Raw genomic sequence first — 72,089 nt, 5'->3', positions numbered from 1 at the left:
AAAAACTCAAAAACTGCCTCGAACGGGTCCCGTCGGGTCCGAAAAAGTGAAATTTGAGCAGACGCGCTCAAACGGAAAAACTCTGTGAACAAAAAAGATTCCAAATAAGAAATATGAACAACAGAAGAAACAGCATCAAAAATTGAGTCCCGAGCAGAGAGTTATGCCCAAAACAAGTTTGGCACAAACCGATGCCAAAAACCCTGAAATTGGAAAACATCAACCAGAAGGAAATTCTAAGAGTCCACGACTCGACGAAATATGAAAATGAATTCCATACGAGGATCCAGGCTCAAAACAAGGCATTGAGCAATAACTTTCATTAATTGCATAATGGCCCCTCCAAAAAGTGAAAACTGCGAAATTGCCCCAGATTGAAAATTATCTTCCAAAAGATATTTTCTTAGATACCCCTAAAATAAAATATCTTCAAAAGATATTTACGAAAAGCACCCCAAGAAAAGGAAATGTTTCCAAAGAACTTTGCATTCATGCCCTTATGGGCACCGGAAGTAACCAGAGTACTTTCTCACGAAAGTGAAGAGACGTATCTCATGGAAACCACTGAGAATGAAGATACGTGAAGTCAAAACCCAACTCCGAACACAAGAAGTGTGGTTACGCAAACAGAGTGACAAACGAGGAAAAGATGAAATAGGAAAAAGACAAAATAGGGAAAAGACAAAAAGTGAATAGTGTTGAAAAACGAAAAAAGTGGAAATGACTCGGTCCTCAAAGGAAGTTGTCAATCCAAAGAAAAGAGTCTCGGAAATCACTCCAGAGCACTCAAGGCAACACTAATCGACAAGAAACCAAACTCAGAAGGGAAAAGACAACGGAAAAAAATTATCCGAAAAAAATCCGGGTCATTACAGAGGGGGTACTGGAAGGCATAGCATCTCTCAAAATGTGGTTTAAATGATTTTTCATTTATCATCAAAGATCAGACCCCATTCTTGGTGTGCCTTAATTGTTGTTTTGTGTCTTGCACACATAGGTCACCTTTTGGGGTAAGCAAAATTTGTCCCGTAGACAAATCATTGTCTCTCTTAATTTTGTCCAACAGTATCACGATTTCTGTTCAGCAGAATATATAAAAGGAAAGCTTTTATTCTCTTAGGCTCTGTTTGGTTCTGGAGTTGAGTGATTTTGTTGCTGGAGGGTTGGAGCTTTAAAATCGTCATAGATTTCCTTTTCATTTCCTCTTGTATGTGTTTACTCACAAGCCGAATAGCTCATTTGTAATTACGGACATTCAAATGCACGATAACTATTTGGTCCAAGTTAATTTAGATTGCCTCAAAATGACACAAACTAGTGAAACCTTTAAGTATCTTAGTTTCTCGACGTTCTGTTTAAAAAATCTGCATATATAAATGATTAGGTATTTTGTGATATTTTCTGAGCTTTAGTCAACAAATTTTTAGGTGATTCGGCATTGGGCCATCTTTTACCATTACTTGTGTATTTGAACTGCCCAATGCACAAGCTAGAGAAAAGTGCCAATACAGTCCTTAACCTCTGAAGCAAAGAAGCATGCCCAAAAAAGGTGATCAGTTCAATCAAATAGGAACAGCACATATGAAGGAGCATAAACCATATTTCCAATGAATTGAGTCTTCTCCATGATGGATAAGAGTAGAGCTTAGAGAATTCTAAAGGTGCTCAGACACAACATCAGAAGGTTTAAACCCAAACAATCAGTAACCCTATGCCCAAAGGAACTGATAATAAATCATTTTTGAACCAAGGATCATCGAAGAGAGTGAACGCATTCCCATTTCCCACTCTGAATTCCAAATGTGGCAGGACCTGAGTCCTTACATTAAGGAATTGAATCCATAGAAAGAATGAGAAAATTTCTAAAATGAATTCCACAAAGAGCATTTTGTAGCATATTTTGTTTTGCACCAACCAATCCATATTCTGTCTTTACCTTGCAAATAATCCCATAGAAGAAGGAACTTAGTAGTGTTGTTAATCGTTTTAACCTTGCTAAGACAGTGATACCCCTCGATTCTAGAGCCACGGGTGATCAAGTCCGGGCATAGATCCAAGGGTTACCAAACAATTAATATGTAAACAAGCAAGAATAAAAACTGAATTAAGAATAAAATAATAATGCGCTGAAAGAAAACTAAAATGAAAATCCTCGAACCTTAAATAATAAATTAATATAATTTAAATCCGTACAACTCGGGAATCCACCTAGTGGACCCCTAATTCCAAAACTTTAAATAAATTTACAGAATTAAAATCCAAAACCAAAATAGAAAGGAAATCCTATGTAACCGGAAGAGTGAGTGTCTGTATCTGCATCAACACGATCAAACTCTAAGCCTGGTACTGACGAATACCTGACAAATAGAAGTGGGTTAGGCCCACATGCAAGTTCTAATCTACTACAATCCGTACATAAACCCGATACGCAGATACATCCTTGATAGCTCGGTAATATCTACAATAGTCCATATATATATATACACACTATAGGATACTCACTAGCCTATAACATAGTTCAGCCTGGGTAGAAGGTGACATATAAAACACGTTTTTCAGCAGCCAAGTACCTAGACCTACCAGGGAACATTAGCTATATTTAGCTACTCAACCTTTGCAATATATGCACCCTAACCGTGATCAGGAGACTCAAGCTCGTATCACAGTACCATAAATATATATATAAATTCCTTCCTAGTGCTGAAAAATAAAACAAACATCCGTTATGTCGTTCAACTATTTTAGTTGACAGGATATGTATCCATGTAGGAGTTAACTATTTTAGTTAATCCATTCCGTATGTATGAAGGGGAAGGACTTAGCTTTTTGATCTAATCCATCCCTGATATGTCACCGTCCCATACCGCTACATATAATGCAAATGATCCACAAATAATGCACATTCATTAGAACATCAAACATATCCAGAAACCAGCATAATAGAAATCAGATATTATTAAGATCCTATCATGCGTCCAGTATATGATTATAACCATAAATCCTTCCTTTAAATTGTTAAAGTAATTATAAACAATTTAAATTATCCAATTCCACACAATTGATCGAACATAAATTTTAACAGTTCATCAATTAACATCCATAGCACAATATAATGGAAAATAGAGTTATAACTGTGCACATTATACTAGACTGCCAAAAATACCTCCATACTAGTCCAGTTCGTTTGCTAAAACAAAACTAGTAATCACAACCTACATCATCCTTGACATCATGCCAAGAAATGCTTAATTTACATGATGTCCCTTTAATCCTCACTATAGATCATGTGTCTGATATAACGACACTCAGAAATCTACCCGGAGTACATCTTATGAAACCCCAAAAGTATTCCCATACAAGTCCATTTAGTTCGCTAAAACAAAGCTAGCAACTAAAACTCCTACAACTCCTGTCGGCATGTAACCTATTAGTTAGAATTACATAACAACCCTAACCATAGCATAAACAACCTTCTTGGAACTGAAACATGTCATTTATATCATTGGTATAAAATCCTAACACTTACCTTTATAGCCGTTCATTTAATTTGCTAGCCAACCAACGATTCCAGTTCTCCTTCCTTCTTGACAGTATTGAACATTCATATTTTAAAATTTATGTTGTCCATTCCCATGCCCTGAAATAATACATCCTAGGTCTTAAACATGCTCTGTACGCCATTTAAGAACCCCCATGAACTCCAGAATTACCCTTTCTGCCCCTGAAGTATTGAAAATTACCAGAAATACCCTCGGAGGGGATCTGTTCGAAGGAGCCGGCTCCCCCCCATGGGAGCCGGCTCTTCATCTTCCAGAGCCGGCTCTCCCTCATGGAGAGCCGGCTCTACCTTCTTGGGAGCCGGCTCCCTCCCTTAGGGAGCCGGCTCTCTTCCCCTAAGAGCCGTCTCTGCTCCATTGCTTCGTCTTTACTTCGTCCGGTTGCCGTCTGTGCTTCCGGCGAAGTCCAGTGTTCTATTCCAGACCTTTTAAAGATTATTAAGGTTCCATTAATGCTCTTAAACCCCTAGAGACTCCTCCTATCCCAATGTGAACCAATTGACAAACAAAACTTAAACTACACACACAGTTTATGCAAGAATAAGTTTAAACTTTAAAACGCAGAACATATTTCAGAAAACATCAAGCATGAATGAAGTCTATTTTTAAAAGTTTAATTAAGTTCCTGGAGTCTATATAAGATGCACAGAACATAAGTTTATAGGAGAGGAATAGACTGAAACTTGCCTTAAGATTTCGGTTTGAAACCTTCACCGCCGTCTCTAAGTTTCAGAATTTCCAAGACTGTATTCCACCTCTGACCACCATTCTAGTCCTCTGTTGTTTCTTAATTCCATCCAAAAACAACCCCTCTGTTCTTCCCCTATTCTTCCTCCTTTAGCCTCACAGCTTCTCACTCAAGTCTCTCTCTGTTCCTCTCTTCTCTAGTTACGGGAAAAGGGTTTTTAAAACCCTTGCAGACATACAACATATATATATATATATATATATATATATATATATATATATATTTGCCCTATCAACCCTAATCCTAATCCCAGCCTACGACATGCTTATTTATGCCCTATATTGTCTTCTTTTGGTTACAAAAAGAGGTATACATGTTACTGAATAGGAGGCACTTAAATTTGTCTTATGATGTGCAATATAATGCAACATATCTTACAATAATCTTGATATCATTTTCACAACACAAGATAAGCAGGACAATAAAAACTACAAAGATGCAAAAATGCTCAAAAAGCTAAAGATCCGATATCAAACAGTTGTCCTATTGTAATCATGTCAAATGGATTTGGCAGAGTTGGCCTTTGATTTGATAGCTCTGTGGAGACTTTTCCCATTGTTGGCCGAGATTGCGGACAGACATGCAAGCATGCAAAAGCTAGCTTGGTGATAAAGACTAATTCCTCAGCCACTTGTTCTATTGGAGGTGAAAGACGTTGATCCAACACATCTTTTAATAGTATATCTCGGACAAGCAATATTGGTGGTGGAGGAGGAATAGGAGGAGGTGGTGGTGGTGATGATGATGATGTTGTTTCTGATGAAAATGATAGGGAGGAGATGAACTCGCCAGGATGCTTTCCCATGATCACTTCCAGCATTAGCACTCCAAAGCTATAAACATCGCATTTTTCATTTACTTCCATTGTGTAAGCAAGCTCTGCAAAGCAATAAAAAAGTGGAAAAGAGAAGTAAAGAGAAATCTGACAATATTATTATTATTTTTTTTCTTCTAATAATCATTGTTTAAACTGCATAACTATAGAACATAAAAAAGTGAGGAACAAGTTCAGATTGAGGATCAAGAGGCACAAAAAACATCTATATTATTTAGGCTCAATTATCTATTATGAAGGAGAAATTGAAGATGATATTAATATACATCAAGGCAGGAAGGGTTAAATGGAGGAGTGCATCTAGTATATTGTGTGATAAGGAAGGTTCTATAGAACCACTATTAGAACAGTCGTTCTTTATGGAACAAAATATTAAGCAATAAGGAAACAACAGATGCATAAAGTGAGTGTGGCAAAAATGTTAAGATGGATGTGCATTAAGACAAGAAAGTAGCACCAACTAGAGATAAAATCAGTAATTGATGGTCTGGACACAAAAGAACTTTTAAGTGCGTCAGTTAAGAAGAGTGCATGACATAGTCAATATTGAGGGTAATGCTAGCAAAATGGGAAGACAAAAGTTAACATGGGTAGAGTTAGGCAAGAAAGAGATGATAACATGTGGTTTGGTTGAAACATAGAGTGGAAAGAAAATTTTTTATTCCTGTAGTTGAACCCAAGTAGTTGGCACAAAGGCTATGTTTGTTGTTGTCGTTGTTATTGTTTGACTTTAGAACTCAATTATTCATTACTGTACAACCAACAAGTGATAAGAGTATATAGAAATAGCACATCAAGAAACTATATAGTAAATGTTTAAGCCAAAACAAAATTTTAAGTTTACAAACATGAAGATTATAAACATCTAATATATAACCTTAGTTCATTCAATCAGCTATTTAAAATGAATAGTTTTAACAGAAGATCAAACAATAAAAAATACCTGGAGCAGCGTACCCAAAGGTCCCTGCAAATGAAGTCCAATTCAAAGAGTTAGGACTTAGAAACCTAGCAGTGCCAAAGTCAGAGATGTGAGCCACATATTCAGAATCTAATAAAACATTCTTGCTTAATATGTCCCTATGAACTATAGAAGGTGAACAATCATGATGCATATAACACAAAGCATTTGCCACATCTTTAACCACATTCACTCTCTTAATCCAACCATCCTCCAAGGCTTATTCTTCTCTACTCAAAATGTTTTGCAAACTCCCCCTTCAAAGAACTCGTAAACCAAAAACGAGTGGTATGGGTGCGAACAAAAACCATAAAGCCTCACAATATTCCGATGACGTATTTCTGTTAATGTTCGGATTTCACTTGCAAAACCGTTTTGATCAATAGCCAATCCACCATTATATTCCGGGGCATGAAGTTTCTTCATAGCAACAACTTGTCCACTCGGCAACTAAGCTTTATAAACACTTGCTGAACCTCCTACCCCAATGCAATGATCAGAGCTGAAGTCCTCTGTTGCTTCAATGATGTTTTCATACACCAGTTTTCCATCATAGCTCCATATTGCAAATAAATTCCCATTGTTTTCTCTTCTTGGCTTATTTTTTACACTGCCCACTTTAGGGTAAAGAAGATAAAAAATCCCAACAACCATAAATGAAATAAGTAAAATGCCTAAAAGAGGGACTATAATCAAAATCACAAGTTTGTTGCTCTTCTCCTCCTTATTAGCATCATTGTTCGTTGTGGGGACGCAAGCCTTCAAACCAGTGGCATTTCCGCACAAACCTATATTATTTGTGAATGCACTAAACGGAGCCTCTTGAAAGGCTTTATTTTTTGGAACAGGACCCTGCAACTGATTGTATGATACATCAACAGAAGTCAAACTTAACGTACCTTCAAAAGTTGATGGAATAGATCCAGAAAGCTTATTGTGGGAGAGATTCAATGCTTCTAACTTATCCAGTTGTCCAAGTTGGGCTGGTATATTCCATTTTAGTAAATTGTGGCTGACATCAAGATTTTCAAGAGAGTGTAAATTGCCTATGCCAAAAGGAATACCTTTAGCAATAATATTTCTGCTCAAATTCAAATACAATAGTTTCACACACTCTCCTAATTGTTCCGGAATTGAGCCCTTTAGATTATTTGCTGCCAAATTAAGACGTTGCAAGTCTGATAGCCCACCAATTTCCAAAGGAATGTTGCCTGAAAGTCTGTTGTTGCTTAAATCAAGGTCTATTAATGAGGTTAACTTTCCTAAACTCCTTGGAATTTTTTCGTCGACACGATTTGAATAGATGTGAAGTATACGAAGCTGAGTCGCATTTCCCAATTCAGGTGGTATCTGACCAGAAATATTGTTGTTAGACACTTTTAGGCTTGTTAGATTGTGGCACTGACCCCATTTATGAGAAAGCTCGCCGTACATTTTATTATCACTCAAATCGATATAATCCAATTTTGGATATATGCCGAAATCTTTTGACATATTTCCAGAAAGTTGGTTTCTTTCAAGCCTAACTCTATATAAACTAGTGCAGTTTTTCAAGCTCTTAGGGATTGGACCTGTGAGATTGTTGCTATTTGCACTGAAATTTTGAAGTGATCCACTAATGCATATGTTATGTGGTAAATGACCAGTAAGCTTGTTCTCAGATAATTCCAACTCTTTCAAATGGGTAAGATTATTGAACTCTCTAGGTATAGAGCCATTGAATCTATTTGCATACAAGTATAGATACTCGAGGAATTTCATCCTTCCTATTTCTCGTGGGATAGAGCCAGATAACTGATTTTTGTACAAACTCAAGTCAAAGAGCTTGGTCAAGTTCCCAATAGTGGATGGAATGGATCCAGAGAGTTTATTTTCGTGAAGGTATAGCACGGTTAAGTTGCATAAATTCCCTATCGAAACAGGTATTGGACCTGAGAAGTAGTTCTCAGACAAATCAAGATCGACAAGAGATCTCAACATTCCAATTTCTTGAGGGATGGGTCCTGAAAGTTTGTTGTTTTCAAGATACAGAGTGGTTAAGTTGACAAAGTTCTTTATGAAAGTAGGTATTGAACCTGAGAAGTTGTTCTCGGACAACTCGAGATCAACAAGAGACCTCAACATTCTAGTTTCTTGAGGGATGGGTCCTGAAAGTTTGTTGGTATAAAGATACAGATTGGTTAAGTTGACCAAGTTCTTTATCGAAGCAGGTATTAGACCTGAGAAGTTGTTCTCGGACAACGCAAGATTGACAAGAGACCTCAACATTCCAATTTCTTGAGGGATGGGTCCTGAAAGTTTGTTGTTATTAAGATACAGAGTAGTTAAGTTGACCAAGTTCTTTATCGAAATAGGTATTGAACCTGAGAAGTTGTTGCCAGACAAATCGAGACCGACAAGAGACCTCAACATTCCAATTTCTTGAGGGATGGGTCCTGAAAATTTGTTGTTTTCAAGATACAAAGTGGTTAAGTTGACCAAGTTCTTTATCAAAGTAGGTATTGAACCTGAGAAGTTGTTCTCGGACAACTCGAGATCGATAAGAGACCTCAACATTCCAATTTCTTGAGGGATGGGTCCTGAAAGTTTGTTGTCATAAAGGTATAGAAGGGTCAAGTTGGTCAAGTTCCACATTGTAGCAGGGATTGGACCTATGAGATTGTTGGTCTCGAGTGACATTACACTGAGCAACATCAGTTTCCCTATCTCAGATGGAATTGCTCCAGAGAGAGAATTAAAAGATAAGTCAAGATAGGTGAGCTTGGAAAGGCTAGTGATGTGGTTGGGGATTGTCCCATAGAGTGAATTGTTATAAAGATCGATGCTACGGAGATGAGGGAAGCATGAGAAGTTGAGATAGTTAAGTGTACCTCTTAAACCAACACTTTGAAGGCGTATGTGGGTGACACTTCCATTACCCTTTTTGCAATGAATCCCAACCCAATTGCAAGGGCTGCTGCTGGTGTTTGGAGCCTAAGAGGAGAGAATTAGAGATTGGGTTTGATTGTGAAGACTGGCTTTCCACTTTAAAAGAGCCTCTATTTCCTTTTCTCTAATTAGAGCTGCAGAATAAGAAGAAGAAGAATCACAAGCAGTGAAATCGGAAAAAGAAAGCAACACTGCAAGGATGTTGATGGAAATGAACAAAATTTGGAGACTAGAAAGAAATTGATGGTGGAATTGCGGATTTGTTACTAGAAATTTCATTGCTGATTTGTTACTATGAGTTTGAGCTACAAGAGGGAAATGGTTGGGTGGAGCTTGGAGAGGTAATCAATTTATAGATTGATTGGGCTGACCCACTGTCTGGGAAATATCTTTGCTTAGATGGGTTTGAAAAGTCTCAATTTTGGATCTTTGTTTGTGAAACCTGAGTTCAGTCACTGATCAACTAAGTTCAGTCACTGATCAATCAAAGGGAAATATCTTTGACACCCACTTGGGCATATATATTTTTCTAATAAATAAGCATTTTTTTATTTGAATTTTTCTAATAAAATTAAATTTCACGCAACGAAAGAGTTCCTTGCAGGTTGAGACATGCATGTTTTTACTGTATTTTCACTAACAGGAGGAAACATAGAGTTGGAAATATTTTAAATAACAAGTAACAAAACCACAATGGATAAAGAAATGTTAAAAGGGGTTTCTGTTGTTCTTTTTACTTGCATAATAAAACATTTAAGACGCCAAACAATCTTAGACGATAGGTCTTCGAATATGGATCATCTCCTTCGTCACCAAAGATGTTAACATAACATGACACAAGTATAACACCATGTCTTTGTCCAAACTCATCTCAGGAACAAAATTTAGTCTTACTTGGTTTGTCACTCAATTACTGTTGTCAATAACTTAGAAAGCATAAATTATTATAGAACTAGAGAAGACTATCGAAGAGAACTTTTTTTTTTTTTTTTTTTAATTGAGTTTTTGAAAAAAAGTTTTAAAAAATGGTTAACTAAATAAATTTTTGTACAACTTTCTAATTTTGTGTTATAAGAAAATAAAATTGTGTAAGAAAAAAAACTGAACCAAACAAGTCCTTTTTTTCTAAAATCTCTCTCATGTCAAGCCTAGTCACAAAATCGGATGGATGTATAATATATTTAATCAACTAAATACAATCTTAGACTAACTCCTGGTAGATTTTATTTTAAATAAATTTTTACATATTGAAATATTTAATATGACAAATAATAAATATTTCTATTAATTTTAGGGGTAAAGTACACTGACACCCCCTGAGGTTTGGGATAAGGACAGCCAGATGAAACTTAGCCTATTTTGGGACAAAGACACCCCCTCAAGTTTGATACAATAACCAAAGACACCCCAATGGTAATGAGTTGACATTTTTGCCCTTTGACTTTTATATTGACCATGAAATGACATTTCTGTCCTCAGATACCCGTTCCAATTTCTTTCTCTCTCCTCTGTTCTCTCTTCCGCCGCCCCAACACCAACGCACACACATACATATATACACAGACACATACATATATATATATGTATATACAAATACATATATATATATACACACACATATATGTATGTATATACAGGTGGCGATGGTGAATGGATGCGGGCCTTCATCCTTCGATTCCATCGGTGAGCTTACCCAAAGCCGGAGTACGCAAGTCATGAGTTGGCCTTAATGGCGGCGGTGGCAATAGTTGTTCGACAAGGGCGACGGTGAGTGCTCTTGCTTGGTTGATTCTCTCTGTCAGGTCTTGATATATCCCACGGCAGTGCACAAAATTGGAGCCATCAGTCTGACGAAGCTTCAAACTACAAGACCCGATTCTGTCCAGCGAGCCCCAAATCCGGTGAAGCCCAGTTCAGATCGACGGACCCCAGCACGAACAGTTCCCGTGACCCAGAAGAAGAGAATGAGGTTTCAACAGATTGAGAGGGATCGCAGAGAACTGGGTGGTTGCGCCGCCTTGCGTAATCGGAGGGTATGCTGAGAAGGGTACGCAGATCTGACTCTGCTTTCTGGATGATTGAGAGGAACTCTTTCCCTCTGTGGCTCATTTCCATCACGCTCATTCTGGTTCCACGCTAATTTTAGAGCTCGGATTTGGCCATCTTGGGCACGTTTTCAGGTAGAGTGGCCGAACTGGCGGTGAAATTGAAGACCTGATCTTGGGATTGGGAGGTGGAGGTTGGGCGATCTTGGATTTGGGTTGTTGAATATGTGATCGATATGGGTTTGTTGAGGCACGAAGATAGGTTGAGGGGGAAGCCATTGAAGTGGGTGGTGGTGATTGTGTTGGGGCTTTTGAGAAGGTGAAGGTTAGGGTTTTTTAGGAGGAGAGGATGAGGTGAAGTTGTTGACGTTGCCATGGTGTTTTTGAAGTTGTTGACATTGCCATGGTGATAGACCAAAAGCTTGATCCTTCCCTTCCATTGGAGAGCTTGAAGGCACGGTGGTTTGGGGGTGGGTGTTGGTGGTTGTGGAGTTTTGGTGTGGTTGCTGCAGAATCCGGTTGTAGGATTGATGGGGTGTTGAGGGTAATTTGGTCATTTAATTATTTTAATATTTTATAATTAAAACTAATAAAATAATGAAGGGTAATGTTGACTTTTCATATGTTTAAGGCTCTGTTTGGCTTGTAAATATTATGAGGGGGTGTCATTGTCCCAAAATAAAGCAAGTTTCATCTGGCTGTCCTTTTGACAAACCTCAGGGGGTTTTAGTATACTTTACCCTAATTTTAGAGTTACAAATCCTCAAATAAAATAAAATATCCATTTGACGGGTCAAAATGGAAGGCAAAAATCACTCATTTTCAAATTAATCTCTAATAAGATTAGAATATATTCAAATCCATCCACGGAGCAGAATGTAACCATGTTAGGATGTGTCATATTAACATGCATGCGTTAAGAAAGATTTGATAAATTGAAAAATCAATTTCATGAAATCATGTTTAGTGATCAAGATGAAAATAATTGCGTCCATCTTGACAATGAAGGTCAACTGATTGGACCTTTCTTTAATTGGACCTTTCTTTAATTTTCTGAGAACGGATTTTTTTTTTTTTTTTTTTTTTACTTTCTGGGTACTTTGAAAATTGTACAAAATTATGCTCATTTTTTTTTCAGAAATTTTAATTAAGGCTTCATATCCTAATTGAACACATTTAAAGCCTCTACTTCTAATAATCTCCAATCGCTCTCATCCCCATATTAATTAAAAAACACTCAAAGATCTTATTGATAAAATCAAATCTTTAATCATGTTCTTGACTGGAGTCTTTGATCCTTGGGCTTGAGCATAGGTTTTCTCATGATGATAATGACAATGGCCATAGAATCTTTTTTAGTGGCCAGTGCAACAGATTGACCAAGCATGGCGTGCAAGGAACGCACAAAGAGAGCATAATGATTACCTAATATATAGAGTACGTAATTAGAAAATGACATGCACTCCGACAATGGGATTATTTATTACGAGTAATATTTTATTAATTATCTCATAAAGTCATAAATATAGAGAATTCCAATCTGTACGGATTGGGTCGGATTGCTACACTCACGGATTGGTAGCGAATCTAAAAAAATCGAATCCGTAACTCACGAATTGGATTACGGATTAAGCTGTTAAAAATCCAACCAAATTTGTGAAATATATATATATATATATATTTGAAAGAGTATGTTAGTTAATTTAATTAGTTAATGATAATTTAATAGACTTTAAAGATGTATTAGTTAATAATTATTTAAATATAGAAATTAATATTAATAAATTAAAATTTTATCTATTAAGTTATGGTTAAAATATAAAAAAATAATAAATAATATTAATTATAAAAATAATAATAGATAATTTAAATAAAATCCAATCAGCGGATTCAATTTGATCCGATCTGTTATTTCACGGATCCAATCCGTGGGATGACGGATCGGTAGTGAATTAAGATTTGTCTAATCCGTTAGGAGCGGATCGGATCGGATTAGGATTGATACCTAATTCGATCCGTGGCCAGATTGATAAAATCAATTCTTCAATGATGTTCTTTAATCATATTTTTATAAATTTGGATTCTCGATCACCCATAAACTACTTGTTCAAGCCTCATCTTTGGTGAATCTCGAATCGAAGACCTAAATGGAGTATTCGAAAAGGTCTTACCAATTGAGTTAGCTCGTGCAAGCATTGTCATTGAGACCAATACACACGTAAAATAACAACTTCCTTATAGTCATGCTATGAACATTGTCTAGGCTATATGTTTTCATAATGCAGTTTTTGGAAGAAAAGAAAAAGTGATTGAGAAGGTGGATGGATTGAACCTTCAAGGATAGAGTGAGTGGGTGGACCGAAGACTGACTACCACAAGTGGACAGCACCATTTCTAAACCTTCCATTACTTCAGGTCTCCGGATATGGATCATCACGAGTGATGTTGAGAGGACAAAGTATAACACCAAATTTCTCAATCCAAACCTAACAAACTCGCGATATATTTTATTTTAAATATATTTTAGTATGAAATATTATAAATCATAAAATAGTCACAAAAGTAATAAAAAAGAAAAGAAAGAAAAACAATGAAAAAACTATTTTTGAATTATATGAATAAATTAAATCGGCAAAACTCAAAAGTCAAAAAACTATAAGAATATAACAAATTCAAACTGTCATAATTTTCAATCAACAAATAGTTAGTGAGCTCATTACATATGCACGAAAAGGCTGCAATGGTTGGATGGATGATGAAGGGCTCTATTATATATGGAGAGGTATTTATAGAATACATATATTCTTGATATAAAAAATATTTATATGGAATAAACACACACAATCCACCTTTGGGAATTCAACTTGTTGAGAATGAAACCGTACGTCACTTTTGCTTAGTCGGGTCCTTGAAAGATTTTCTGACATTCACTTGCGATTTTTTCTAGTGGAGAATAAATTATCATAGAGGCACTCTCACTTGCGAGAAAAATGTTTTAATTGTAGTTGCACTAGTGGGAGGAAATGGAAAGAACTATTATACGAATTTGTCCTCGTATTCTATATATATATTGTCACGGGCCTACAGATTTGGCGCAGCGGCGCGGCCCGTGCGGTACCAAGGCGTTGCTTCAGCTCGCGCAAGCGCCCTGATCAGCCATCATAACCTGCCTTTCCAAGGGTACATGTTGACTGATTTCGACCTGCCTTGATCTTATCAGGGGAACGGCTCCAGCTCTCGACCAGTTTGTGCAGGGATGGCCAACTCCCTTCTTCATAGTCAAGTCCATGACTAGCGACAAGCACCTCGAACTAAACCGAGTGACCTGCCTGAACTCTGAAGAGGTACCATCTTGAGGTCCTACATGCCCCTTCCCTGGAACCATTCCCAGTCAATGAATGTTCTTAGCCAACCAGCATGCGTGTCTTCTATGTTCATGGCGTCGTTAAGAATCGGAACGTGACATTCTCCCCTACCCAAATATTACGATGCCCTCATCGCAATGCGGCGCTGACTTCGTTGCGTCCAACATTCCAAAGTCTCTCTCCTCCAAGTGGTATGCTCACCTGCCCACCATCGCTTCCTTGTACAACCCCTAGCTGCACTCGCCCAATGATAGGGTTTCGGGCTAAAGGGACGCCCACTTCTTCGGGACGCAACCCCACGTTATGCCGCCTCGGCGACACCCCGAACAAACAAAGGCCCTCCGGCTGACTTGATACCCGCCCTTCACAACGGTTTGCATGCCTCTTGAACTTGCAAGAACTTTGGTGCGCCATCCGATGCGCGCGGCCCTCCGGCTTCAAAGGACGCGTCTTCATGGGGAGATGGAGACTCTCCTCAAACAGCATTGATTGCCACCGACGCTTTAGTGCACCCACTTCATTCTCAAGACCCCGGATCGACAAGGGAGCACACCCTTGCGCATTGCCCCAAGTCCTGCTCTGATACCATTTGTCATGAAAAAAAGGGATCGAATAGGAGTTTTGAGAACAAAAGAGAAAATTAATGACATGAAATTAAAATGGCACACACACAAACGAGACAAGGATTTACGTGGTTCGGTTATGCCTACATCCACGGGGAGAAGATAGAACAATATTTCTCTATGGAAATAAAATAGATACAAGGCAAAGTGGCTCACACCCAAAACCCAATTACACCCAAAATCTCTCACTTTATAACTGATATTTACAAACTCACAATTGATGATTTGGATACCAAAACCATGAGAAGGCCATGCTATTTATAGCCAAAAGTTCACACTGTTTCTTGAACTTTCTCTTTGCTATTCCCATTCTTTGCCTTTAGTTTGGGATAATGCTTAATGATATGCCCTAACTCGTGACAGTAGTAACATTTCACATTTTTATGAGATCTAGATTTGCCCTTACCACCAAAGCCCTTTGTCTCACCTTTGCCTCTTACAAATAGACCATCAGCTTGTTCATCTCCAATATTCCCCGACACCTTTTTCCTCAACTCCTGAGAATTCAATGAGGATTTAACATCCTCCATACTAATAGTGTATTTTCCATAGAGCAATGTGATAACAAAATGCTCATAGGAAGGAGGCAAAGAACACAACAAAGTAAGGGCTTGATCCTCGTCATCAAATTTAATATCAGTAATTTTCAAATCCATAATAATAGAATTGAAATTATCAATATGCTCCTTAAGAGGCATACCTTCTTTCATACAAAGGGTGTAGAGTCTCTGTTTCAGGTAAAGTCTGTTGGTGAGAGATTTCGTCATATACAGACTCTCCAATTTCAGCCACAACTTTGCCGCTGTGTTTTCATCAATAACTTCACGCAGCACCTCATCAACTAGATTCAAAATAATTACACTACGCGCCTTTTCATCGACCTCATCCTTGTCTTCATTGGACATAATTTCTGGCAACTTGTCCTTCCCGAACAGCACCTTCTTTAGACTTGTTAAGTCAGCAGGGCCTGCATCTTAATGCGTCAAAGACTGAAACTAATCTTGCCATCAAATTTCTCAATTTCATATCTGGTGAACATCTAAAAAAACTCCCCCAAAAATATTTCTCGGTGAATAGTACCGTATTTGTGAACAGTACCCGAAAAGTATATGTGAACAGTACCGTGCGTGAGAACAGTATTTGTACACAATATACACGAACCCGAGCTTTGATACCAGTTTGTCATGGGCATAGAGATTTGGCGCAGTGGCACGGCCCGTGCGGCACCAAGGCGTTGCTTCAGCTCGCGCAAGGGCCCTGGGCAGCCACCACGACCTGCCTTCCAAAGGATACATGCTAACTGGTTTCGACCTGCCTTGGTCTCATCAGGGGAACGGCTCCAACTCCCGACCAGTTTGTGCAGGGATGGCCAACTCCCTTCTTCATAGTCAAGTCCACGACTAGCGACAAGCACCTCGAACTGAACCGAGTCGACCTGCCTGAACTCTGAAGAGGTACCATCTTGAGGTCCTGCACGCCCCTTCCCTGGAACCATTCCCAGTCAATGAATGTTCTTAGTCAACCAGCATGCGTGTCTTCTATGCTCATGGCGTCGTTAGGAATCAGAACGTGACATTTTCCCCCACCCAAATATTGCGACGCCCTCGTCGCAGTGCGGCACTGACTCCGCTGCATCCAACATTCCAAAGTCTCTTTCCTCCAAGTGGTATGCTCGCCTGCCCACCATCGCTTCCTTGTACAACCCCTAGCTGCACTCGCCCAATGATAGGGTTTCGGGCTAAAGGGACGCCCACTTCTTCGGGACACAACCCTACGTTATGCCGCCTCCGCGACACCCCGACCAAACAAGGGCCCTCCGACTGACTTGAATTTGTAAGAACTTTGGTGCGCGCGGCCCTCCGGCTTCAAAGGACGCGTCTTCATGGGGAGATGGAGGCTCTCCTCAAACAGCATTATTGCCACCGACTCTTTAGTGCACCCACTTCATTCTCAAGACCCCCGGATCGACAAGGGGGCACACCCTTGTGCTTTGCCCCAAGTCCTACTCTGATACCATTTGTCACGGGCCTAAAGATTTGGTGCAGCGGCACGGCCCGTGCGGCACCAGGGCGCTTTTGCGAGTTGAAGCAACGCCTTGGTGTCGCACGGGCTGTGCCACTGCGCCAAATCTCTAGGCCCGTGACATGTATTTATAGAATACATATGTTCTTGATATATACAATATTTATATGGAATAAACACACACAATCCACCTTGGAAATGGGAGGCCAAATAAAGCTTTTATACCCGAGGGACAATTTTTTTTTTAAAGATGAAGGGAGTATCTTTTAATGTTTATAGTTACAAAAGTAATAAATAATAAATAATAAATAAAAAACAATGAAAAGAACCAACACTCAAGTAAATAATTACTTATGAATTATCTGGATCAATTGGACCGTTCGAAAACTATACGAATATAACAAATTTTAAACGGTCATAATTTTCTATCAACAAGTAGTTACTGAGCTCGATACGTATGCACAAAAAGAATGCAATGAGTATGCACTAATGTTCAATTTGATTATCAGATTTGAGTTCGTTAATTAAAATATGAAACTGGGTTATTTCGTTGAGTTTTAGTGAATCTTAGTGGTGTTTTGCTATTAGTTATTTTATTTTACTTTATTTAAGTTAGATGCAACAATAAAATAGTTATAATGCTCAGAATTTGCTTGATCACTCTCATCCCATGTTCAGAGAAACACTCAAAATCTAATTGATAAAATCAATTCTTCAATCATGTTCTTTAATAATGTGTTTTAAAATTTGAATTCTCAATCGCCCATTAACTATTTGTTCAAGTCTCACCTTTGATGAATCTCAAATCGAAGACCTAAACGGAGTATTCCGAAAGGTCTTACCAATTGAGTTAGCTCGTGTAAGCATTGTCATTGAGATCAATAGACACGTAAAATAACAACGGCCTTATAGTCATGATATGAACATTGTCTTAGGCTATATGTTTTCATTAAAGCAGTTTTTGAAAAAAAAAAAAAAAAATGTGACTGAGAAGGTGGATGGATTGAACCTTCATGGATAGAGTGAGTGGGTGGACCGAAGAATGACTACCACAAGTGGACAGCACCATTACATCATATTTTCTCAATCCAAACCTAACAAACTCATGATAGATTTTATTTTAAATATATTTTAGTACGAAATATTATAAATTATAAAATAGTTACAAAAGTAATAAAAAAAATGGAAAACAATGAAAAAACCAAAACTCGACTAACGAAATAACTATTTATGAATTATATGAATAAATTAAATCGTCAAAAGTCAAAAACTATAAGAATATAACAAATTCAAATTGTCATAATTTTCAGTCAACAAATAGTTAGTGAGCTCATTACATATCATTTTTCACCTACATTATCTTCAACTAGGTAATAACTCCGTCCGGGGGAAGTTTCCAGTCAATCTGACTCAAATTTTCAATTCATTGATATAAACAGAAACATTCTTATAGAAAACATTGTTGAGAGTAGCTCTTTATGTAACGTATAAATCATTTTTTCTGTAAACACTAAACATACAGGACGGCAGATTTAAATTTTTTTTTAATCATGCTTGGACATTTGAAATGAGAAGTGAAAGCATAAATAATGACTGTTATTTAATAGGCCAAAAGATCAAAGTACCACCATCATGAGAACACAAACTCTTGGATAGAGCTCAGAGCCAACTCTTAACTGTATGTTAAGAACTTTGAAGGTGCCCCATACCACTAAGCATTTTCATTATTGCTCTGGTTAAGGAGCATCTTAAGCAATATTAACTTTGAAAATGTTCTTGGTGAAAAAAAAAAAAAACCCGATAATTTTCCATTAATAGTTTAATAGAAGCCATAATTTTATTATTATTATTATTATTTTTCCTGTTTTCTTCAAATCAAGCATTAATATAAAATGTCACATTTTAAAACATCCAATGGCCATACAAACTTTGGCATTTAATTAATATAAGAAAAAGATGTGACCAAAATAGTCCCAGAAAACATTTCTATGAATTAAAATCCTTGCCTTATATGAAAGTTTACTGTTTTCATAGAGCTGGAGGCTAAATTCACAATTGTTATGTATCAAAGAATGAAAGGTTACTCTATTTCTTTTACTAAGAAAAAAAATAAAAATAAAAATGGAAAACGAAGTTTTGAGGAAGTGCAAAGAAAAGTAGATTCTAAGCTAACTCTGATTCACCCTTCGATTACAGGGTTTGCCATTTTCTAGGACTTCATTGCTCCCAAGTATTTTATTATAGAATAATGATTTGGATAATGGATTATGTCAGTCTTTCCTCATATAAAATTATTTCGATTTGTCCGTCGGACTCCATAACTAATAAAAAACGATGTCTTCCATATCCATTAGAGGATGCAATCTCTATATTAAACTTCAATTTATTTTAAACGTCAAATGGTAGAGATACATCAAGGGGAGAGAGAGAAAAAAAAAAAAAAAAAAAAAAAAAAAAAAAAAAAAAAAGAAAAGAAGAAGAAGATTAACACTACTATGAGGTTGATATTGATCTCATGACAGCTGTTATGATCTCTCCTTTAAAAAATAATGCACACATCATCATGTAGACAATATTAAAGTCATCACACTGTAAAAAAAAAAAAAAAAAAAAAAAGAAAGTAACTCAAAATACGATAAAAAAAAAATTACATATATGATAAAATAATGGATTAAGTGCACTTAACATCCCCTAGTATCGATATAGTACATTTACCCCCTGATGTTAAGGTAAGGCCAATATGCTGGGGTGATATGATCGTGAAATTTCAACATCTAAGGTAAGTTCTTTATGAAATTCAAGATTGTCCTGGAGTTGTTCAATGGCTACAAAGGAAGAGCTAAGTAAGGCGTGACAAAGTCGGTGATTGTTTTCAGTGATCTTTTGGGGTTGAGGCAAAGCATCTGCAGAGTTGAAACCAGCTTTTGCGACCGGCACAGATTTAGGAGTGAAATCTTGGCTTGGTGTGGGTAATAGATGAGTAGTCAGCATGTTTTGTTGGGCTTTCAAGTATTGGCTTCAATATCTATTAGAAATTAAACTTTATTTTATTTTAAAATGTCTTTGAAGGTCATGCGTGTTTTTTTTAATTTGGTGTTTTATATTTATGTTAGTTTTTTTATTGGAATTAGTGGGGGGCATGAGAGTTACAACTAGTAATGGTCATGTTAGTGGGTTAGTGGGAGTTTTGCCTACTAAATGGTCATATTAGTGGGTAAGTGGGAGTTTTGCCTACTAAATGATATGTTAGTGGCGTGTTAATTTTCATTTACATTTATGTTTTGAAGCCTATATAAGCCCATGCATTGTACTCATTTTCAATCAAGTGAAATAAAAGTGTTTTCCTCCATTTTTATTCTCTTCCAAATAGTATAGTGTTGTGTGTGTAACTAAACCACTATTTCCAATAAAGTGGTATCAGAGCTAGTTTGTGAGAGAGAGAAGAAATGACAAACAATTCGGTTCCATTTCAAATGCCTCGATTCACCAAAGATAACTATAAAAATTGGTGTATCCGTATGAAGGCAAATTAAGAGCACAAGATGTGTGGGAAGTTGTTTCCAAAGGTTATGATGAGCCAGAAGATGAGACAACTTTGTCTCAAGCAGAAAAAGATGTTTTACAAGCCATGAGAAAGAAGGACCAAAAGGCGGTGATGACCATCCATCAATGTTTGGATGATGGAATGCTACAAAGAGTTGCTAGTGCAGAAAATGCAAAGCAACTATAGGAGATTCTTCAAAATTCCTTCCAAGGAGTTAATAAAGTGAAGAAGGTTCGCCTCTAAATGTTACGGGGTGAATTTGAAGCATTGCATATGAAGGAATCTGAATCAATTTCAGATTATTATCCTTCGGTCGTTGGATTCCAAATTCAACTATATTGTTGTAGCCATTGAAAAGTCAAAGGATTTGGATTCCATGACTGTTGATCAACTCATGGGTTCGTTGTAACCTCATGAAGAAAAGGTGGTGAAGAAACAAGAAGCTTTGAAGCAAGTGCTACAAACAAAGTTTTCATTGAATGAAAGAGATGAAAAACATGGAGGAAATCAAAGGGGCCAAGGACATGGAAATGCACGTGGCCGAGGAAGAGGAAGAGGCCGTGGAAGAGGAGAAAGAAGCGGTCAACACACAACCAACAATGAAGAAAAAATCCATGATTCACAACAAATAAGAGGTCGTGGTAGAGGAAATTACTCAATGTCGTATGGAAGGAGGTATGATAAGTCTCAAATTCAATGTTATAATTGTCAAAAGTATGGTCATTATACTTCAGAATGTAGAAATGTTGCTAACGATGTTGAAGAAAAGGCTAATTATGTTGATGAAGAGGTGGAGCCTACTTTGTTGTTGGCATACAAAGGTGAAAGGAGTGAAGAAGATATGTGGTATCTTGACACTGGTGCTAGCAACCATATGTGTGGTAGTAAAGAAAAGTTCGTTGATATTGATGAATCAAGAAATGGTAAGGTGACATTTGGAGACTTATCACAAATTTCGGTAAGAGGGAAAGGTAAAATATTGATTCGTTTGAGGAATGGGCATCAACAATTTATCTCTAATGTATATTATGTGCCTAATATGAAGAACAATATTTTGAGTTTAGGACAACTCTTAGAAAAATGCTACAATATTTCCATAAAGGATTGTAGTCTTTCGATGAGAGACACATTAGGTAATTTGATTGCCAAGGTTCCAATGACAAAGAACCGGATGTTTTTGCTAAATATTCAAGCCAACGAGGCTAAATGTTTGAAGGCTTGTTTTAATGATTTAACTTGGCTTTGGCACTTGAGATTTGGGCACTTGAATTTTGGAGGATTAGAGTTATTGGCCAAAAAGAAGATGGTGAAGGGATTGTCTTTCATTAGTAATCCAAATCAATTATGTGAAGGATGTCTCCTTGGAAAGCAATCAAGGAAAAGTTTTCCAAAAGAAGCTACCACAAGAGCTACGGCGCCACTATAACTTATCCATTCGGATGTTTGTGGTCCAATTTCTCCATCATCATTTGGTAAGAATAATTATTTGTTATTATTCATTGATGATTTTAGCAGAAAAACATGGGTGTATTTTCTTAAACAAAAATCGGTGGTGTATGGAATTTTTAAAAAATTTAAAGTCTTGTTGGAAAACAAAGTGGCTATGATGTAAAGGCTCTTCAATCCAACAGAGGTGGTGAATTCACATCAAATAATTTCAAAAATTTTTGTGAAGAAATGGAATTCACCATCCTTTAACGGTTCCGAGATCGCCCCAACAAAATGGAGTTGCAGAAAGGAAGAACTGAACCATTCTTAATATGGCTCAAAGCATGTTGAAAAGCAATGAAATGCCTAAAGAATTTTGGGCTGAAGCGGTTGATTGTGTGGTGTACTTGTCTAACCGGTGTCCTACTAGAAGTGTGCAAAAAAAAAAACACCACAAGAAATATAGAGCGGAAGAAAGCCAAATATCCCTCATTTGCGGGTTTTTAGGAGCATTGCCCATGTGCACGTGCCGGATGAAAGAAGGACCAAGTTAGACAACAAAAGTGAAAAAATGGTGTTCATTGGCTATGATGCAAGTTCCAAAGGCTACAAGTTGTACAATCCAAGCAATGGGAAGATTGTCATCAGTAGAGATGTTGATTTCGAAGAGGGAGCCACATGCGATTGGAACACTCCAAATGAAGATTATAATATTTTTCCAATTTCTGATGAGGAGCAAGGAAATGAAGGCATGGAGCAGCCTATTTCTCCACCAACATCACCTCCACCACCATCAATTCAAGATCAATCAACTCCATCATCATCAAGTTCAAGTGACACGCCACCACTTCGCATGAGGAGTCTTCGTGACATATATGACGAAACAAATGAGGTAACGGAAAGGTTAGGTGATCTAACACTTTTTTGTCTCTTTGTGGATTGTGAACCCGTAGGATTTGAAGAGGCGGCACAAGACAAAAAATAGAGAAATGCTATGGATGAAGAAATTAAATCCATAAAAAAAAAATGACACATGGGAGCTTGCTACACTTCCAAAAGAGCAAAAGGCAATTGGTGTCAAATGGGTGTATAAAGCAAAGAAGAATGCAAATGGTGAAGTTGAAAAATATAAAGCAAGATAGGTCGCCAGGGGTACAACCAAAAGCCCGAGATTGACTATGAGGAGGTATTTGCACTCGTAGCTCGTTTGAAAACAATTAGATTGTTAATTTCTTTGGCAGCCCAGAACAATTGGAGAATCCACCAAATGGATTCTCAACAATTGGGTTGTATGTTCAACAACCCATGGGCTATGTTGTAAAGGGGCAAGAAAACAGAGTCTTAAAATTGAAGAAGGCTTTATATGGCTTGAAACAAGCACCAAGGGCGTGGAATAAACGAATTGACAAATATTTTCAAGACAATAATTTTTCAAAATGCCCATATGAACATGCTCTTTACTCCAAAGTAAGTGAGAATGGAGATGTATTTTTTGTTTGCTTGTATGTGGATGATTTAATCTTCGCAGGTAGCAATCCAAAAATGCTTGAAGATTTCAAGAAGGTTATGGCGATGACAGATATTAGCATCATGGCTTATTATCTTGGCATTGAGGTCAAACAAATGAAGGATGGAATTTTCATTCACCAAGAAGGCTATGCTAAGGAAATTCTCAAGAAATTCAAGATGGAAGATTGTAAATTGGTGAACACGCCTATGGAAGTTGGAATTAAATTGTCAAGAGATGAAGATGGAGAGACGGTGGATCCAACAATTTTCAAAAGTCTTGTTGGAAGCTTGAGATACTTAACATGCATAAGGCCAGACATATTATTTGCGGTTGGGCTTGTTAGTAGGTTTATGGAAAGACCCACCATAACTCATTTCAAGGTGACTAAAAGGATTCTTCGTTATATCAAAGGTACCCTTAATTTTGGGTTATTCTATTCATTTTCTAATGATTTCAAACTTGTGGGTTATTGTGATAGCGATTGGGCCTGAGATTTGGATGATAGAAAAGTACTTCGAGCTATTGTTTTTTCATGGGAAATGTTGTTTTTACATGGTGTTCAAAGAAACAACCCATTGTCACCCTCTCAACTTATGAAGCAGAATATGTTGCAGCCACTTTATGTGTTTGTCAAGTAATTTAGTTGAGGAATTTGTTGAAGGAATTACAAATGCTACAAGAAGAGTCGACGGAGATTTTTGTAAACAACAAATCAGTAATTGCTTTGGCCAAGAATCCGGTGTTTCATGAGCGGAGCAAGCATATTGATACAAGATTTCATTTTATTAGAGAATGCAGAACCAAGAAGGAGATGGAGCTCAAGTTCATCAAGTCACAAGATCAAGATGCAGATATTTTCACCAAGCCCCTCAAGTTTGCAGATTTTCACAAGTTAAGGAGTTTGCTTGGAGTTGAAAAAAAAATCAAGTTTAAGGGGGGGGGGGGGGTGTTAGAAATTAAACTTTATTTTATTTTAAAATGTCTTTGAAGGTAATGGGCTGGGTGTTTTTTTTTATTTGGTGTTTTATATTTATGTAAGTTTTTTTTTATTGGAGTTAGTATGGGGGCATGAGAGTTACAACTAGTAATGGTCATGTTAGTGGGTTAGTGGGAGTTTTGCCTATTAAATGGTCATGTTAGTGGGTTAGTAGGAGTTTTGCTTACTAAATGATATGTTAGGGATGTTAATTTTCATTTGCATTTATGTTTTGAAGCCTATATAAACCCATGCATTGTACTCATTTTCAATCAAGTGAAATAAAAGTGTTTTCCTCCATTTTTATTCTCTTTCAAATAGTATAATATTGTGTGTGTAATTAGCCCACTATTTCCAACAGTATCTGCTTATGTGATTCTCAAATACTCAAGAGGGCTTACAAGAGAACAATATCTTCATTATTTATTTTTTGAATTTAGACTTATCAATTTTTATAATTTTAGACGGTATTTGTTATTTGTTGTTTTATTTTATTTTACTTAAGCTAGATGCAGCAATAAATAGTTATAATGCTCAGACTTTTGCACAATCGCGCTGTCATCCCATTTCAATTGCACTAAAATCTTATTGATAAAATCAATTCTTTAATCATGTTATTGACTCATGCGTCTTTCATCCACGGCATCTTTTTAATGGCGGGGCTAGTGCTACGATGACCAAGGAAAGCAAAATGAAGACCAAGCCAAGTACAGATAGTGGTTACTGGAAGAGTAAGGTACAAAATTGGAGAGTCATACACATTTAATTAAATTTTTATAAATAATAATTGATGTAATTTTCATTCACTTGAAATAGTCAAATACATTCTACTTTCCCACTACATCAATTTAAATTTATTATTATTTTTTTTCCAGAGGAAACTAGGATAAAAAAACAAATTTCAACTTCACAAATGATAGCCACACATACTTATAGCCCAAAGCCCAAGAAATGTCAATTGATTTTAAAGACAACAAGCTTTTGCTATACAGTAAAGAAGATATAGAGTTGCAAGAAATATCAATTGATTTTTGGGGCAGGGCTAAAGCCCAAGCTACAAAAACCAAACAGAGGGAAAAGCCCAAAATCTATGGGCCCACGGCCCAAGAACGCTACAATGAAAAAGTCGTTACTCAAGATTCGGAAAACCAGTGAAACTCTACATTTGAAAATTAGAGATTTCCAAATACAGTCGAGGGAAGTTCCAATCTGCAGCAATCCAGTGAGCTCTTCTGCAGATCGATATCTCACCATGTTGAAGATGGAATCAAACACCATTGAAGGAGGGGATCTACTACAAATTCTGTTTTGATAAAAACTTAGAAGATGCAAAAATGCTCAGGAAGCTAAACATCCAATGTCAAGCAGTTGTCCTATTGCAATCACGGGGAATGGATTTTGCAGAGTTGGCCTTCGTTTCGATAGCTCTGTGGAGATTTTTCCCATTGTTGGCCGAGATTGGGGACAGACATGCAAGCATGTAAAAGCGAGCTTGGTAATAAAAACTATTTCCTCTGCTACCTCCTCCGTTGGAGGTGAAAGAACGTTGATCCAACACATCCTGCAAGAATATATGTGGAACAAGCAATGTCGGTGGCGATGATGATGATAATGATAGAGCGGAGATGAGCTCGCCTGGATGCTTTCCCATAATCATTTCCAGTGTCAGCACTCCAAAGCTATAAACATCACATTTCTCATTCACTTCCATTGTATAAGCAACCTCTGCAAAGCAATGAATAAATGACAAGAAAAGTAAAGAGAAATCTGACAATATAATATTTTTTTCTAACAATCATTGTTCAACATAACTGTAGAACACAAAAACGTGCGGATCAAGACATACAAAAAATTGGACATTTTCGCTACTTGGGCTAAATTATCTTTTATGAACGAGAAATTGGAGATATGCTAATCATATATCAAGGTAGGATGGGTTAAATGAAGAAGTGCATCTAGTATATTGTGTAATTAGTGTATTCCATTAAGATTGAAAGAGGGGTTTTATAGAACAACAATTGGACCAAAATCATTTAAAATAATGTAATAAGCAAAATTACCCGGAGCAGCATACCCAAAGGTACCCGCGAATGAAGTCCAAAGCTATAAACGTCACATTTCTCATTTAATTCAGTAAGTGTTTCATACATGTTATTATTTTTGTTGAATTGTTTTGTTAATTTGTTGCGATTATGTTCCAGTCACATGAACATTTTATGGTTAGAATTTTGAAATGGAATGATGTTTCAAACTTTCAATGGACCAAAAAAAAATCTGATTCTTCGTTTAAAAATTAAAATGTTTCAATGACATTTTTTCTTCAGTAGTGACTATTGAGTGGATGTTAATTAAGATTGAAAAATTGAGAATTAAATTAATATTTGATATTATTTAGTAAGCACATACTAGAGAAACAGATCTTGCAGAGTAAGTAGCATAACGGGAGAAGACTACTTTATGCAAATTTAGAATAAAAATCACCATCACAAACAATCATAGATAAGTGGGAAAGTATAAATTTAAACTAAAGAACTGTTTCGGAAATTAATTTTTAGTTTCTTTACCACCCACACACTGAAAGAGTTCCTTGGAGGCTGAGAAATGCATGTTTTAACTGTATTTTCACTACTCATCAACATTAATTTTCCCTCCACAGTCCTCCATAAAATCTTAGACTTAGGTTTTTTTGTATACCAATCATCTCCTTTATAGAACACCGTCACTCGGATGTTGACAACACAAGTATAACACCAAATGTTCCTATTCAAGAATCAAGATTACCTCCTGGGTGATCCTGTACCATTACGTAACATAATACATCGATTGCACAATCTCTATGAGTCCGGCCAAATGGAGTTTATGAAATTCTTGATTCTAAATTCAAGTTCAACCCAATCTCCAACTAAATGAGTCCAATTTTACTCTCACACAACCCAAATTAATATAGAATTTGAATGTATATATATATATATGGGTCGCGTGCAAAAAACACCCCTCAAATATGCTCACAGTGCATATCACACCCCCCGCGTGCAAAAAACTCCCCTCAAGTTTTAATTTAGTGCAATTAAGTCCCTCTGTCATTTTTGTAAAAAGAACAAAAAGGACAATCAACAATTACGTTGTTGTCGTTTTGGACACCCATTTACAATACGCCACATTCCAACATTTCACAAACCCTAGCCCATCGTCCATCATCTGTCTCCATCATCTGCCTCGCATTCTTGAAAGAAAGAGACCACAAACCCTAAAGAGGGGGCCTTCCCCGTGAATTCATCGGCGACTGCAATTCGAGTTCAGTAGGTCCAAAAAGAGAGGCGCCTCACGTTCTCAAGACTGTGATTCCAGACTTCCAACGGCAATCCAACTTCTCTCTGGTGTGTTCTCTCTCCTCTTCTTCTCCGGCGATTTAGGGCTATTTTTTTTTTTTTTCCTCTCCTCTTCTTCTTCATAGCTTCTTTAGAGCACTGATTATTAGGCCATAGGTGAATTATCTTCGTCGTTATACTCATATTTACTTTTAAATTATTATTAGGGCTCTCTTTCTCTGGTATGCGACTACGATTCCAGACTTCCAATTGCAATCCAACTGGTAGATTTTTTTTTCAGTGATTATTATTATTATTATTATTATTATGGATCATGTGATGTGATTTTTTTTCGTAAATGTTGTTTTTATTTGAATTTAAAAATTAAAAAAAAAAAAACATATAGAAATTTGGAAGTGTGGATGCGAAATTTATATCTATAGTTTATGTGATGAAAGTTATGTCTCTGCTATGTAGTGCGTTTCCACAGTTTCTCTTGTATTTCTTCCTCCTCCTTTTTTTTTTTTATCAATATACATATATTTATTCCTTGCCAAATAATTAAAAATAAAATAATGTCAAAAGTAAAATCTGTTTATTTTTTCTATTCTTTCCAATACTCCACCTAAACAAAACTAATATGGATAGTGGCTTCTCTTTAGTAATTGACATACATCATTATAATCTCTCAAAAAAAAAAAAATTTATGGGCTTGTCTGGTTCGGTTTTTTAAGTCTTAGTTTTCAAGAAATTGAAAATCAGAAAACATTACAAAAAATTGTTTCACAGACAATTTTCTAAGAACAATTTGTTAAAACCCAATGAAAAAAAAAAAAAAAAACACACGCAATTGGACCAAACATACCCCTAATTTCTTTATTGTTGTACTTGACCAACAACTAGCAAAAGCATGACCCTCGTGAAAGCTATGATATACTGTAGTATATGATAGTACAAATGATACAACAACCAGTATATATTGCAATGGCATCAGCACACTTCTCTTCTCTTGAGGTAAAAAAAATGGACAAATCATAGACAACCCATTACTTCTTCACTGCACCTACACATGGAAAAGACTTTTTTTAAGTGGCCATGAATTAATAACCAAACATCACATATGATGACACTTGCTTCCCTATCTTTGCTTTCTTAATTAATATACTAATTAGTCACATCACTTAATTATCTACAATATCTACACACACACTAATCAGTCATATCACTTGATTTTTTTTTTTTTCCCCAGTGCATCATGTGATATTTTTTTTCTCTGCATCATGTGATTTTTTTTTTTGTCTGGATCATTTGAAATATATATATTTTTTTACTTTGTGACAAATGGTTGATTTTATTCTTTATTGTACATGTATGCTGACCATATTTTTTAGTGTCCATGCCATGCATATTTTTTAGTGTCCTTGAACTTCTTACTCATTGTTGAGGGTGAAATTCACGCGGTCCGATACGACACCGTTTTTCTGTAAGGAAGAGATGAGAAGATCGATGAACCTTAACAGCACCGGTGTGGTGCCTGCCAAGAGCTCTCCGACGATCAGGTTAGTCACCGGAGGTCTAAAAAGAAGGCAGGGATTTAATACTAGTTTTTTCGTCGTACCTTATTCCCAAGTCGTCTTCCTATTTATCGTCATTTCCCTTATTCTTGATAAGGGAATATCATTATCCTTATCCCATGGAACTTATCTCACGAAAATCTTATCCTTGATAAGATTTGTCATTATCCCATGAAATTTATCCAATGGAAATCGTTATCCTTGATAACAAAATATTATCAGTAGAAGAGATTTGGCATCTGGTCAACACTTAGTTGCCTCATTCGTTAGGTCAAGATAGGTTAGGTTTATTTTTCCCTATCAGTTGCCCCCATTCCCAAGCTTGCTCGTCTAGTATGTACTTTTTTTTTTTTTTGGGCCCCGACACTGTCCGCTGGTACTATTCATTGAACAGTAACTACTATTTTTTTTTCCTTGCCCTGGGAACAGTACCCGCGATCCTGTCACATGAACAGTAACTCTTTTTTTTTTTTGCCCTCGGCACTATTCCCGTGGGTACTATTCATTGAACAGTAACTACTATTTTTTTAATATCATTGGGTACTATTTCGGCGGTACAATTCACATGAACATTAACATTTTTTTTTTTTCCCCTACCCTTGGGTACTCTGTCATCGGGTAATGTTCTCTTGGGTAATGTTCCCCTGGATACTCTTCCCTTAAGTAATCTTCCCTTGGGTACTATTTTTAGTATCATTGGGTGACCTTCCCTTGGATACTATTTTTGGTACCCTTGGGTAATCTTCCATTGGGTACTATTTTTAATATCATTGGGTACTTTTCCTATGATACCCCTCGATTCTAAAGCCACGGGTGATCGAGTTCGAGCACAGACCCGAGGGATACCAAACAATTAATATATAAATAAGCACAAAATACAAAATGAATTAAGAAATAAATAATTAAAGGCCGAAAGAAATCTAAATTAAAAATCCTTAACATTTAAATACTTAAAAATCAATAATCCAAAACCTCCATTAATTTAACAACTCGGGAATCCATCTAGTGAACCCCCATCAAATGTATCAAACTGAAAAAGAAATAACTAATATAAAATCCAAATCCAAACATGGAAAGTAATCCTACATAGTCGAAGGAAGAAGTGTCTGTATCTGCTCTACATGACCAAGCTCTAACCCTGGAACTGACGAGCACCTAAAAAATAAGAGAGTGGGTCAGGCCCACATGCAAGTCCTATTCTACTACGATTCATACAGAAACCCGATACACAGATACATCTTAGATAGCTCAACAATATCTAGAGTTGTCCATATATGTATAAGTACACACTATAGGACGTTCGCTAGTCCAATAGGTTTGTCTCAGCCTGAGTAGAGATACCATGCAAATCGCACATAATGTGGTCATATGTACCTAGACCTACCAGGGAACAACACCTATGTTCAGCAATCCATCCTAGGCGATATACACACCCTAACCATGGTCTTGAGACTCAAGCTCATACCATGGCACCATAGCATAAATATATAAAGTCCGTATACTCCTAATACAAAATATCATCCATCTGATATATTGGTTTGATATATGTATAACAATCCATCCAGTAGGTCATACAATTATTTTATTGACATGACACAAGTATGAGTTGGACTTAACCTTTATGGTTAATCCATACCTCAATCCAAAATAGGTAGGACTTAGTATTTGAACTAATTCACCCCTAGTATGCCACCATCCCATACCGGTGCATACAATCCTCCAAATAGCATAGTTAATAACACAACACTATATATTCAACAACCATTCTCCAAAATATGCATCAACAAAAATTAATACATATATATCAATATTAGGCAGTCATTATAGAGCCTAAAAATCATATTCCAATAATGTAAACTGCTAAAATAAATATAAGCATTTACATTCTCTAAATCATCCATAAACTGACACAGTTAAAGGCAAGGTAAATATAATTTTGTTCCAACATAAGCATGGTTAATTTCAAGTAATACATGATACTTATAACCCTGTTTAAATATGATTAATCAATATTGAATCACATATAAAGAATTCTCCAAGTTTTAATGTGTAAGCTGATTAACAATCAAAGTGCAACATGTAAGATTTTTCCCCAATTTTACACTGTCCAATCCCTAATCCATTTATGAATTATTGTTCCACTATATTTTTACAAGTCTATAACAATCATAAACATCATTTAACATAGCTTAAATGAAGTAAAAATACCCTACACAGTCCAAACAGTGCCCTAAAACATCAAATACGGAGTTCCTAGACGAGAGCAAGCTCTCTCAAATTGAGAGCCTGCTCCATTGGCATGGGAGCCAGCTCCCTAACTTAGGGAGTAGGCTCTAAGCAGCTAGGAGCCAGCTCCATGCCCTTTGGAGCCGGCTCCATTGATGAGGGAGCTGGCTCCCTCCTTTTGAGAGCCCTCTCTCTCACTCCTTAAAGCCGTTCGGTGATTTCTGTTTCGTCTTCCTTACCTCCGGTGATACCCAGGCCCTCTGTAATTCTTTTAATCATTGTTCAAGTGTTCAATTAATGTTCTAGATTACTTATTATACTTTAACAACACCAATTACACAAGGCTTAAAAGATAAACAGAAGGATACAATTAAACACTTTAAAACTTTCATAACAGTTTAATTCAACGAAGCAAATTTCAATTTAAACATGCATCACAGATATGTTTTAGCTATGTTTTAACATTGATGATTACCCCTAGGTGTGCACAAAATAATGCACAACACTTTGAGTTTGGAAATTAGTGTCAAGTGGGCATCATACTTAAATTTATAAACCGTTTAACACCTATACTATGTAGTATGAGTGAGAAGGGGTCGTCCCAAGAGATTATGAGAATTGAGCAATGTCGTGGAATCACAATTAGGGCTAGTAGGTCGAGTGATCAAACAATTGGTTGGTTGGTTGATTAAAGAGCAACTAAATTAAACTAAGTGATAGCAAAAGAATGTAATTAAGAGTAAGTAAGAGAGAGAGAAAGATCTTGGGGTTTAGAAATCACCACCAAGCAATGCATTTCTATATCATTGACAAGTGATTAATGAAGGCAAATGATGTGTGTTGCAATATTGGTGTGTGTGTGTTTGGTTGATTCAACAAGCAAGGATGACTAGTTAAGCATGTATTGTCTAAACATCATGTGAAAGGCACAATATATCTAAGCAATGAAGCATATATTGTCTAAACAACATGTGAAAGGCACAATAAATCAAAACAAGTCATTAATCCTTTCATTAAGCTCACAATCCAAATACAACACAAGGTTAGAAACATATGCTACTTGTATTCAAAAGCTTAGATCATCAAACAACAAGCATAGATTGTCCTCCCATTTAACACTACACTACATCTACACTACTAGCATGAAAATAAACTAAGGGAGAGGCACAATCCATCAAGAGATAAGCATGAACCATCAAGAGAATCACAAAAGCACTCCTTTAAGCATTATGTTTTGACAATCTCCAAATCTATAGCATCAATACACATAGACATGCATCAATAACACAAAATCTAAAGACAAGCACATGAACATCTATTCTAGCATACATAGACATATGGATAGAATAAAATGACCAATTGGAAGCATTAAACCATATAAATCATTGAATAAACAAGATCTATATATATCAAAGTATCAAAACATCAATTACAAAACTAATCCCTCAATAATACATAAGATTAAGATATAGAAAGCATGCTTGGGGCTAACTCTAGCCCCAAGAGAATGTCTAGCCACTCATGGTAATGATGCTCCAACCCTCAAGGGCTAATTCCATTGTTGAAATCTGCTCCTTATTGATGAAGAACTCCAATGGTGTCTCTAGCCTCCTCTTCCTCTAAACTTCCTCAAGAGATAATATGAAAATAATGTTGGCTCCCCTTTGTAAAAACAATCCTTATCCTTATATAGGTAGGTCAAAAATAACACCCAAAATGAGCTGGGGTCGTGCACACAATATTCCCTAATGATTGGATAAAGGACAACTTTCAATGAGATGGAATTTTAACTTTTTCGCACTTGAGAAAGTTCGATCAATTGAACTTTGAACTTGGATCGATCGAAAGTAAGTGAGATTGATCGAACTTAGGCTGGATCGATCCAACTGGCTAAGCTTTTTGGAAAAAGACAAATCCGAGATATTTATGGGAGATATTTATGGGAATAGGACAAAAGTGGTTAGTGGGTGGTACAGTTATGGATAGGATCATTCATTTGAATAAGGACAAAAGTATTCGATCAATCGAATGATGGTATTGGATCGATCGAACTTTTAGAACTTTATGCTTTTGGGTCAAGGCTTGGATTTATCTTAAAGTGCTGAGATCAATCATTGTTCGATCGATCGAACCTTGAACTTGGATCGATCGAACTTTGCTGCTTGTTACCTTTGGCTTCATTTGCTTCCCTCTTTCTCCACTTTGCTCATTTCTTTGTTTAATCCCAGAATTGCTTCAATTAAGCTCTTATTTGGCTGAGTTAGCTTATTTTTGGGATAAGTGCCTGAAAATGGAAATAATACGAAATCAATCTAAAATGGTAAAGTAAGATAGATAAAGGTACTAGAATGCCTAAGCTTATGGGTTTAAATACACACTTTTCAATGCTCATTACACTCCCAAACTTAAATATTGCTAGTCCCTAGCAATGAACTAGAAAGTAAAGGAATGAAATAAACAACTATACAAGTATGAACTAGAAAATAATAAATGGATAACACCACTTTCGTAGGGAACACGATTGCACTTAGCACATGCAACAAGTCTTTTAAACCCCTAGGTTACCCCTAGTGGACGAGTGAAGTCTCGTGAGAATTTCCAGAAATGGTACCCACAAACATTAAGCTCATTCTTTCAAAAGAGGTACCAATATTGCAAACAAGTATTGGGAGAAAACTACCTCAAGTATGCAATTTTTCAAACATTTCCAAGCAATCTCTCAAAATTTCAACATTAAGTAAACAAGTGTGGTCCTCCACACATCAAGAAAATGATCATGCAAATCAAAACAACTCTAAAATCCTTTTGAGTGGACCGGCATCAAATGTGTTGCTATCTAAGCCAACTAAAGAATTAATCACATCCTTACCCTCAAACTAGCACACAAATCTAGTACCGATCATCAAGACAAAAAGTGGACCTTTTATTAAAGCTTTATTCATCTAGGTGCGTTTATTATTTTCACTCGATTTTTTTTTTTTTTTTTTTTTTTCTAGGATCAAAGATGGAAGTATGGTGCAATGTGTTGATCTCTTAAGCTTTCTAGCAATTCATGAGGTCGAGCGTTAGGTCAATGACTCCCAAACCAGACGGCTTTAGGGCATTAGGCATTCAAATACCCCTACGGACTTACAAGCTCAAATCAACTAGGCTACAAATCAAGACAACAACCATCTAATCATTTCCCACTTCTCACCTTTTGGGAGAAGTCCTCACTTTTTATTGCTTTTTTTTTTTTTTTTTTTTAATAAACAATTATTAGCCTAGAGTTTGGGCCCTCCACCTTTCGGCACGAGAAGTTCAGTGCTTGATGAGGTTAGAATCCCGGCTACTTAGTGAAAAGGGGTTGTTATCCACTTTTATCAAGAATGAAAGCTTTCAATGCACTACTAGCTCAATTGGGATATAACCAATTCAATAATCAATAAAGCATGTACCCCACAAATGAATGCTAGTGTGCGCCGGTGCTAGTGTAGAAGACTAGAGTGAATCTCAAAACAATCACAAAATCAAGATGATGTGGACCACAAGTGCAAGCATGATATCAATTTTTCGAAAAATTTACTCCTAAATGGCATTCATAAGGCATACAAAGAGTATTGGACTCTCAAGTCAAGCAATTTTTAAATTTTAAGCAATATAATCCTCAAAAGATCAAAATCATAGCTAGATATGGACCAATCATAGAAATATCCCTCAAATACGCAAGTCATGCTCAAAATTTGAATTTAAAACTAACACTGTAAAGCACCATTCCCCCCAAACTTAAATTGCACAATGTCCTCAATGTGCAAAGAGAACAAAGGAAAGAGTATACCAGTGCAACTAAGTAAGAATGATCGGGACTGAAGTATCCGAAGTGGGTGGCATTGCCCCCCCAAACTTGGGATGAACTGTGGTCTTGAAAATTGGCACTTAGATAAACTTATCAGATAACAAAATGGGATAATCAGTGCACAGTGGACATGCAAGTGTAAATGGAATAGACAGATAAAGAAATGAGAGAGGTATAAGGGTGGTCCTGGAAATTGGGTAGCACTCTCTTACTGAAGTCACTGTGATGCACCTGATGGAGTCAAACATACAGATATGATAATACAATCATATAACATCCATAGCAAAAATAGATATATAAAATAGAGAAAGTGTAGGTACAATAAAAATATCAAAGCTGACAAACTGGCTGTAAAAATAATACAGTGACAATAGTAAAGTATCAAAAGGAGAGAGAGAGATCATAAGATAGAAAGGACTGGGAGCTCAAGAAGATGAGGTAGGATGGGCAGGTATGGCTCCGCGGATGTCTCTAGATAAATCTTTGAACATGGTCGCAACATCCGTGCGGAAGGCAGCAAACTCAGCTCTGTGGGCTGTAAGGTCAGCTCGGATGGTAACAACAGCATCCTCAAGCGTCTGCAGACGTACTCCAAAGCCGGGGGTCATATCTAGAGTCTCAGGTATAGAGAAAGCTCCTGAACCTGCTCCTGCTCATGAATGGGCGACCTACCTGGAGAGTCCTACTCTGCATCATCTGCAAGGTGCTCTAAGTTGATGTCTAAATGCTCGGCAGCTTGATCGACTGGTGCGTCGTCCACTGCGGGATATGCTATTGCTACCTCTGCCGGTGCCTCTGCCTGTGCCTGGGCCTGGGCCTGTACCTATGTCTCGTCCAGCTCCAACTCCGTTGCAGCCAGTACCGCGTGGTCCTGCAACCTGGTAATAAGGGAGCGGTAGGTCTTGTTCCAGTCCTTCCTGAGGAAGTGACAGGAACCTGTCTCGGGGTGCTCCCAAGGATGGATGGGATAGCACTGGTCAATGAGAATCTGGGTGATGAGTTGGCTGAAAGGAAGAGACTTAGCCCGTCTGGGCGTCTTCTTGCTGATGTACTCGTCATACAGCTTCCTCATCATGCTCTAGATGAGCGCGGGAATGGATACCCAGTGCACGGTGCAAAAAGAGTAAAGGGCTATTAGATAATCGCCCCTCCTCTGAATCTTATGCCCCGTCATGTAGATATTCCGGTAAAGGACGGAATCAATAAACCATAGGTCGTCTGGAAGGAATGTACGGGTGGCAAAAGTCACGCCACTGGCATGGTGACTTGTGAGGGAAACTGCCATGTCGGCATATGAAGGCCTGAATAGCCTCGGATATGTGTCATGAAGCTCTGGGGGACATCTGTGTGGACAGCGGCAAGAGCGGGCTAAAGTGTCCACTGTAATGGTGATCGAATGGGCATCGATAGAAGTGACCATCTCGGCTGTGGTACGCGGCGATGGTCGGAGGTTCTGGTAGAACAACCGAACCAGCCGTAGGTAGACCGACTCTGTAACGGGGGCAAGAATAGTGGCTAGGCCCCTCTGAATAATATCCTGGTAGGTGGATCGAGTCAACACCGATCGAGAGAAGAAGGCCGTGTCAAACTCTAACTCATGGTTGAGTATCATGTGCGCATATCGAGGCGTGGGCCTATCACGCCGTAGATGAGCTGGCTGAGGTGGTATATATGAATGCTCAGCTCTAGTCTATGGTGGAGATGGTGATGGAGTGAAAGCAGGATGAGCCGCAGAAGTGGATGGTATGTGGTCATCCTCGGGCTCATGGGATGATGATTGAGGCGGGGTAACCTGTGCTGGCTCCTGTTGTGCATAAGAGGGCTCTGCTGGCTCCTCTTTTCGTGGCCTAGTATGGCAGGTGGGCCCGTGTTGCCTGTTGGCAACAGTCTTCCTCTTTACCATGACCTGCAAAAAGAAAAAGAAAAATTTGCAATGGGAGTTAGTGCCAGAATAAGAAATTTAAAAGCACGAAACAGAATCATGTATGTCAAGTAAAATAGACAAAACAAATATGACATGAATCTATGCAAGTGGTAGAATATGAAACATGCTAAACAATGTAAGTATGAAATGTATCCAATGTGGAATATCACAGGCATTGGGCATAGATATGATAGCATGAACATAAGATATGATGAATGAAGTGTGTGTGAGATCTGTGAAGTTCGATCGATCATAAAAAGAAATGAGATCAATCACAAAAGTTGGATCGATCAAAAGTAAGTGAGATCGATCTCACTACTTCGATCGATTGAAGACATGAGTTCGATCGATCTCTGAAGATCGATCGGAGATACTAGTTCGATCGATCGAACTGTGCGACGTTGAAAACTTAAAGGTCACAGATCTGTGACCTTGGAAGCATAGGGCCCACACGAACGTGTTCGGGGGCCCATCAACACAACAAATCATCCAATCCCATCACCCAATCATGGCCCAAACTCCCAAATCGAATCAAATCATCAAAAATATATACACATATATACACATATATATACATATATATACAAATGCTTCAAGCTTCAACAATAGAGGATTTTGTCATGTATATAACATGTATTCAACATATAAAACATGTATGCACAAGATTGAAGCTTAAATCATGAGGGACATTCTCGGATCTTACCTCAAACGAGTGAGAGAAGTGGATGCGAAGAGCGGAAGATGGAAACCGAGATGAGAGAGAGATGTGAAGCTTGGAAACTTGCCAGAAAGCTTCGCCGGAGATGGTGAAGTGGTTGGACAGTGACGGCGACGAAGAGAGGTTAGGGTTTTGAGGATGAGGGTGAGTTAGATCGATCTTTGTAATCGATCTTACAAACCCTTGGTTCTATTTTTAAAAACATTCCCGACAGAGTTCGATCGATCGAACTCAATTGTGATCGATCGAACTTTGATGAACTCTCTTCAAAGTTTTTTTTTTTTTTTTAAAATTAAATTGAATAAACACTTAATGATTAAAAATTAATTAAGATATTTTGGAATTTTTGAAAACTTTTTTTTGAAAAATAAAATAAAATAAAATGAAATAAAATGAAAATAAAATGAAATAAAATAAAAATGAAAATATTTTTGGATTTTTGAAAATTTGAAAAGTCAAAATAATGAAATGAAGATTGAGATCGATCGAAACAAGAGTTCGATCGATCAGACAGAGAGCAAAAATATGCAGGTTTTTGGTTCAAAAATTTGGCTAAGTGTTGGAACATAAGATCGATCGAACTGGGAAGTTGGATCGATCAAAGAACTTTCAGATCGATCTTGGAAAGTTTCGATCGATCAGACAGAGAGCTGAAATATGCAGGTGGATGCAGGCTCAAAATTTTTCTAAGTGTTGAGTCATGAGATCAATCAAACTGGGAAGTTGGATCGATCGAAGGTCTCTTGATCGATCTAAGAGTTGGTTCGAACGATGGGATAGAGAGGTGATTTGGATGCAGGTTTCTGCAGGTCGAAATTTTTTCTAAATGTTGGATGTAGAATGGAGTTCGATCGATCGAACTTAGGTATGAGATCGATCGAACTATGCAGAATGCTCAATAGTGACATGAAAGCTTATGCAATCCTCACCAAAGTTCCTTGAAATGCATATGAACCAAAAACAAGTATCTAGACTTCGCAAGAAATGAAATGAAAGATAGAAATGGGGCAGGAATAGGGTTTTGACACCCTACGAATGCTTTTGCTAATCTTTAACGTCTCTAGCAAGACATTGGGCTCTTTTAGCCCGGATCAAAGATCATATAATGCATCCCCTCCTCGTTGGGGTGATAGATGTTTTGAACTCCATCCAACAAATGGTTCTTTGAAGAACTTGTTGGATTAAGCTCAAAAAAAATCTTTGGTCCCTTGTCTATGCAATTATAACCTTTGGGCTTCCATGCCCTTTCAAAGCAAGAGTTTGAAACAAGACTTCTAGAATCCAAGGTTAAAGATGATCCTTTGGAAGTTTTGGTTTTACACAAAAGCTCATTTCTTTGGCATTGAAGATCATGACATTCATCTACAACATTAACTTCTCCTTCATATTTGTCAAATGAATTGGGTGTGGGATTAAAGATATTCAACTTCACCTTCATGTGGCCAAATGAGATCTTCATTATCCCCGTCCTACAATTGATGTTGGCATTAGTGGTTGCCAAGAAAGGACGACCAAGGATAACGGGAATTTAGCTCTTAGGATTGGGAACCGATTCCATGTCTATGACAACGAAATCAACCGGGAAGAAGAATTTGTCAATCTTTATCAAAACATCCTCAATTATACCCCTAGGCTTCTTAATGGATCGGTTGGCAAATTGCAAAACTACCGACGTCGGTTTCAATTCACCTAAGCCCAATTTGACATAAACCGAGTATGGAAGAAGGTTAACACTTGCTCCTAAGTTAAGAAGCACCCGATTAATGATATGATCACCAATAATGCATGATGTAGTGGGTGAACTAGGGTTCTTAAACTTTGGAAGAGTGTTATGTTGCAAAATTGAGCTTACTTGCTCGGTCAAAACCATTTTTCTTGGTGCTTGGCTCTTGTTCTTCCGCTTTTGGGTGCACAAGTCTTACAAGAATTTGGCATAAGCCGGAATTTGCTTGATTGCATCCAATAGTGGAAGATTAACTTTCACTTACCTAAACATTTCCATGATTTCATTAGTTTTTTCCTTTTGCTTGTCTTTTGAAATGGATCATTTTAAGGCATCCGGAAATGGAACCTTTGGTTCAAACACTTTTTCAAAAATTTCTTTTGAACTCTCTTCAACACAAGAAGTTTTTAAATCATTTTTCAATAAAACCTTTTCAACATCATTTTTCAAAACTTCTTTTTCAAACACATCTTTTAAAACTTTCTTATTTATAAGATCATGTATATGTAATGAAGGAGGAATGGGATGTGAAATGGGACGGGTGACAACTTGAGGTTGCACCAATTCACTCTCTTCATTGGACATTCTAACTTGGTTGTCCACAATCCTACCACTCCGTAAGGTATTCACAGCATTAACATATTCAATGGTGTGGCCTTCCGATTAGGAATGGGTTTCCACAACACATTGTTGCTTAGGTGGGGCATTTATAGGCATCTTTCGCTTCTCTCTTGCATTGAGAGTGCTTGCTGTTTGCCCTACTTGGATTTCTAACTTTGCAATAGATTGAGAGTGAGAATGAAGCAATTGAGTGTTAGCCTCTAAAGTGCCCAAAGCATTCAAAACTTTTTCTTCATAGGCGGGACTTCTAGTATTACCTTGGGAATAAGATTGGTTGGGAAAATGAGAATTAGCAAATTGATTCCCTTGTGATTGATAGGGTCTATAACCTTGGGATCCTTAGTTTTGAAGTGGATGTGGAATGTAGTTCCCTTGAAAACCGCCTTGGGAAGGGTTTGAGCCCTCTCCTTGGTTTTTCCAAGAGAAATTCGGATGATTCCTCCAACTTGGATTATAATGAGTACCATAAGGATTGTTCCATTGGTTCACAAAAGCCGCATTGACTTGTTCATTAGGTTCACTTTGCATTTGTCCGTGAGGACAATGAGAAGTAGAATGAAGAACACTAGAACAAGTCATACATGTTTCATTTGATACACGATGAGAATGGTTAGGGAAGGAAGATACTTGGTTCGCCGAGTTTTGGTTAATCAAAATTGATCAAACCTTTGAGATAAAGATTTCATTTCGGTGGCTATTTCATTTGAATGGTCTACTTGATGTAAGCTAACACTCTTCTTACCTTGTGAATTTATACCATTCTTGGATGATAGTGTTCTATGCAAAGAATTTTCACTCATGCTTTCATAGAGACGCCACACGTCATCCTCATGCCTATCAATGTATGAGCCACCCATGGAAGCATCAACCATACCCTTATAGTTGTCCGATAAGCTCTCAAAGAAGTATTAAACTAATTAGCATTTGGGCATGTCATGATGTGGACACTTCCTAAGCAATTCATTGAAGCGTTCCCATGCCTCATGAAACGTTTCTCCATCCCCATGTGAAAATTCTTGAACTGAGGTTCTCATGGCATTGGTCTTAGAAACTGGATAGTACTTCTTCAAGAACTCTTGTTGCATTTCTGCCCAAGAAGTGATTGAAAAAGGCCTAAGATTGTTAAACCAATACTTTGCCTCGTCTTTTAAGGTGAATGGAAAAATTTTGAGTCTTAAAACCTCTTCCGGCATGTCCAAATATTTTACGGTGGAACATACTTCAAGAAACTCATCCAAATACTTGTAAGGTTCTTCACTTGGAAGTCCATGATAGTTAGGAAGCATTTGAATGGTTTGTGGCTTAATTTCATAATGATGTGCTCTAAATGGAGGCAATTGGATGCATGTAGGTGCATTATACTCATTAGGCACATAATGTTCTCTTAAAGCAAGAGGTGGATTAGCTACTTGAGGTGGAACATGAACACCTTGGTTTTGAATTCCTTGATTGTTGATAGAAGGTTGTGGAGCATACATTGGCCTTGGCATTCCATATGGAACTTTGCCTTGTTGTTGTAGTGGTTGGTGAATGAATGGCCTAGGCATGCCTAATGGTACTTGTATGTTCTCATTGTGCACATTGGGATGAAGGATACCTTGTTGGTCTATGTGACCAATGTCCTCAACATGATTGTCATTATGGTCATCCATTGAAAGATTGGCTCTATTTGAACTTCCTCTTCCCCTAGGATTTCTAACGATAGATTCAAGATGCAAATAAAAAAGGACAAGAGTTGGTCTCAATGAACGACACCCATGCATGCACATTGGATTAATGGATGGTAGTTAAGTCATATCAACTGAATAAGGTGAGTGACTAACTAGTTTGTATATTGTATGTCATCTCAATAAGTATTTGAATGACATACCCTGATTTTGGACGGACTTTATATATATGTTTATGGTACCATGAGATGAGCTTGAGTCTCAGACTTGTTGGTTAGGGTGAGTATATGCAGTGGATGCGTAGCTGGTTAAAGTAGGTTGAGGTGTACCATGTTAGGTCTACGTACTCATACCCACCTTTGGGTGCGTTTTCGCATGTTGCCTTTTATTCAAGTTGAAACCTCTACTGTAGTCCAGTGAATGTCCCTTAGTATGGATATATATATGTATGGACTAGATAGATATTGTTGAGCTATCTAGGATGTATCTGCGTATCGGATTACTGCTTGGATCGTAGTAGAATAGGACTTGCATGTGGGCCTGACCCACTCTTTATTTTTCAGATGTCCGTCAGTTCAAAGGTTAGAGCTTGGACGTGCAGAGTAGATACAGATATTCATTCCTCCGAATACGTAGGAATCTTTTCTATGTTTAGCTTTAGATTTTATTTCAGATATTTTAATTTCTATTGGGTTTTAATAAGGGATCCACTGGATGGATTCCCGAGTTGTAAACTTATGGAGTTTTGGATTAACGAATTTAAATAATTATGTTTTGAGGATTTTTATTCTAGTTTCTTTCAGCTTATTATTTTTATTTCTTTAATTCAATTTATATTCCGTGTTCGTTTTAACATATTAATTGTTTGATACTCCCTCGGGTTTGGGCCTGGGCCTGATCAACCCGTGTCTCGGATTCGAGGGGTATCACAGTTAGCGTTGGATGCATAGGAATTTTATGCGTCTGTTTTACAGAACTTGGAAGAATAGGGATCGTTACCCTTCACTAAATATTGGGTAGGATTGGCTCGTTGATAGATGCAACCTAGGAGTTGTACATGTAAGGTATTTCTTAAACATAGAAACCTGGTTATTGATGGTTGTGTTGGAATTTGGTGGAGCTCATATTAAACAACTGTGCCACACGAAAATGGAAATGAATTTTGTTAAGATATTATTTCAGAGTTTCATAAATTTCGAGGACGGAATTCCTTTTGTTAGGGGGGAAGAATGTAATACCCCTAGTTTTCAAAAGAATAAAATGGGAATTTAATTTTGTTTTTATTGCATTTTTATTTAATTATGTGACTTATTTGTTTTGTTGCTTAATTGATTAAGTGTTTAATTGAAATGGTTTATTTGGTTTGCTTTAATTGTGGATTTAATCTACTGTAATTATTTAATTGTGATTTAACTTTATTTTAAATTAATTGTTTATTTGGTTTAATTTAATTGGTTGATTAATTGGTTGTTTAATTAAATTAGTTTTATTTGTTTCAATTGTTTATTTAGGGTTTTGTTTCTGGGTAGTCACGTTTTTATATAGCCGACTTAGTATAGAATTAATTATTTTGTCGGTGGCATTCTTGTATTACAATTAGAATTAGGGTTGAGTTTTATAAGCCTATATATATACATATATAATCTGCCAAGGGTTTGAGAACCCTATACAAGTACTAGAGGCAGAGCAAAACAGAGAGAGGTTTAAGAGGAAAACAGAGAGGAAACCTAGGGTTTGGTAAAGGAGTGATTGTTCGTGTGTTGAACCAAGGAGGAAACAGAGGAGTTGAGGACAGTAGGAGTCACCGGATAATTTAGGAAGACAACGCAGGGGTTTTGAACCCAAACCTCAAAGGCAAGTTCTAATCATGTCTCTATTCCTTAGACTCGTGTTCTTTGCATCTCTAATACAATTCCAAGATCATATAAAGTTTAAAATTCAACTGATATACATGTTTGAGTTTTTAAACGGGACGTGGTTACAAGACGTGTATCGTTGGTTTAAATTTCTTCTTTGCATAACTTCTATTTTAAATTCATGTCAATTGGTGTTTTAAGAGTTTAATTAGTCTGGAACCTGTTGGAAACCACTAGAAGTAATCTGGATTACAGTGTTTGAATTGTTTAATAAGCGTTTACAAACTGTAAATTGTCTTTGTTGAATCCTTAATATGTAATTTGAATTTAAATCATTGTTGGTCACTAGAAAAAGAGGTTAATGGTCTCTGGAACACCTTAGGGTTTTGGTTCAGACCCTTTTTGAACCTTAGGTTAGGAGGACAGACAAACTAAACGTCACCGGAGAAGACGTAGTTGAAGAGAAGAAACAGATAGGGGGAGAGGGGATTGGAGGCGGCTCCAAAATATTTTGGAGCCGGCTTAAAGTGACTTGGAGGTGGCTCCAAGTGGTTTGGAGCCGGCTCCATCTTGGTTGGAGGCGGCTCCAACTTGTTTGGAGCAGCCTCTTTTCAGTTCTTCAGTTTTCTGAGTTTTTGGGTGACTGTTTTGGCTGTGGAACTCGGATTTTGGGATTTTCTGATTCTGTAGGAAGCTATACTTGGGTGTTTTGAGATGTTCTAAGTCTAGTTAACACTTGAGAGAGTGGATTAACGCTTAATAAACCAATAGGAGTTTATAGCTTGAACACTGGTAAGTTTCGACGGAAATTGTTTTACTTCAGTGCCGAGGAATTTTAAATTACTAAACCTTAATTTATTTATTCTCTGTGAGTGGAAGTTTTAATTTATATGATATTATTGATAGTAGAAAAGCATGGCAATTAATATAATTAATATTATACTTGTTATGGAATAAGGAACGGGGAAACGGATTTTGTGTAATCTCAAGTGTTGGAAATTCTGTATTGGTAATTCGATATAAGCATAACAACTTATCTATTTGTTAGTTGTTCAATATGGAATTGATTGATATATCTCATGATAAGAGTTATCAGTTACTCGAGTAAACATGCTAGTCTATATTTCTATTTATGCTTATTGTGGGTTACAGAATGGTTGTAGTTATATCTCTGCATTTTAAATTTGTAGAGAATTATATACTGGTAGTATTGAACAAGCATGTTGTTTATACATTCTTGTTATACTTATTTTGGATATGTTGGTATTAAAATGTTTACTGTCGTTTTTATTATCAACACTGGATAGATGGATTGTATGCACCGGTATGGGACGGTGACATACTAGGGGGATTAGCACCAAAACGCTAAGACCTACCTACTCTGGATTAAGGAATGGATTAACTAAAAGTTAAATCCTATGGATTTGTAGTGTCATGGCAACAACTAGTTGAGCGGCACTACTATGGATTCTGATAGAATTGAAATATATTTTTATGGTGTCACGATATGAGCATGAATCTCAGAGTCGTTGGCTAGGGAGCGTATATGCATTGGGATGCATAGCTGGCTATGATGGTTAGATGTGTACCCTGTTAGGTCTAGGTAGTCATGCCCACCTCAGGTGCGTTTTGCATGGTGCCTTTTAGTCAGGTTGAGACGGGCCTGTAGTCCAGTGAGAGTCCTGTAGTATGATTATATATTTATATCTACGGACTATTAGTTATTGTTGAATTGGTTAGGATGTACATGCGTATTGAGTCTCTGTTAGGATTGTAGTAGGATAGAACTAGTTCGTGGGCCTGACCCACTTCTATTTTTCAGGTGTTCGACAGTTTCAGTCGTAAACTTAATCGTGCTGAGCAGAAACTGTTACTCACTCTTCCGACTACATAGGATGTTCTTTCTTATTTTAGTTTCGGTTTTTAATTCTATAAATTTATTTAAGTTTGGGATGATTAGAGTTCCACTAGATGGATTCCCGAGTTGTACGGATTTGAAGAATTTAAATGATATTATTATTTAAAGTTTGAAGATTTTTATTTTGGATTTATTTCAGCGTGTTATTAATTTATTTTTAATTCAATTTTTTTTTATTCCTGCTTGTTTATATATTGATTGTCTGATATCCCTCGGATCTGTACTCGGTCTTGATCACCCGTGACTCTAGAATCGAGGGGTATCACAACAGTGCTGAGAAATGCTATAGGGAAGTAATATATAGTGAATAAAGTTATTCAAAAAAAAAATATATATATATATATATATATAAGGTAATGTGCACATAACACCCCTATAGTATGAGATTAGTAGCATATTTACCCCTTGGGCATTTTCGGAAGACTAAAAGGGTAAAATGTGTATTACAACAATAATTTAGGGGTGTTTATTGTACAAAGGGGTAATTTTGCACAATTGCAAAAGATTATGGATGTTTATTGCACACTTTTTTAAATAAGTGTATATATATATATATATATATATATATATATATATATATATAGAATTTGAATTTTTTTACTTAAACCGAACACGAGTAACAAAATGAGCTGCCCAAGCCTGTTCCAAGACTTGCACCCGTACTTCTCCGGGAAATTATTGTGAAGTATATGATTTTGAGTTAATCACTAATTGACACTAAATAAGTATGTAAGCTTTATTTCACTTTTTTATTTTTATTTTTTATTTATATGCCAGTTAATGATTAATTGGGATGAATGATCTTGATACCATATAATAATTTCTCTACTACTCTTTCCTCGAAAACCAATGGAAATTCACTGGCACGTTTAGGCGCGCATGTATATGACTACATGAGCTATATATGTTTTAAAATCATAAAAGTCTTCTCCAGAATCTCCACATCAATTAACGTGTTATATATCCCTTGTAGAATGTATGTATTAGTACCACAAGCTGACTTATAGCATTAGTTAGTAGTGAAGATACTAATCATTTGTGTCTCTTTCCTTCTTACTTTGGCGATAGTGGTATGGAAAGAAATTTTAAATATACCTTCTATGGTGGGTCCGCATAAAGCTTTATTTCAGACTTTAATTGTTTTTCTAACTTCAAGACAAGCAAGGGAAATTAGGAATATTAAAAAAATATTACATTTGGCTTTGAATTGAGACAACTATTTTGAAACAAACAAAATAGTTACAAGAGTAGTGTTTTGGGGCTAATCAAATTAGAATACAGTAAAAATTGTCCTATTAGGAATAGGGCCCAGCGCAACTAACCCTGTCTAGAAGGGATGGGTTATAGAGTTCAAAAGTCAGACATATTTAACTAAATTTACGTGAATATATTATGATAACATCATCTCTTATTCACATAAAATAATAAGATAAATTTGACATAAACTGAATTCAAGAAACCATCTGTTGTTGATAAACTGAATTTGCAATTAAAGTTGGAAAAACTATGCAAGAAATTAATTGAAGAATATGAATCAGGTAATTACAAATTGTTTACCATTTACTTGTTAGCAATTCTATAACTATGCAATCTTTTTCATATTTTATTATTTTGCAGTCATAACTGAGGTTGAGGAATTTTTGAGTGCAAGTTTGGATCTTAAAATTTCAAGGCTTCAAATTTTAAACCTAAGTAAATTTAGTACACACCCACCATTACGAGTAAGTAGCATGACAGGGGAGCAAAATTGTTTCTGTAAATTTGGAAGAAAAATCACCATAAAAAAAACAGAGAGGTAGGAAACCATAAAATTAACCTTTCAAGGAAGAAAGCAAATCAAGCAAAGGCAAGTGTGGCGAATCCAGCCTTGTCGATAAATGATAAGTGACAAACACAAAGGGTTTTGCTCCTTCACTCACTGCTGCAATAATGATAGACTAAACAGACCACTGAAACTCTCTCTGCCCAATATTTTACACTACATAACACTTTAGAAGTCTCTCACTTGAAGCATGACAACAAACACATTTAAATCTCAACAACACTGAATTGCCCTATATTGTCTTCTTCAGCAGGTTACGATAGGAGCTATATATGTTATTGAATAAGAGACACTTAAATTGGCCTTGCCATGTGCAATAAAATGCAATGTATCTTACAACAATCTTGGCATCATCCTCACCACACAAGATAAACAGGACAATGGAATACAACACGCAAATGATAAAATTGAAAATTCAAAGTGGAAAAAAATAACACAAGAACATAAAAAATAAAAAGATACAAAAATGCTCAGGAGGCTAAAGATCCAATATCAAGCAGTTTTCCTAGTGTCATCATGTGGAATGGATTTTGCAGAGTCGGCCTTCGTTTTGATAACTCTGTGGAGACTTCTTTCATTGTTGGCCGAGATTGGGGACTTGCATGCAAGCATGCAAAAGCTAGCTTGGTGATAAAGACTAATTCCGCTGCCATTTGTGTTGTTGAAGGTGAAAGACGTTGATCCAACACATTCTTCAAGAGTATATCTCAGACAACCAATGTCGGTGGCGATAATGATGATGATGATAGAGAGGAGACGAGCTCACCTGGATGCTTTCCCATGATCACTTCTACTACCAGCACTCCAAAGCTAAAAACATCACATTTCTCATTCAGTTCCATTGAATAAGCAAGTTCTGCAAAGCAATGAATAAAGGACAAAAAAAGTAAAGAAAAATCTGAGATAAATTTTTTTCCAACAATCATTGTTCAACATAACTATAGAACACAAAAAGGTGAGGATCAAGAGGTACAAAAAATTGGATATTTTCGCCATTTAGGCTAAATTATCTTTTATGAACGAGAAATTGGAGATGAGGTTAATCATATATCAAGGTATGATGGGCTAAATGAATTAAGAAGTGCATCTAGTGTATTGTGTAATTAGTGTATTCCATTTAGATTGAAAGAGTTGTTTTATAGAACAACAATTGAACCAAAATCATTTAAAATAATGTAAGAGGCAAAATTACCTGGAGCAGCATACCCAAAGGTCCCCGCGAATGAAGTCCAATTGGAAGAGTTTGGATTTAGAAACCTAGCACTGCCAAAGTCAGAGATGTGAGCCACATTCAAAATCTAACAAAACATTCTTGCTTGATATGTCCCGATGAACTATAGGAGGCGAACAATCATGATGCATGTAACACAAAGCATCTGCCACTTCTTTTACCACATTCACTCTCTTAATCCATCCACACTCTGAGGCTTGTTGGTCACTGCTCAAGATCTTTTGCAAACTTCCCCCTTCCAAGAACTCGTAAACCAAAAACGAGTGTCGTGGGTGCGAACAAAAACCATAAAGCCTCACAATATTCCGATGACGTATTTCTATTAATGTTCGGATTTCACTTGTAAAACCATTTTGATCATTAGCCCGTGCACCATCATCTTTCTGGGCATGAAGTTTCTTCACAGTAACAACTTGACCACTCGGCAACTGAGCTTTATAAACACTTGCTAATCCTCCTACCCCAATGCAATGATCAGAGCTGAAGTCCTCTGTTGCTTCAATGATGTTTTCATACACCAGTTTTACATCATAGCTCCATATTGCAAATAAATTCTCATTGTTTTCTCTTCTTGGCTCATTTTCTACACTGCCCACTTTGGGGTAAAGAAGATAAAAAAATCCCAACAACCATAAATGAAATAAGTAAAATGCCTAAAAGAGGGACTATAATCAAAATTACAAGTTTGTTGCTCTTCTCTTCCTTATTACCATCATTGGTCATTGTGGGGACGCAAGCCTTCAAACCAGTGGCATTGCCGCACAAAGCTTTGTTATTACTGAATGCATTAAACGGAGCCTCTTGAAAGGCTTTATTTTTTGGAATAGGACCCTGCAACTGATTGCATTATACATCAACAAAAGTCAAACTTAACATACCTTCAAAAGTGAATGGAATGGATCCAGAGAGCTTATTGTGGGAAAGATTCAATGCTTCCAAGTTTCCCAATTGACCAAGCTGGTGTGGTATTTCCCATTTTAGTAAATTATGGCTGACATCAAGGTTTTCAAGAGAGTGTAAATTGCCTATGCTAGAAGGAATACCTTCAGTAAGAACATTTCTGCTAAAATTCAAATACAATAGTTTCACGCACTCTCTTAATCGTTCAGGAATTGAGCCACTTAGATCGTTTGCTGCCAAGTTAAGACGTGCCAAGTCTGATAGCCCACCAATTTCCAAAGGAATGCTGCCTGAGAGTCTGTTGTTGCTTAAATCAATGTCTATCAATAAGGTTAACCTTTCTAAACTCTTCGGAACTTTTTCGACGAGATGGTTTGAAGAGATGTCAAGTACACGAAGCTGAGTTGCATTTCCCAATTCAGGTGGTATCTCACCAGAAATATTGTTGTTGGAGACTTTTAGGCTTGTTATATTGTGGCACTGGCCCCATTTACCAGAAAGCTCACTGTACAATTTATTATCACTTAAATCGATATAATTTAAGTTTGGATATATGCCGAAATCATTTGATATATTTCCAGAAATTTGGTTTCTTTCAAGCCTAACTCTGAATAAGCTAGTGCAACTCTTCAAGTTGTTAGGGATTGGACCTGTGAGATTGTTGCCAAATGCAGTGAACTTTACAAGTGTTCCACCACGGCATATGTTATGTGGTAAATGACCAGTAAGCTCGTTCACACTCAATCGCAATTCTTGCAAATGGGTAAGATTATTCCACTCTATAGGTATAGTTCCAGTGAATTTATTATATGCTAAGGATAGATACTCGAGGGATTTCATCCTTCCTATTTCTCGTGGGATAGAGCCAAATAATTGATTTTCGGACAAATCCAGATTGACAAGAGACCTCAACATTCCAATTTCTTGAGGGATGGATCCTAAAAGTTTGTTGGTAAAAAGATATAGAGTGGTTAAGTTGACCAAGCTCTTTATCGAAGCAGGTAATGAACCTGAGAAGTTGTTCCTGTATAACTGGAGTTAGACAAGAGACCTCAACATTCCAATTTCTTGAGGGATGGGTCCTGAAAGTTTGTTTTTTATAAAGATACAGAGTGGGTAAGTTGACCAAATTATTTATCGAATCAGGTATTGAACCTGAGAAGTTGTTTTTGGACAACTGGAGATCTACAAGAGACCTCAACATTCCAATTTCTTGAGGGATGGGTCCTGAAAGTTTGTTGTCATAAAGGTATAGAAGGGTCAAGTTGGTCAAGTTCCACATTGTAGCAGGGATTGGACCTATGAGATTGTTCCTCGCCAGTGACATTACACTGAGCGACATCAGTTTCCCTATCTCAGACGGAATTTCTCCAGAGAGAGAATTTGCAGACAAGTCAAGATAGGTGAGCTTGGAAAGGCTAGTGATGTGGTTGGGGATTGTCCCGTAGGGTGAATTGTTATAAAGATAAATGCGACGGATATGAGGAAAGCATGAGAAGTTAAGATAGTGAAGTGTACCTCTTAAACCAACACTTTGAAGGCGTATTTGGGTGACACTTCCGTTACCCTTCTTGCAATGAATCCCAACCCAATTGCAAGGGCTGCTGCTGGTGTTTGGAGCCCAAGAGGAGAGAATTAGAGATTGGGTTTGATTGTGAAGACTGGCTTTCCACTTTAAAAGAGCCTCTCTTTCCTTTTCTCTAATTGGAGCTGCAGAATAAGAAGAAGAAGAATCATAAGCAATGAAATCAGAAAAAGAAAGCAACACTGCAAGGATGTTGATAGAAATGAACAAAATGTGGAATTGCGGGTTTGTTACTAGGGATTTCTTTGCGGATTTATTTGTTATATGAGTATGAGCTACAAGAGGGCCATGGTTGGGTGGAGCATGGAGAGGTAATCAATTTATAGATTGATTGGGCTGACCCACTGTCTGGGAAATATCTTTGCTTAGATGTGTTTGAAAAATCTCAATTTTGGATCTTTGTTTGTGAAACCTGAGTTCAGAACAAATGAAATGGTTCGAGAAATGTTTCAACATTTAGAAGTCATTGAGAACCAAGCTGCCATTCTGGCTACTAACCTTTTTTCTCTTCGTACCCTCAAGGGAAATATCTTTGACACCCACTTGGGCATAAATATTTTTCTAATAAAATTAAATTTTACACAATGAAAGAGTTCCTTGCAGGTTGAGAAATGCATGTTTTTGCTGTATTTTCACTGGGGGAAACAGAGGGTTGGAAATATGTTAAATAACAAGTAACAAAACCACAATGGAGAAAGAAATGTTAAAAGGGGTTTCTTTTGTTCCAAGGGAAAACTACACTTACGTAAATTTAGGAACCTTAAATAATAAATTGGTCTATTTTTAAAGTTAATTTTTCAATTCGGTCGAGTTAGGTAAAATAATTACATATGCATAAATAACTATTTTTTATGTCCAAAATACTCTCCAAACTCTTATTTCAAAATAACAAAATATCCTTCCTAAATCAAATAATTCTTTCATTCATAAAATTTAGAAAAACAAGATTTTTGAGTTAACTTTCAACTTGGCATTTTTGCATATGGTGTCTATATTACCAAAATAAATAAAATAAAAAACAGCATATATATATATATATTTGTGCAAAAAAACTTTAACGGTATATCATCTATATCGATTCAAACCTGAAAATGTCAATTTAGAAATATACAAAAAAAATTAGTGAAAATTCATTATGTATAGAATTTTTTATTTCGGTAAGTGGAAATTCATCATATATATATATATATATATATACATATTTACACATATAGTACACACGCACAATAGAGGGAGATCATGAAAAAATTAAATGGTTGCTTCAGTAAATGGTACACCAGCAATCATTTTTATTTATTTATAAAACAAGTGTAATTAATTGAGCCAAAAAATTGATGATCATCTCAAGGCATGCACCACAGCAAAAACGATTTATATATTCTTGAGTTTAATTATATTTTTCTTTTTAGGGATTAACCTTTGATTGCCCGCATTTTTTACCATATGGAATCTTTTTTATTATTTGTATAAGTTCTCGTGTGTGTGTGTGTGTGTGTATGAAAGTTGCAGCAATATGATTCAAAGTTAAAGGAAATATCTTATTTTCTTAAAATTTTCAAATAAATAAATTATTTATAGAAAGTACTTAATTTTAGGAGAATAATTTTTAGTATTTTAGAATAAGTATTTGGAGGGCACTTTGGACCTAAACAATAGTCATTGATGCATATGTAATTATTTTACTCAATTCAATCAAAGTGAAAAATGAACTTTTAAAATATACTATTTTGTTATTTAAGACTCCTAACTCTATGCAAGTGTAGTTTACTTGTATAATAAAACATGTAAGATGCCATAAAATCTTAGACCATAGGTCTTGGAATATGGATCATCTCCTTCATCACCAGGATGTTAACAGGACACAAGTGTAACACCACATGTTTTTATCCAAACTCATCTTAGGAACAAAATTTAGTCTTGCTTGGTTTGTCACTCAATTATCATTGTCAAAAATTTAGAAAACAGAAATTGTTATCAGAGAACTAGAGAAGACTGTTATTTGGAAGGGACTATTTTTTTATTTTTTATATTTTTTAATCGAGTGTTTGGAAAACAGTTTTAGAAATGGTTAACTAAATAAATTTTTGTACAGCTTTCTAATTTTCTGTTCTGAGAAAATAAAATTCTATAAGAAAGAAAACTTTATTAAACAAGTCCTTTTTTTTCTAAAATCTTTCTCCTAGTAGATTTTATTTTAAATAAATCCTTACCTATTGGAATATTTAATATAACAAATAACAAATATTTCTATTAACTTTAGAGTTACAAATCCTTAAATAAAATTGATGTAGGACACTTTTAGTAGGTTTTATATTATTTTTTATTTTTTAATTTTAAGAAGTTTAATTTTATGTTTTTAATTTCCTTCTACAATTAGTTTCTTTATATTTTTAGTTTTGTTTCCTTTTTTTTTTTCCCCCTTTAGGAATTAGTTTCTTTTAAAGTTTTAGGGCTTTATTTTATTATAAAACACATGCTTGTGGATTCAGTTTACCTATCTTGGGGATTCAGATACCCCTTGTTCTATGTGAACGCATTTATCTCTTCCGCTTAAAATCACTCATTTTCAAATTTATCTATAATCATATTAGAATACATTCAAATCTGTCCACGGAGCAGACTGTAACCATGTCAAGACGTGCCAGATTAACATCCATGCCTTAAGAAAGATTTGATAAATTGGAAAATCAATTTCATGGAAACAGTTTTTTTATTTTTTTTATATGATCTTATAATATGGTTTAGCCAATAAGCCTGTTACTGTAACAGAAGCAATTGTCTTGAATTATTGTCTCCAAAGGACAATTAACTAATTTATTTTAGATAACAATTTTTAGTTTTTTCGACACCCACACGCCGAGAGAAAACAGAGAATTTGATATTTTGTAAAGGGGTTTGTTATTAGTTGCTTTATACATTGTAAATAACAAGTACCAAAGCCACAATGAAGAGAGATGTGTTTAAGAGATTGGATTTATTGGTCCCAAAAGTTTTTGAACATTCGGATTCCAAGGTTTTTTTCGGCTGTTTGGCTGGTAAATATATCATTATTCTTAATTCAATAGAAATTCAATGGTTCCTATGTTGGGCATAAAATACAAATATGACTATAAAATCAGACAAGTTGACCGACTTTTAGTGATGGTGATGCCGCATGTGTGGACTAAGTTACACCAGAAGTGAACGGTCACCACCATTTCTAAAATTCTAACCCCTCCATTACTCATCAAAATTAATTTTTCAGGACAAGACTTATCTACTCACTCTTGAGTAGGGCATTTCTACTGAATCACAAATGCACATAGTTTGCAATTGTAAAATTAAGAAAGTGTGATAAGTAAGGAAATCGGAGAGGGTGATTAAATTTTATTTCAAAAAAATTATTGCTTTTATTTATCACTTTCTTGACTTTGTAATTAGGTTTTATTTGTGCATTTGTGATTGGATCACATCAGCGGTATTATTCACATGTGAGTAGGCAACTCTTGTCTAATGTATTAGTACCACAAGCTGACTGACTTTTAGTGATGCCGTGTGGAATAAGTGAACAGGGCAGCCTTCAATTACTCTTTCATTTTGTCCTGCCAAAACTACATGGCTCAAAATCTTATGCGACGTTTGGTCTTCCGGTCTCATATGGAAATGTATTTTTGGTACCTACCCCATTTAATTATGGACATCAAAAAAATTTCGGACCAAAGATTTGCACCCTTAATTTATTAATTTGAAAATAGTAAATACTTCAAATTTGATCAAGGAACAGTTAGAACACCAGTTGTGTTAGTAGAAAGGAGAGATGGTGGTTCCAAATCCTCTCCTGTTCCTGTTCCTGTTCCGGCCGGTTCGGATGTGTGGCCCAAATTGGGCCACGTCAATTAAAAAAATTTGGCCCACAAAAAGTTAACTCAGTGATTATTGTAGTGTATATGTTACTGTATATGTTAGTGTATGTATATATTATACTGTGTATTTATACTTGCATATATTTAAAATTTGGGGAAATTTACTGAAATATACTTAACATTCAAAAATATCCCAAATTATCCTTCATTTTCTAGGTCGGAAGGAGGACTTAGAAAACACGATTGAGGAGCGATTGAGGGGCGATTCGAGGACTTCGAATTTATCCGTGCCACTTCTTCTAATATTCTTTCTTATTATGCTCACCCAATTTTTGTTCCTTGTTTCCAAATTTACAATTTCTTTCCAACAGTGACGAATCGCCTCTTCGAAATATGTAATTTTCTTTCTTGTTTTTCTGTCCCGATTTGTCTTCCTTCTTTCCAAATTTACAATTTATTTCCGAAGGTTTGATTGAACGTCGGAGAAGAGGAAGCTACAGTGACGAAGGTATAGCGCCTGTTCTGAATCTTCTTTATTCTTCTCTCCCAAAATATAGAAAGAAATAAATTGATCTTTCTTACATTATCCCAGCTTTCGTTAATTTTACAAAAGGTTTGATTGAACGGCGGGGAAGAGGAAGGTGCAGTGTTGTGTGGATGATTTAAGGCTAAGGAAGACGAAGCTACAGTGTACTGGTTTTGTAAGTGAATTTGTGAATCGTATGACATTGTGTTTCATTAGTTTTGTCTGGTTATTCTTGAAGTATTATTAAATTGTGAAAAATTGAATCAGAAATTGTGAAAATTATATTAATAAATTGTGAAAAAGTTGTTATATTCTATATTATATGTTATGTTTTAAACTTCCAATTTAAGATGTTAGAATAAAATTCCCATTGTATTCCTATAATGCAGTGTTTTAATCGTGATAAATACTACAATATATTTGGGATATTCTATATAATAAGAAATAGAGCTTTTACACTTCCAATTTAATATGTTAGAATAAATTTTCCATTGTATGAAATTTAAGTTTACATTGAGGAGAGTTATGATTGTTCATTATAAATAACTGAACATGGTTGTAATGTTTTTGAAAATAAGCTGAAGACCTTCTCATGATTTCCCACAAAGTAATGCTCCCACATTTCATCATTGTCAGTTACATAAGTGGGAAAAGTAAGGAAACAAATAAACAATGAAGTAAAAAATAACCTGTTGAGTAAATTATATATATATATATATATATATATATATATATATATATATATATTAATAAAAGAGTAAAGGAGAACGAATTCAGATTCTTTTCACCACAACCTTCTGTTGTTGTTAGTTGTAACAGTGATTTGGATTTGAAAGCGGGCATCTTCTCATGTCTATTGACATTGTTAGTGTATATGTTAGTGTATGTATATATTATACTGTGTATTTATACTTGCATATATTTAAAATTTGGGGGAATTTTCTTAAAATTTTGTTGACTGACAATTGGTGGAAAGGTTGTTTATGCATAATAGAGTGTGCTTTGCTATGCTGTAAAGATTGATTTAGAAATGGGTCGCAAGAAGTCGATAACTCGCAAGAAAGGTCCTTTACGAAAAAAATTACCTATATGGGAAAAAAAAAAAAATGGACAATGTCGTTGATCCGCCTCCTTCTTCTACCCTTCAATGTATGATGTAAAGGATGCGGAATCAATCTTCTTCTGCGGGTTGTACACCTCCCCCCCCCTAAATCATCTAGTCCTACTCGTACTCGCAGTCGTCCTTGTGATGAGGATTATAATGTTCAGGACGACGAAGAGAATTATGATGCATAGCCAAGCAATAGCGCATCAGTCAATAATATGTGTCGTGGAGGAGGAGTTTACCTATTGTTCAAGTAAGTATACATTCATTTTAGTATTAATGTTAAGAATAACATTTGTATCAATTATGGTTCTCTGTTGAGCAAATATAATTTTCAGTTGTCTGAAAGTTTAGTAAATATTTGATGCAATATGTTTATCTTTGAAATGATAAGTTGTGAAATAAGTTGTCAAGCATATCTATTGAATTGAAATGCTAATAACTTTGTCACTGTAGCTTCCTCTTCTCCGACGTTCAATCAAACCTTTGGAAATAATTTTCAGTTGTCTAAAAGTTTAGTAAATACTTGATGCAACATGTTTCTTTAAAATGATAAGTTGTCAAATAAGTTGTCAAGCATATCTATTGAATTGAAATACTAATGTTGATTTACTGATATTGTGTGTATGAGGGCTGCTTTCATGAAGGAGTATCAACAAGTCCATGGGCCAGTGAAAGGTGGGGATAAAAAAATATCCGAATTAAAATGCAAGGAAGCATGGAATGGTATGACCATGGTGGAGAAGCATCCATATTATGACGAAAAAAGATTGCGTGATTCAGAGTTCAAAAGCTGTGGAGGGTTACTAGTGAACAAAAAGAAGAAGGAGAAGGTAAGCTAGGGAGTTTGATTAAATTTTTAATATAATTTGTTATTATTTTCATAACATAATATGAAGTATAAAAGAATACAATTGATGGTTCCTTACTGCTAGTAAAATGAAATTTGTAATGTGACGTTAAATTTATTGGGAAGTTGCAGGTTCAATACAAGGTGAAAAGTGGGTGGAACAAATGCTCACTCTCCAAATTTATTAACACGGTATGTACACTTGGAGACGAAAAGAGGAAGGATATGGCAGATATAGGTTTTGGCAATTTGCTGAACCTAAAATGTGACCATTTGTCTACCTCACTCTTTGATTATATAATTGGGCATTTGGACATCAAGAAACGACGCATTCAACTTGAAGATAATCAATATCTACCAATAAATGCTATTGATGTCCAGAAAATCTTTGGCTTGCCCGCTGGAATTAGGGACGTTCCTATATGTCAGCTTTTTAAAGCCGATTGAGTAACTGAAGGTGCATATCGAAGTGGGCTGCATGTAAATGATCTGATGGAAAGGGTACAACAATGTGAGCCTGACGATGATTTCAAAAGAGCTTTTGTTCTTTTTGCATGTGCGGCTTTTCTAACGCCTAATAGGCGTTATAGTGCGCATGTGAAAGAATTAAAGGCAGTGGATAATGTCAATGAAATCAAGTCGTACAACTGGTGTACCTACGTGCTTGAAACTTTGGTGGCTCACTTGGGTGAATCTGAAGGAGGTGGAAAAATGAAGCACAAGTATATTGGATGCGTGCTCTTCTTGCAGGTAAATAATATAAGCTACTTATAATTTGCAATTAACTTTATAATTTATGTCATTACTATGAGTCATTACTGATTAAAGTCGGTACTTTTTAAATCAGTTTCTTTATCTGATGAGGTGTAAAGTGGAATACCCCTGTTATCCCAACATGGGCGAAATAAGCAGTCTTCAGTTTTGGGACACAACCCTAGTACGGGAACGCTTCAAATGGGAGTTGAAAATGGGAGGTTTTGGAATGGGTGAGGTATGACACTAAATTTTACAAGTATTTGAAAATTCCCAATTTATGTTGTATATGACACCGTTTCCTTGCTTACATACATTTGGTTCGAAATATTTATATGGAACAGTTAATTCCTCTCAAGGCGAATGTGTCCCACTATCCGTCATCGTCGTGGTGTGGAGGTGAAAAAGACAACGGTAGTTGTTCGGAAAGTGAGGTTGAGGTAACGATATATTACTTTACGGTTAATGAGTATGAATGAAATTGTAAATATGCAATTGATCAGTGTTTAATCCTTAAAATTTTGTATACAGCGTTGTGTTAAAGAAATTCGCAACGAAATGGAAAGAGAAGCAAAAAATAGGAAAACGTTGAAGAGAAAGGTGGAAAAAATGGAGAGATTGATAAGGAAAAAGTCGAAAGGGGCCAGAGGAAAACCGAGTGTTTGTACAGTAGATGGGGGAGTGTCCGTTGAGGACAAAGATATGGCACAAAATTCTAAAAATGAAGATGAGAGGGAAACATTTGACGCTCCTGTTGACGCAGGTGAGGCACCAAAATTTTATGGTACAGATCATGCCCACTTTACTCCCAACAGCAATGACATACTGAATGAGGATGAGAGGACAGAGTTGAATGACGCTGTGGGCCTGGCTTTGGAGGAGAACATAGGAACAGCACATATAACTCCCAGTTGTCCAGTCATTGATATTTCGTCCCAAACTTTATATGGTAAAGGGAAGGATGCAGTGAGAGAAATCAGAAGAGGTAGCATGAGCAGAAACCTAGCAGCATACTTATTCTCTCCATGGGTATCGAGGGATACTAAGAAAATTCAATTGACTCCAAAGCAGAAGAAATTATTGAGTTATGCTGCTGTGCGAGGTGGTGATCAAGATAAAGGGTAAGTGTAACCCACATTTCTGAATTTCCTAAGTCCATATATTGTTGTTCATTGTATTGTCCTTTGGGCCTTATTATTTACTAAAACCAATTGTATTACAAAACGTATAGTTCAATTCTTTGATATGTATTTTAACGGTTATGATATGATGAACTTATGACAATTTCATCTGAATTTAGATGGTCAAATTCTAGGCAATACTGTTGAACGAAGAGCAAGGAGCGAAGCTGCGACACTACTATTTTGATAGTTGCGTTGTCTAGTTTATGAATCAACACAATGTTATTAAATATGACACTGCAAAGGAGCGCATGCCTTTGATAAAAAAAAAAGTATGGGAACAATACAAACGAGTATGTAAGCTTCAAGATTCGACGGTGTTCAAGGATTCCGAGCTGGTTAGTTTAATGATTTTATAGTAATTTATTGTGCATTACAGTAATGTAGAAGATGTTTTAAGTACGAATGAATGAATCGTCCTATTTTTGTCCAATATGTTTTGTTGTCCCTAACTTTATGTTCATTACCGTATAGTTATTCTTCCCTGGAATCATTGACAAACATTGGTTTCTACTCGTTGTCAACCGGCCCAACAAAGTAGTGGACTACCTATGTGGAATCGGACGACCGCACAGATATAAAGCATTTGGGGATTATGTGGTAGACATCTATCTAATGAAATCAACCCGATTTGTTAAAGTTTGGTTTATAAAAAATGCATACTTACTTCAGGTTGATGTGTATGACAGAATGAGTTTGTTGCAGTTACCCTGGGGGAAGAGAATTGGCCAGCTTACATAACAAAGACAGACCATAAAATCCCTCGGCAAGATGATCCGTATATAAACATATATTTCAATACAAGTGCATAATTATTTTTTCTTTCACCGTATCTTAAATCTAATATTATCCCTTGCTGAGTACATCACTTAAATACTGTTTGCATATCAGGAATACTTATGGTGTGATGGTTATGAGGTACATGCAGTTCTGGAATGGCATTAACTTCAATGAGAAATTTTGTGTAAGTAGTGTTATCATTATTATTTATATGTATGTGTAAAATATGTAAAAGGTACAAGTTGTACTATTGTTTGGCAATAACATTTTTTTATATTGCAGGTACAGTCTAAGCCAATGCGTTCTGAGTTCCTTGTGCAACTATTGGATCATCCGAGGAATAGAGTTCGAGAGGAGTTGTATAAGGCTGCCAATGTTGAAAAAGGAGATGATTGATGTCAATGGTGTATTTATAATGAAGATTTTGAGAGTGGGTGACTTAGGCGCTGCTTGGAATGAAAGTAGGTAAACACAATTCACACTCTTCATGAAACTCATCATCTTTCACAGGTACTGCCATAATAACAAATATTTCGGTTTAAGTATAGATGAACATACAATATGAAAAATTAAATTAATAGACCTAAAAATTGCCTTAACCTAATGAATATTTGCTGAACACAGATAATTATGAACTTGTGAACTAAGCTCTTTTTTGCATCAACAAAGACAAGCTTGAATTTCTTTTAATATATCTCTACTTTTCGAATGAATACAACAACATTCATGATAATTAATTGCTTGTTCATTTGTCAAAATGCATAAGGTGACCATTTTGATGGAGTATGAAGCAGATTTTGATCTTATCCATGAAGGAAATACTACCAGTATGGTGTCCTACATTAAATTGATTTTATTGAAGTAAGCAAAAGAAGTTATGGCGTCATCATGCAGGGTGTTGCCAAGTACATTTTGGAGGAGGAGTTGCTGGTTATTGAGGGAATGGTGTAGGTTGTTGCTACCTAATTTTGGAATCAAGTAACAGATCTTACAAATTAACTAATTATCATTTCAATGAATGACATGTTATGTTGCATCGAAAAGCTAAAATGCAAAGTTTTTTATTGATCAGTACTTGACAGTGTTAGATGAGCATGTCTTGATCAACTTAAAGGCAAATATTATATGCTCAATTGTAGATGATTATGTATAGGTGTGTTTTTTTGTATGCCAAAATGGACCATCACATAATTCAATAAACTGGTTCTTTATATGCCTTTCTCCCCATCTCCTCTCCCTCTCCGCTAATCCATATCCATAAGAATTGTGTGATTATTAGACATCTTATTTCCATGGAGTGTCTGTTAATTACAGCACATCTTTTGATGGTACATCATTTTAATATAGAAATCTAAGATAAGGGGTTCAACTAACTGAATAATGGAAGCTATGTTTTTTGGGAGTGTCAACGGTTAGATAAGAACATAATTTTGTTGTCTTCTACTATTATATTGAGTCCGGTAGCCCTTGTACTGTTAATGTTGCAATCTAGATTGTAGAATTGCACAATGTGCAAAACCTTTGGTCTGCCTCTGTGTCGCTTACCTTTTAGGCAAACAACTCTTCCTCTTTTAACAGGCGCAACATTGGGTGTACGTTAAATATGTGCATACAAACTTTGTCTACTTTCACTAATTTTATTTAGATGAACTTGTGGATTCAGTATCCTAATATAATTACAATTTGATGTCTTTCTATATCTAAGATTTCTGTATTTATGCATATATTTTTAGTTTTCTTTCTTCATCATTTTTAATTTGCATAATATAATCTTATCTCCCTTCCTCAATCTCATCAATCTACAACCAGATTCTTTAATGTGAATCAGATTATAACATGTTAAGACCTTTTTGAAGTTCATCTTTGGGTTGGTTGAGTTTTTTCTGCCTCATTATATATAGAACCATGCTTTCTTATGAAATAGAGATGTACCAACTTGTTTGTATCTTTTACTCTTGTTTGATTTTCTACCTTCAACTTTCAGGTACGATCCTTCAACTGGAATTTGTTTGGTATGGATTTCTATGCTGTCCTGGAAGGGCCAGGTTATCGACTGTGGGCGTCGTCGTAGGTACAAGTCTACCGTTCGATTCCAGCACAGGGTCAGAAAGGAGGATGCCATGAAGTGGTTTGAAGTGAAATATGAGGGACTGATCCTGAACAAGTCCTAGAATATTTAGGGTTAGCTCCAGAGTATCATTAGACCTTACTTGTGTTGTATGGGGACAAAAATTTAAGGACGCTTGCTTCAGTTCATAGTTTTGGAATATGTCTTTTATCTCCTTTATAGACCAGAATATATTTCTACTTAACAAATTTTGTAATTCACCAAAACCAAATTGTCACCTATTTTTTATGGTTTACTTGGAAGCTAGTTAATTGTTATTGGGATGATTTTATCCAATTGTTTGTTGTTTAGCTTTTGTTATGTTCCAGACCCGGTTTGATTATGGGTGTTATCGTTATGTGCTAATCCTATACAACTCTCAACTAATAATTTATGCAAATACATATATTTCATTTATTCTTATATTTTTAATGTCGTAATAATTTATATAAAACATCCCAATAAATTTGTAAGACAATGTCCAAGGGCCAAAGAAAAATGTCCAAATATAACTCTCAACTGATTCATCAATGTAGTGTGACACTAATTAGAAAAATATAAGGATAAATAAAACATATATGTATTTGCATAAATGTATCAGTCAAGGGATCCACTTATGCAAATACACATGTATAAGTTATGGTCATAGTTATATAGACATTGTCGTGAATAATTTGTAAGAGAAATCCCAATGAATTTGTAATTTTGTTGACTTTAGGGTTTACTTATGTGACGGGTATAATTGAAATAATTTTATGTAATTGTTGTTTGCTAAAACTTGAGAAGGACAACTATTCGTATATGTTGATAAACTTGTACAAACTGTCATTCCAAATTTATAGGGAACATCCACATCATCCATGAGTGTAAAACCCAGAAATTCATAATCACATCACAGGTGAAGAAAAATTATTACAATTAACAAAAAACATAAGGCTGTCATAAAATACCTAAACTTTGCTAGCAGCTTCACATTTGTATTGCTGGCTTCGAGAAGTCTTACAGTTGAAGCATACATTGGAGTTTCAGAATTTAGATCTTCCACATCATTCACCAAATTTATGTCTTCTCCCATGGACTGAGAAAATGGTGATTCATGTGAGTTAGTTGAAGTTGCACTTTGAACAATGTTGGTTGAAATAGGGTAACATCATTCCCAGAAGCCGCAACATTCGTGGCGTTCCTTCGGACATACATAATACAGCTTTCCTTTGTTTTTGCCTTCTTTCCCTGTGACTTTAATGTCTGCCATATTATGTTCATCTCGACACCAACAACTTTTATTGATATACCTTAAGTCTTGTAGGTGGTTGGGTGGAAGATGGCATCTGGAAGTCGAAAATAAAACATAAGATCAAATTAATACGAAATTAATAGGCTGCAATATAAGTTGAACATGAGTAAAAAAAACAGCGAATACAATGGGAAAAATAAAAAATAAAAACAAACACGCCTGCAAACAAAGAAGAAGATTGTCGATCCATATACATACATTCGTTGGCCTGAAATATCTTCGACTTGCACGAGTGTTAGATGAGGAAGCCATTGTACTTTCGTGATTATACATTCCAATAACTGACAAGGTGTATTTCACTAAGACGCTTCAACGATGAAGAAGGATGGCCCGGGAAATTAGGAATTGCAATATAGGAAAGTCCAAATTTATAGGGCTTGTATTTGTAACGTTACCAAAGTACCAAAACGGTCACTGATAGCCGCCACGCAACGGTAACCCATTTGGAGTTTTGTATTTCAAAACCTCATAATTTGATCACTTGACAATTTAAACAAATTTTGTAATTTCTACATATACATCGGGTTGCAGTATTAAGTGAGGATAGTAAGGACATATAGACATTTTGATGAGTACTGAATATAGTTCAGTAGAGGGAAACAATATGTATACCGAATACAAACAATAAGCCAAAATAAGTATGTCATCTTTCAAACCCTAATTTATTTTAACAACACCATAACTTGTATGTCAAGTCTAATACATGACATTTATTTCACATAAACCATTCAAGGGCTTTTACAACGAATTTTATGATTCTATATAATTACTTGAAAACTTTCCTTGCAACACCATGACATTAAAATCACACCAACAACGATGGCAAGTAATGACTTCTTCGTTAAGAATCCAGCATCGCCAGTTTATGTGGTTGCCTTCTTCACAACATTGAGGGATATGTTCAAAGAATCGACTATTGCAGCATTTCCCCATTTGAATCAGTGTAAGCATTTTTTTTCACGCAGTTTTCAACTATCCCCTGAGTTGTTCATTTGTCCATAGCACATTTAATAAATTAATTCCGGCCTCCTTATGTACTTCGTCTCCAAACAATAACGCAATACACATGACATATGTACACTCAAATCCACCTCTACGCAGGAATGCCAACCCTTTGCTTTGGCTATACACAATCCATTCAACCTACATCAACCACACGAACATATATTTGTCTAAGACATTTCTAAAGTATTAATTTATGAAAATTAATATTTAATATAAAATGGTAGAAATCGTACTACACCCCTTATAAACCTTGCATCATTATTCCTACACTCAAAACAATATTGTAAGTAGATACGTCTCTCTCTAATTACATGATGTGGGCCCTCACTTGCTAGTATTTGCTCTACTACATCATAATGTTCCCATGAAGTGGTCCAAGGTGCATTTCCAAGTTGTTGCATTTCCCTAAATAAATTAAATCTCAGAATGGTAAAAAACCAGGCATCAAAACTTCAAATGCAATATTTTACAAATAACTCACCACTTATACTTGTCATGGTAAGACTTGAAACATATGGCATCAATTTGGCCAATGACGTCATGAATCAAATTTTCCATCTTTATCTCCATAAGAGTTGTTGAATACAAATATTTTTTTTAAGAGGAGTCCAATTTCAAGACAAGTTAAATAAAACCGTCTAAATATGTAGCCCTTCCTTTAAATGGTAACCCTTCCTTCAAATAGTAACCCCCCTTTAAATGGTAACCCTTCCCTTTAAATGGTAACCATTTAAATGGTACCCGCCATATTGTATTACATTAAATGGTAACTGACATAAATTCATTACCTAGTCGATTCACAATTCATTGTACATAGTAATTGAATAATATATTCATTTTTCCAACCTTTAAATGGAAACTGCCACACTGACACCAATTCATTACCCATTATAAGGATAAATAGAATATATGTATTTGAATAAATGGATCTGTTCAAAGTTATACTCGGATTGTCTTACAAATTTATTGCGATGTTTTCTATAAACAAGTAATGATATAAAATATTAAAATATTGGGATAAATTTTACATATGTATTTCCAAGTTGTTGCATTTCCCTAAATAAATTAAATCTCGGAATGCATGATAAAAAACCAGTAATTTAATGATAAAAAACCATTAAATCTTGGCGAACCACGTCATCAATCATATTTTGCAGCTTTATCTCCAAAAGAGTCGTTCAATCTTTAATGTTTTTTTGAGAGGAGTCCGATTTGAATACAAGTTAAATCTAACCGTCTAAATATGTAGCCACACTGACACCAATTCATTACCCATTCTACGTAATTCTCTCTCATAAAAAAAAAAAACAGATTATGATTCACACAATTCAGAAAATAAGAATATTATCGTAAACTGATGTTCTGAAAGTATCACGCATAATGAAATATAAAGTATCACCCATAATGAAAGAGTTACCACTTCATATAATATGTAACTTAACCATTAATGCCGATTTATATTTGTCTTACATATCCAAAGAAGTACAAAACAACCTAAACCAAACCACCTGCATGGCTCAGGGAGCCCAATTGATTGCATAAATTATGTATAAAAATATAACGATAAACTAAACATATGTATTTGCATAAATTGATCTGTTGAGACTTATATTTGGATGATTTTTCGTTTGGGGCTTGAAAATTGTGTTACAAATTAATTGGGATGATTTCTATAAAATTATGTATAAAAATATAACGATAAACTAAACATATGTATTTGCATAAATTGATCTGTTAAGACTTATATTTGGATGATTTTCGTTTGGGGCTTGAAAATTGTGTTACAAATTAATTGGGATGATTTCTATAAAATTATGTATAAAAATATAACGATAAACAAAACATATGTATTTGCATAAATTGATCTGTTTGAGACTTATATTTGGATGATTTTCGTTTGGGGCTTGGAAATTGTGTTACAAATTAATTGGGATGATTTCTATAAAATGATAACGAAATTATGTATAAAAATAAAACGATGAACTAAACATATGTATTTGCATAAATTGATCTATTGAGACTTATTTTTGGATGAATTTCGTTTGGGGCTTGGAAATTGTCTTACAAATTAATTGGGATGATTTCTATAAAATACTAATGAAATTATGTATAAAAATATAACGATAAACAAAACATTTGTATTTGCATAAATTGATCTATTCAAAATTCTATTTGGATGAATTTCGTTTGGGGCTTGGAAATTATCTTACAAATTAATTGGGATGATTTATATAAAATGGTAATGAAATTAGCTATAAAAGTATAACGATAAATAAAACATATGTATTTCCATAAATTGATCTGTTGAGTGTTATATTTGGATGAATTTCGTTTGGGGCTTGGAAATTGTCTTACAAATTAATTGGGATGATTTCTATAAAATGGTAACGAAATTATGTATAAAAATATAACGATAAACAAAACATATGTATTTGCATAAATTGATCTGTTGAGACTTATATTTGGATGGTTTTCGTTTGGGGCTTGGAAATTTTCTTACAAATTAATTGGGATGATTTCTATAAATTGGTAACGAAATTAGCTAAAAAAATATAACCATAAATAAAACATATGTATTTGCATAAATTGATCTGTTCAGACTTATATTAGAAATTTTTTTGGATGTTTGACATATATTATAAGGAATATATGTATATAACTAATAGGATAGATGCTACATATGTATTTGCATAAGTGGATCACAATGTTGTTGCATTTGTATTCTATTAATTTGGCCCTTGCAAATATTTTCAAGGCATTTCCATCAATTCAAATACTTGAGTTAGAATCATAAGTCAAGAGTTAATATTTCATAAGAAATGATGAAAACCACTTATTATGCATTTTCATAATGCAGAAAATTATACAAATTTGCCCAACCCCCCCCCCCCCTCCCCTCCCATATTGTTATAAAACCCAACAACAATTAAGCAGAGTTAAATAAACAAAATAAGTTAAAACAATGTGAAATACAAGCAGAAATGATTGTCAACTATGAAAGAGTCGTTCAATTGGTCGGTCCATCTCCTCAATTGGCATTTGGGACGTTCGCCTCACACTCGATTCGCAATTGTTTAAATCTGCTATCTTTCAAAATGATCATGCCACAAAATGCAATCAAATTAGATACCATGACAACAGAGAATAAAATTTAATAAAAAATTAAACTGGTATGAATTGTGTTGATGAGGACAACTACGTACCTTATTACTTCTGAAACCATCAGTGAAGCAATCATCATGTGAATAATTGGTATTGGAATTGCATGAATCAGCAACAAAGGTCTGCAACATTATATATTTTTCAGGATATATTATAAACAATCAATTAAAGAATTATGCAACTTTGTATATTGCAATTTATATGTTGGTTCCACCTTAACAGTAAACTTGCCTGGTTAGTTAATGGAGTAGTTAGTTCAGCAGGCAGTTGCAAAAACCTTCTGTAATGCATTACACGTTGTGGTGACGTCACATAACTTTCTTCACTGAGAAATTCAACTGGAATTTCACAGCCCTACAAAATAAATGTTGTAAAACATTTGACCACATATTAACTTCTAACCATAATGAACATGTTAAGCAGCATGGGAAGCTGCGACAGAGAAAATTGAAGAGGTGGATTGGGCTGCCATATGTTGGACTGGGGGTAGAGCTACATCGTCTATTCATTCAGTCTTAGTTATGCAAAGACTAGTTATTAGTCAGGAATTCTTCCAACAACAACCCTTTGCATTGGCAGTAAGGTGTTACCTAAGTTATAAACAAGTTCAAACAGATTGCATGATAAGATTGCATGATAAGATTGCAAGAGTAGCTAAGGATCTAGATAAATGTAACTTATGGGACGTTTTAGATGTGATGGGAGTTCATCTCCAAGACATTTTGTAACTTTCCATTGCTTAGTAGTTTAGGTGTTTGAGAGGGAAACATTTCTAGGACTATGTTTTGTTTTTATGAGGGTATGCCATCATTTCTTTCCATGTATTATTTGTTTATATTCAATAAACACCTATCATTTAGGGGGGGGGGGGGAATAACATAAAACAAATGTTAAGCAATGTGCTGAAAATAGTTATGCAACAATACTCACATTCACTAACACGTGGTAGGGGATTGTTCCACTATGACTACTGCCACGTGCCTCTCTTGATTGAAGGGCTTCATTGCAATTCTACAACACAATTATGAGAATTATTACGTATGCATAATTTAATACACAGAACTGGTATTACTTATGAAACTACTTGGACAACAGTAAGGGGATAAAAGTACCTAAAGCTAAACTATTTGTTTCATTGATTTCGTCTTAGTGCGACTCTTTAGCTCCATGGTCAGTTTTCCTCTTAAATTTTTCTTTCCGTGTATCTTTACACTTGAGACCATTGGGGATTTTGTCAGTATTTCTGTTCGTACCGACATATTGGTTTCTGCCTTTACCACCAGTATAAATTCTATTCCTCTCAGCAAACCTACGCCTTCAACTTGATTGGGCAATTTTTTTCCACTCCATGGCTTTCACTAATAAATCATTATATCCGTCCTTATCCTTCGATACAATGGACGAAATTTCAGTCAGAATATGACAAAGTACCCTATGCCGTCTCCTAACCTCAATTTTTGGATCAGCTTCGTGAATCACTTCACCGGAAAGATTTTCCTCCAAGCTGCCATCTCTTACAGTTCTACTCCACCTTCTTAATATATATCGACGAGGCAATGTATTGGCGAACATGGAGTCCTTTAGGATTTTCAAACTATTCCTACACATAATACCCTCCCCTTCAAATTTACAACAAGAACATAACAATTCATCTTCTGCTGTCCTCCTCACGTTGCGTTGCATTCCATCCTCACCAACGACTTTGTAAACACAGCCTCCGTTGCCATCGATGGGACTGTAACCAATGATCCTCTGACTGGTAGCAGCTGCTAAGAACTCCTGGAAAATATTAAATATAACCTTTGTGTACAGGTTTGCCGCCTCTAGTAATATGTTACAGTTTGTTTTCAGTTGAGGTAGATTATGGAGCAACCCATACTTGGCTACATATTCCTTGTAATGCTTGTCGGACAACAACCTTTCAAAGTGTGTGAAGAAATTTGGAAGAATCAGTTGCCTGGATAAGTACGCCTTCAAGCAACCATTGAAGCTTTCACTCAGTTGTGTGCTGTGGATACCCGCGGACTAGGTATGTTTAATAAATGCCATGGCCCATCTATGTTTCAAAGCAAAGAGATTTGTAAGCCATGTGTTACCGACAACACCATTTTTCGTTATCATTAAATTCCATTCCCTGGTAAATTCTTCATCCTCCTCAATTTCAAACATTAATTTTGATAACACCTTCTTAAAGCCTTGCGCATGTCTAAACAACAACCCTAGATGCTTCTATGCATTTTGCATTAGGTGCCAAACACACAGATAATGTTTTGTCCCTGGCATCACCTACAAAAACTATTTTCTGTAATATAACTACGTAAAAACATGTACCACACCCTACACAATTAAAATTTGGAAATGCAAAGAGTGGAGATCTGAATTAAAATCACATGCGCCAATGCCTTTCCCATTGCAGCATCTTGATAAGTGAAGATCGTCTTTGGCGCTTTACCGAACATTGCTTTCAAAAATGTTTCAAACAACCACACAAACGACTCTGCTGTCTCGTCATACATGAACGCTATTCCAAACACAGCAGTCTCCCGGTGATGATTCAACCCCAAGAAACTGGACAGTTGCCATGTACAACTTTGTATGTTGTGTCAAAACTTACAACATCTCCAAAATTGTAATAATCAACTATCATTTTTGAATCATCCCAGAATATGTTAGTGATCATTTGATCACTATCCAATTGGAATGCATAAAAGAAAGATGGATCTTCACAAGACTGAGTCTCAAAATAATTCATTAGCCATGCTGCCTCTCTATATTCGAGCTCAGTTTGTCTTCGGGTCCTTATATGGTTTAGTAAATCCAACTTCATGTACCCGACTGATTGTTTTCCACCAGTTTGCCTTCCCATCAACTCATATGAATTGTAAGGGCTTATTCCTGAATCAGAAGCCAATTCCAAATCAATGGCCTAAACACGGCTAATTCTATGCTGGGATGGCAGCATGTGCATGTATTCATCAATCATCAATGGATGGTTGTGGCTTTCAACAAATTTTGTAACTTCCAACTTATGCGTATACTTGGAAACTTGTATAAGCATTCGAGCAGGGCAACCAGTTCGTGTTTCGGCCCTGGGAGTCTTTGTATTACTGTCCCGAATGTCGTCACCCCTGAAACCCTCCTTGCAGCATGTTAACAATCTCGATGACAGTTTACCAGTCTTCTTGCTCTTATTAAAATACTCTTTGTGGATGCTAAAACCAACTCGACCAGCATATGAATTATAGAAATCATATGCCTCTTCTTCAATTTCAAACTTCATACCTATTCTTGGTTTCCATTCTACGACACCTGCCCCTGCAATAGGAGCGTTTTCTGTATATGTGGTGTCTTCGATGTTATTTAATACCTCTTCCATTCCAATAATTGAAATCAGAAACCTATAATATATAAAAAATACATTTGAACGAAGGGCTGTGTTGCAGGTATGGATTATTAATTGGAAACATTTTCTGACCTACTACCATTATTCAAGATAATATAATGTATCAGGGCAAGGAACCAACTTTCTCAACTGCACATATTTTAATTTTGCTACAAATAACAAAATAAATGACTTATTTATCTTTTTCCCAGTCAAACATGCACTTCCAACCTTTTTGGACCTTCTATTTTCATAAAAATTACAACTTTGTTCAATTATTCATTTAACTTTTTCCAAATCAAATATGAACTTGCAAACTTCTTTGGGCTTATTTTGAGAAACACTACAACCATGTTAAGTTAGGGGTATAAGAAGAAACAACAATACGAATTGGAAAAACATTTCCATGTCATGCAACCAAGAGTAGTAGTGTGATGTAGCTAATTATGCAACCAAACAACATCCTAACTAATTTGAGAAATTCAAACAAAGACAAACCAACAACAAACAAATACTAAAAGAGAGAATAGGAAAAAAATAAAACATTTGTAGAAAGTGCACATGTTATTAGCCAAAGATAACTATACCAACAGCCTAGAACAAAAAAGAGAATAAATTTTAACCCAAAACTCAAAACTAAATACATAAAAAA

General features: G+C 35.9%; 1 protein-coding gene and 3 pseudogenes across 1 annotated transcript; 1 reads left to right on the top strand and 3 right to left on the bottom strand.

Moving 5' to 3' along the window:
- Window positions 1–4,546: 4,546 nt before the first annotated feature.
- LOC132274318 (probable leucine-rich repeat receptor-like protein kinase At1g35710) lies at window positions 4,547–9,337 on the bottom strand (annotated as a pseudogene).
- A 32,064-nt stretch (window positions 9,338–41,401) lies between these two features.
- On the top strand, window positions 41,402–41,500 carry LOC132275577 (small nucleolar RNA R71; annotated as a pseudogene).
- Window positions 41,501–48,009: 6,509 nt separating this feature from the next.
- LOC132274317 (MDIS1-interacting receptor like kinase 2-like) lies at window positions 48,010–50,917 on the bottom strand (annotated as a pseudogene).
- A 19,692-nt stretch (window positions 50,918–70,609) lies between these two features.
- Window positions 70,610–71,431, bottom strand: LOC132272815 (protein FAR1-RELATED SEQUENCE 5-like). Its single transcript, XM_059773899.1, has 2 exons — window positions 71,164–71,431; window positions 70,610–70,950 (listed from the first exon to the last, which is right to left on the bottom strand). Exons 1-2 carry the CDS (start codon window positions 71,429–71,431, stop codon window positions 70,610–70,612), a joined length of 609 nt encoding a protein of 202 aa, XP_059629882.1.
- Between the last annotated feature and the right edge of the window lie 658 nt (window positions 71,432–72,089).

This window comes from Cornus florida, unplaced genomic scaffold (genome assembly GCF_030987335.1).
Source record: "Cornus florida cultivar Cherokee Brave unplaced genomic scaffold, ASM3098733v1 CherokeeBrave_3.0.0_Hap2_Chr09, whole genome shotgun sequence".
In the NCBI taxonomy this organism is placed as follows: domain Eukaryota; kingdom Viridiplantae; phylum Streptophyta; class Magnoliopsida; order Cornales; family Cornaceae; genus Cornus; species Cornus florida.
Note: the sequence above shows the minus strand (reverse complement) of the source record. Positions and strands in the feature narration are given on the sequence as shown.

Excerpts from the sequence above, each read along its gene's own strand:
- LOC132272815 (XM_059773899.1), bottom strand. The coding sequence starts at position 71,431 with ATGGAAGAGGTATTAAATAACATCGAAGACACCACATATACAGAAAAC. Across the intron at positions 70,951-71,163 it reads GGGTGACGACATTCGGGACA|GAATAAGCCCTTACAATTCA; the intron begins GTAATACAAAGA and ends CTTCTGATTCAG.